Genomic DNA, 72089 nt, shown 5'->3' with positions numbered 1-72089 from the left:
CACATTCAATCTTCAAATAGTCACATTATCGATCGGAGAGCGTCCGTTTTTGCGGGAATACAATAACAAAACAAAAGAAGTTCATTTTCAGCTGTGCCTTTTTCACAGCAAAGTCTCTTTCAGTTGCAAACAAGCTCAAGTGGGGACAAGCCCAGCTACAAGCAAGAGTTAAGACATGCACTGACACCCTTCAGTGCCAGGCACAGTGCACTGCGGTGGTACAGATACATGTAGTCAGAGCCATATTCGATGGCCATGTGTCCATTTGTGTGGCACTTTGGGCCTTGTGCTCCAGCATATCCCCTCTGACCTTCCATGGGAATGGTAAGAATTGTGATTGCTGGCTGGTTCGGAATCGAAGGCTATCCTCATTTCTGATTGTGTTTCTGTGGGGAGGAGGGGACCTGGGCTGTTTCAGGTTCAAACATGGCGGCCAGTCAAAAAGTAGAGGGGCCGGTCCTCGCTGCAGTTGGCCGTCTGAAACTCGTCCCGCAGGCGGAACTGCCACTCATCCTCCAGCTCCAGCCGGACGATGGTCTGACGCAGGGAACTTCGGTCCTGGCAGATCACACACAGCGTGGCACCTGTGGACACGGTCAGGTCAAAACTTAGATGTCAAAAGAGTCCATCAGAATACAACAGCATTGATAATGATAGTAATAATCTTACAAAGAAAAATTATTTTCAACAAAATAAATTTTCCACCTCACAATTGTCAGGCAATAAAAACAAGAGGCACTCGAGCTGCCTATTGTCCCACTATAATCACCATGATATATTAAACATAACCACTTATGCTAATGAGATCATTCATTAAGCTAAATAATGCATTAATCAGCAAATATCTCTACATCAACATATTTGTCTTCACGTAATAAATGGCCGGTACTAATATGAACTCCATAGCATTAAGCCTTATTATAGCCTAGTAGTTTCAAGAAAATCACTTTTGCTCATTAATATGCAAATTTATACAGCCAGGTGCTCCACAATCTAATCAGATCATCTACTGCAGGGATTCCCAAAGTGTGGAGCTGCCTCTAGGGGGTGCGCGAGAAATGTAATGGTGGTGTAATGGTGTAATAATTACACCATTACACTGTAATTTTTTCAAGTGGGATTTTCTTTGTGGGATCCTCTTTTTGTTCATGTTATCTGTTTCTGAGCCTATGCATGTGTCATTCTCTTTGTTCTTTACATGGTGGATCGTGTGTAACTTTATTGCAATTTGATTCAAATTACTGGTGTTCTAATTTCCGTAACCGCTAGGTTGTGTATGGTTAATTGTAATTTAAACTTGATGCAATTTTTCTTTAATGTGGCTGAAAATATAACAGCATTTTTCCCCATCTTCTCTCATGATGGGCCTATCTGCCTCTGAGTCTGTGCGTGTGTCCTCGCCCTCACCCCTTCTTTTTTTAAGGTGTGGGGGATTGGGGGTGCATCAACCCAGTCGGGATGTAGAAGGGGGTGCGTTGCCTAAAAAGTTTGGGAACCGCTGATCTCCTCTATAGGAGGTACCTGTGGTGTAAGTATGAAGTTTCTATCCTGTATTGTTCTTGAATTATTGTGTTCAGATGCCACGATGACATAATGTCCCATATACCATACAACATGGTGGTGGGACATAATAATTTGAAGTAGATTATACAAGAGCAACAACAGCCACAGTAGCACTATCAATAACTATTACTATATCGATGGGTCACCTTTGAGGAAGCGGAACCTCTTGAGGAGTCCAGAGACGACGAAGGAGTCACAGAGATAGAGCAGCAGGCCGCTGAACACCAGGCCCTGGTGGTCCAGGTTGGTGGAGTGTGGACGAGAGTTGATGTAGCACACAGAAACCTGTGGGAAAACAGAAACAGCTTATCTTTTAGATTACAGTTAATGAAACAACCATTATGAAACTGTAATGATCCCTGTGGGGAGTCATTAGGGCCGCTGCAGAAGCAGAGAGTAGGATATAGGTAAGAATGAGACTTAGAGATTATTGAAGATAATACAAGTAATCCCACTGATCGAACGTATTGATAATACAGCAAGTAGATAAAGGTAAAGTGTCTTCATTGACAGATTTACAGGTTGAATTGGGTGTGGAAGTGTGCAACACAGGTTATTCCCATTATAGAGGAAACAAAAATACAAGAAATGTGTCTAGGTGTGCAGATATGCATTGTAACTATTCACTAGAGTTACTGATAGAGGTAACGTACAGAAATATGTGAGATGTGCATTGTCAGCTTTCACCTTATATACACAAATGAGTCTTTAGGGGCAAATATGCATTATTAGCATTCATCATATACAAGATATGTACAGGAATATGTACAGGTCATGTGCATGGATGCAGATGAGAATTTTCCAAGCCAAGCAGATAGAAGCATATTGTCAGTGTCAGGTGAAAACCTTCTGACATGCTCCTCCATGGGTTGAGAAAATTCTACCAAATTCTTCTAACCTTTTCAAAACCAATTTTAAACTCAAAAAGCATGGTTGTCAATGTGAAACAAGGCTGTTTTTTCTCTGTTCCTGAAAGGCTGACATTTTGGAGATAAAAGGTTTTCACCCGACAACAGCGAAATGTTCAAAAATACGGTGACATAATGTACAGAAATGTGTCCAGAGCACATTACTAACATAAAAAACAGCACCAGCTATCCAACAAAAATCTATTTTTAAATAATTTGGCCTCTTCAATATTCCTGTCTCAAGTTAGAATAGTGCTTATAGTCTCCTCTCTCTCTTTTACCTTTATCCCCCAGGGAGCTCTTACCTCTGGGCCGATGTTGAGGTAGCTGTCGATGGACAGAACTGGGTTGTTTCTGTTCTGCACAGCCTTGGGAAACAGTCTGTGGCTGCAGCTCTGCAGGAACTTCTCCAGCAGGAACTGGGCCGGGGCAGCCAGGAGGGTCTGCTCGCTGTCTGGGGCACACACATACTGGGACGGGCTGATGGGAGCCGGGTTTTCCATCTCCTGGAACGAGATACAGCAGTTTAGTGTTTGGTAATGTTTCAAGCATGCAGTACACTAAATAGATCAGGTATATTAGAAAAAGCTGAGAAGTCACTGAAAGGCTTAGGACCTTTTGGTGGTTTTGTAACTGAAATGAATGAAGGTTTTGAACCCATGGCATTTAAGTGATGACACTATGGGGAGAAGTGTGAACAAAATGCCCACCATGAGTTTAGGTTTGACGAGGAAATCTTTGTGCCCCCCAACTGGAATGTGTTTCTTCATCAGGCTGAAGTAGTTGAAGCGACACAGCAGCAGGCCGCTGCAGTTCGCCCTCAGATTAAAGTCCACCTCCTCACAGCTATACCTGCACATAGACATAGAAAATGGAAAATGTCAAAACATGAAGATGATGGATTGCACACATCACCGACTGACTGACTCACTCCTCTGCTGACTTACCGATTGAGGTCATACTGAACGTTTTGTGTCAGGTCCACATTCAGCATAACAAAGTCGTGGAGGTGACATCGAGAGAAGAGCTGGCTGGTGGGCTTGTGAGAAAGGCTGCTGCTCCACTTGCGTGTGCCGCACATGGCGTATAGGGAGATCTTAGGTGTGGCCTCCATATGCTGCAGGACTGTCTTCAGAGACACGTTGCTGTAGGTTGGGCCTCCTTCTGATGTCTCACTGTGAGAGGGAGGACAGGGTAGACAAGCACGAGATTAGCCTTGTCTGGCAGTATGCCTTAAAAATCCTAATCTTACCTATATAGGAAATGACAGGGAAAAAGCAGCATATGTTTAATTTTCTTCAATTTGGGTATGTCTTCGTATGTGTTTATATGCAGTTGTAATGTCCAGAATGTGTGAAACCAACTACATCAGCTGACCTCTCCTGAGCAAATAAAGGTGGGAAAATTTTTTTATAATGTGTAATTTATGACTCTATAAATCTAATATATAATATATAATCTAATAAGGGTGGCAATAGTTCAATGGTGTGAATATGAAAAACTGCATGTGAAATGAGGCATCGCTGAAAAAAAGCATGTGTGTTCAGTAAATCTCCCCTGAGTAAATAAAGATAAATATAAACAATCAAACCAATGAACACACTACCTGCAGTCTGGTGGCTGGTGGGTGTTCCACAGCACACACGAGTCGTCCATCATGACGATGAAAGGCCAGACGTCTTGCCTCTTGACACCTTGCTCCTCCAGACGGTTCCTCTCCAGCTCCAGGTTGTGGTATGACAGCTCTTTGATCATGAAGCGAGCGGCACCTTAAACAGACACAACATAGTTTAGTGTTGCTTTGATTATTGGCAAACATTCCTACTTCACAGAATAATACTTTTATTAGGATGCACTGGTAAAGGCGGCATATGTATCATTCACCAAGAAGCCCTTATTTAATTAACAGTAAACCTACAATCTTCTTCCACCAAAACACACCATGGCAAGTGGTAATAAGCAGGGCAAATCTATTTAAAAATTTGACATTTAATTTTAATAAGTGCTGCTTGGTGGAGCTTATGTATGCCAAATGTATCAGTGTACCCTAACAATTTGGAAAAAGACGAAACTGATGTTCCGTGAGGTACATACTGGATGTTTGCAGATAAGCAAACAGCTACATTAAACTTTCCAGACTTCACAGTGGAGCTTGACTTGACATTAAAAGAAGACAAACAGAGCGATGTGTATTGGGTCTAGTCTGACCAGAGATATTGCTACTTTGTCTATGGAAATGTGGCCTAGAAGCCACAGGTGGCCTGGCTGACGCTACATCCTTTGTAGGTGAAAGGTCACGTTAGAGACAGGGTCAAGGCTTAACAGCAGGAAAAACCTTTTGACCATCTTGATTGTGACTTTGTTCTGAAGCAGTTTCACAAGAAATCTCAGACATTTTAATGGATGCCCCACAACAAATGAATTGGAAAACAACAAGCTCTGTCCTTCCAAGGACAGTGAGCTCCAACTCAGCCTTTTATCTAATAAACTGCATTATTTTTTATCCTTTAACTCTCTGACCTGTCGCCCTGTTAAGTGCCAGCAAATTAGTTTACTTACACCCCATTCAGAAAGGCAGCACACCTGATTGGCTTAGTCACAAATCAGACGACTGCGCTGTAGGTGTTTTCATTCATGATGGCTCTCTCCCATTGGCTATAATTACGTTTAAACTTTTACCTGCTGTGTACTGAGTAACGTGACTAACTGTAATAAAGATATGTCCTTAGTGGCTCACACGCTGTTATAAATCCCTCAGTATCGGCAGAGAGAGATAAGTCACTGGGCGAAGCAGCATACTTAGTCCAGCATACTTTCATAATAAATATAAAACAGTGACCTTTTGCATCCAGTATAAAACACAGCAGAGATTTAGGTTATTGTGTTTGTTTGACCTAACAATAGAAATGACTAGGCTGCGAGTGAGCCAATGGCAATTCAATTGAACCAGTATATATAAGCTGCTCACCAACTCCAGCACTGTTGAACATGGCAGGCAGGACCAGCAGGATGTGGTTGGGCCAGTACTTCCTGTAGTGGGGCATCTCATATTGCTTGACCACCAGGATGTGCAGATGAGTGGCGCCCTCCATGGCGTGGAATATGTTGAGCAGGCCGTGCTCCTGGCGTCCCGTAGTGGGGGTGAAGATGGGACTCTTCAGCAGGTCGGGGTCCTGGAGACAGACAGAGAGAAAGAGAGATTCAGCTGATAGAAGAGTAAAGACTAGAATTATTCAGAAGATTAATTTCTGTTGGATGGCTCAGCTTTACAAGCCCACCCTCTGTAAACATACACACCCACGCACAAACACAGATACACCCATATACACTACCAGTCAAAAGTTTGGACAGACCTGATTGAATGTACTATGTTTTTCATTGTCTTAAAGGCATTTTGATCTAAAGGCTTATGCTTAAATGCTTGAAATGTATTTCTTAGACAAATATAAATAGTGAAGTTGATGCCTATGTATGAATTTCTTTCCAAAGCCTTTGCCTTTCCATCAAGGCAAAGGGCGGCTACTTTAAAGAATCTAAAATATAAGATCGTTTTGATTTGTTTAACACTATTTTGGTCACTGCATAATTCCATTTGTGTTATTTCATAGTTTTGATGTCTTTACTATTATTCTAAAATGTGGAAAATAGTAAAAATAAAGAAAAATGTGGTGTGTCCAAATTTTTGACTGATAGTGTATATACTGTACATATACACTCACCGAGCACTTTATTACTAATACTGGGTAGGTATCAGCTTTCAGCTCAGTGTCAACCGGCTACCAAAGTGACATCCGCCTCAAGATTCGACGTGTTGCATTCTGAGATGCTTTTCTGCTCACCACAGTTGTAAAGAGGTTATCTGAGTTACTGAAGCCTTTCTGTCAGCTCCAACCAGTCTGGCCATTCTCCTCTGACCTCTCTCATCAATAAGGCGTTTCCGTCCTCAGAACTGCCGCTCACTGGATGTTTTTTGTTATTTGCACCATTCTGTATAACCTCTAGAGACTGTTGTGCGTGAAAATCCCAGGAAATCAGCAGTTTCAGAAATACTCAAAGCAGCCCGTCTGGCACCAACAGCCAGTTTTTCCCCATTCTGATGCTTGATGTGAACATTAACTGAAGCTGCTGACCTGTATCTGCATGATCTTAGGCATTGCACTGCTGCCACATGATTGTCTGAATGGATAATTGCATGAATAAGCAGGTGTACAGGTGTTCCTAATAAAGTGCTCGGTGAGTGTATATACATTGAACCAACCTTGGTGGAGACCAGGGGCAGGCGCATGCTCTCCAGGTGGCTGCCCTGCTGGCTGAAGACAAAGTGCTGCTCCTTGGCTTTTGGAATGATGAAGTGGAGCTGGACCTCCTCGCCCAGCATGGAGGAGCAGAAGGTGAAGGCATGGAAGGTGCACTCCGACAGCTACAACACACACACACACACACACACACACACACACACACACACACACACACACACAACATGCATTATTAACACAGAGAGATCACCATGAAGCAGCACTGCAGAGAGTAAAAAGCTTTCATGTTGGAAATGTCAGCAGGTTTCAAAGTGTTTTGACAGGTAAGCATATATGTATGTTCATTTATAATAAAGGGAGCACACGTTTGAACTTATTCAACCCGAAACAAGACAACAGATGAGTATGTCAGATTTTTGGAGTGATATAAGCCTGTATGCTGCACTCACCTGTGTGGCAGGACTGGCTTCACAGTAGTGGTGACACTGTTCACAGTGATGAAAGGCGTTGTGGGCGGCAAACCTACTCAGACGGATGGACTTGGTCTCTCTTTTGGCTGGCGTTTGGCTCTCTCCTTCTTGTTTAGGATATGCATCTATGAAATACAGAACATATTCATAGTTTAAGGTAACATTAAATAAACATCTTACATCCCTGTCATAATTAGAATAGTATTCCCAGATTAAAATGTTTAACTCAGTGACTGCCTCTGTTGTGCGTCTACATATTTCTGCTGACCTTTCAAGCACTTTGGCATCTTGTCAGTGTAAACAGGGCTGGCCTTCCTGAACTTCGGCTCCCGGGGGAAGGGGTCAAAGGGCAGCTTGCGAATGTCCTCAACGTCAGGCCACTGGACGCTGACTGGGGTCAGAACCTCTGACGTTTCTGGAGATTTGAAGAACATGAAAGCATGAGAACTGAGATTGAATCACTGCCAATCTATTATTTAGGATGTTCTTGATCGTATATGGGATGTATTAAACAGCACATGAAGACCAAATAAAGGAAACAGAAAGTCCCAATGGTCCTCACCTTCCTGAACCTCTTCCTCATCGTACACATCCACCTCCAGCAGTCTGATGAGCATGCGAAACAGGATACGCAGAAACTGCAGGTAGGCACCTGTTTTTCCCACCTAGCAAAGGAACAAAGATCAGTCCTGTAATGCTGCAGGGACACGTACATCGAGGGCTACACGATTAATGGCATGTCACGATTTTAGTTTCCACAATTATTCATCATCGAATATTGGCATATCAGCCATATTGAGGCATTTTGTTTCATTTACAACACCAGCTACAGCTGAAAATTTTCAAGATGTTATAAAATATAAATATATATAAATATAAAATGCAAAAAATGCTACAAATCAACACCTTTTCCTTTACAATTTTTACGCAATAAATAATGTTCCTCCAATTATCGCAACTGATCAGGATTCTAATATCTAGCAAAATTATCAGGATTTTTTATTTTAACCATAATTGTGCAGCCCTCGTTACATCCCATATTCACTTCAGTTTTTCATGCCTCCTCTTTTTATCTTTGTTCTTTATGGTTTGATATTGCCTTGCAGATTCATCTCTATATGGGGATATGTGATACAATCATCCAGATGAAGCATTTTAGTAACACAGAGGGGGAGTTAGTATTTGTGTTGTGTTACCTGTGGAGGCCCGCTGAGCAGCAGGCGCCGTGGGTGCGGTACAGGGGGAGCTTCATAATCCGCATGATGCTGCCTGGCGATGGTCCACTGGCGGTAGAACATGCTCCGCTCCGCCCCCTGGAGGCTGTGGGTGATGAGGGGCCTCAGCGGGCTGCTCCACGCCACATCGGCGTGAGGCAGCAGGGAGAAGGAGCTCAGCTGACTCCCCGACTCCCCGGCCAGCAGGTTGTACGCCGCCCGCGACATGATGACCGTCCGCGGCGACACTCGAGCGGGCTTCGAGTCTCGAGCGCACTGCGTGGACTGGCTGGGCCTCTGGGTGGAAGAGGAGGACGGGGAGGAGGAGGTAGAGGAGGAGCTGGAGCAGAGGGAGGGAGGGGCCTTGGAGGCTTTGGAAGGATGGGAGGAGATTTGGCTTCCCAAGAAATCACACTCCTGTTTGAACCCTTGTGTTACTGTGCCCTCGTCTCTGGTGATGGCACCCTCGGGTGGGCAGGAGGAAGTGGAGGGCTTCTGGGAAGAGTCGGCAACATCAGATGAACTGACGCCATTCTCTGCCAAAGAGCCTGGGTGAAGAGAACGAGACGTGAGAAGAGATGTTAAGAATCGGTTACATACTTGGCATTAATACAAGCACGATAAATGCAAGATAAATACAAACAAAGATAATCTGCAAGCTACCAATTAAAGGTGTCACATGTAGCATTTTTAAACATCAACTATAATTACCTTAAACAAAGAAGACCATGATCAAGACAATTGGCAGCCTCTATCTCATTGCAGCGGTACTGTTAGTGTTAGTGTTTCTCAAAATTAAGACCACATTTCCCATAAATGCCGATAACGGCCCTTGATAACAGCCAATATGCATTCTGAAGCTGAAACTATGCCATTAGAATAGTTGAGCTGGAGTCCAGGCTGCCAATCTTCTTCCCAATGGTCTTGTATGTGGTGATTTATTGATATTAAAATATACACATAGCACTTTTGCTTTGACCTGTGTATCCCAGGTCAGGGACTCACCGGAGGTTCTGGTTGCAGCACTGCCATTGCTCTGCGGTCTTTCCAGCTCTTCTGCATCATTTGAGCTGGTGGCCTTCTCTCCCTCTGTGTCCCGGGGGGCCATGGCCTTCTTGGGCTCCTGGACCACGCCCATGGACACATAGGTGCAGGCCAGACCCACCTCCTGCTCCAGGGCCGTACGCGTCAGGTAGCTGGAGTCGATCAGACGCAGGTCGCTGTATTTCAGAGACCTAAAGGGGCAGAATGGCAGAACGTGAGGAAGAAGATTCAGAATGAGAACTACTTTCTTTCACCAAGTACAAATACATTTAACTTGGTTTATTGGTATTAATTTGAAAAGTTACCCAATACAGGTTTGACACACTAGATGCAGGACAAAATGTATCAGTACTTCACTTATAGTGCAGAGAAGACATACTGTGTGAATGACGTGTAAAACAAATGAGCAAAACATGATAACATGAGCAAAACAGCATCGAACTATTCTGTACATGAAACTATAAGATGAGTATCAGGTTTGATTCGTGTTTGTGGATTGTGATGTAAAATATGAGACTATGGCACCTTGGGAAAGTCTCTCCAAGAGGGTCTTTCCCTGTGAGGATGACGATGCAAGGCAGCCCCTCCAGATCCTCATAGGTGTGCGGCACCCAGTCTTCATTCTCACAGCCGCGCCATGCCTGCAGCAAAACACAACACACATCTATTACATTAATGTGTCTTTATCAAATATCGGATATCAACCAGTCTTGTGGTCCACTACCGATATGCAGAGGTTCCTTCCTGACCGCACCTACATAAAAAGTCTATAAAATCTGCAATGATTTTTTTTTTTCTTTCCAGATTTTATTCATGAATTTACTTGCTCAATGTTTCTATGTAAATTGATTCTTCATTTATAGGCAGTAATCTATCAGAGTTTCCACGTCATTAAATAGGTGGGGCGAGTCTCACTGCCTTAAAGAACTACTAACCCTAAAAAAATTTAATTATTATGAATTTCAGTGGCGATTTAGTGTCCCATGATGGTCTAAATGCTGTTTCAGAGGCTTTTCCATCCTTAGAAGAATACAATTCTGGAGGAAATGCTTAATACATTTTTGGCATGGAAATGGAAACATTTTAATATTGAAAACTGGCACAAAATATTGGCCATCTGCAGCTTCAGTACAAAACTATCAGTATCAAAAATCTCAAAAACTCATATGGCTCAAAAAATGTCTTTTCCAATGAAATTAGTGCTTCACTCATGGATCTGATTTCCTTATCACATCTTGTTTGAGAAGACCTCAGTAACTTCATAAAAAACATATATTACAATTTTTAGGAGAACACACAAGCGTGAAGTGATTAATGTCCTGTGTGTGTCCCATCAGAAGCCAATTTCACATGGTGATGGTCTCTGGTATCCTATCTGCTCACCCTGAGGCGGCTGATGAAGTTTCTGGGCAGGTTGAGTTCGGAGGCGGGGCTTCCCAGCAGCACGGCGAAGCAGAACTGCAGCCCCAGCTTGTCCCTGACGTCCTCCAGCCGCTCCCGGGCCAGCATGGCCAGCTGCAGCGAGGGGACCCGCACCAGCAGCATGTGGCCCCTGCCCTGGGACCCCTCCCTGCCCGGGGCGCTGATCAGGTCCTCCACCATGGCCAGGGTCTCTGGGGTGATGTGGTCTCTCAGGGATGGGGAGGAGGTCAGTGCCATCATGGCCTCGGTGTACTGCTGGATCAGCAGGTAGCTGCGGATCACCATGCTGTGGAGGTGGGGATGTCTGGGATATAAACAGGAGAGGTTGTTAGTCAAGGTGTTTTTGGAGATTTCTAATTTACGATGGTAATGAGTCATTCAGTCTATGAGTCATTCAGCTGGTTCAAGAGGTTTGAAACTTTTGAAACAAGTTGAAAAACCAGATAAAATAATCTGAAAGCCTATACCTTGGATAACAACTAGTGATTTTTCAGTGACTTCTCCATACTGACCTTTCCAGTAAGGTATGGACCATCTTCTCGAATGCATCATCGCAGCGCAGAATGGGGCTGGCCACACCCCACTGCAGGGAGCTGCTGTAGTCCCTCAGGCCAAAGTAGACCAACTCCTTATGAGACTGCTCCCCCTGCTGGAAGACAGCGAGACACCATGACCAACTTCTCAGAAAGACTTCTCCACATGCATGAATCTTAGTGAATAAGATAATGGGAATAGCTCAAGATGAGATGTACATTTGAAACCTGCAAGCTCTTTAAGTGGAATGAAAAACTGTCTGTAAACTGTAAAGATCTGTAAATCTTCCGTTACTTTACTTCTTCTTACTACTTCTTCTTCATCTTAATCTCAATCTTAATGTTAGTCATTAAAATAGTCTATTCATTTACACAATCATGACACTGTACCAAATCCACTATTTATATTTGATTATTTCATGGAGTGTTTTCAGAAGGGCAAAATAGCAGTGTGACTTATTATGTACACACATATCCAAAAACTTTTCATTTGATTTGAAAGTTGAGAGAATGTTGAGACACAATGTGATTGCATTTGTCATCTATAGGATTTTATGTAGTGTTAAATGCAGCTCGGTAAAATGATGACAATGAATAAAATAGCATGGCCTAAAGCCTCACTGAGGGATACTGCTGGGAAATGTCTTCAAGTGAATAAGTTGTTTTATATACTTATATACTAGAACAGTGGATAGTATTAACCCTAACCCTTATTTTTTAATATAAATACAATTACAACCAAGCATCTAATGAACTAAAACCATGGCAAAAACAATTGATTACAGTCTGATAGTGTTGATATGTATCATGGGTGAAATGGATCCTAAAAATATTTACTAAACAGTAAATATTGCTTCTCTCAAGCAGCAATGAAGAAGTGCCCACTTGCCCTCCTGTTTATGTAATTGCGGATGAAGTCCACCAGGTGGAGTAGCTAAACCGAGGCTGTTACATACTGGCTTCTGCACGCCACTAAATGATGGGGAGGTTTAACAAATCTTACAACTTACAACAAATTTTCTAAATAGAAAATAGAAATAGAAATAGCATTTCTATTTCTATTTACCCCCTTCATCAGGCGGCTTTGTTGGCCTTCTCTTAGACGCCCAGAACCCATGGGCCTTTCTAGTGTTAGGAATACTCACCAGACTCTCGTTGGAGGGCCAGTGAACTTCGTTGTGGATGCTAATGCGGGACTGGCGGGTCTGCAGGGTGAAGGGGAAGCAGCTGACCTGCAGGACCACCAGGTTCATGGCGTCCAGGACTTCCTGGCAGTTGACCACCCTGTCAGCCAGACCCTGCAGCTCCCCGTGACACACAGAGCCTGACAGAGCGCTGCAGATGCAGAGGGGGGATGAAGTGTGTGAAAGGTGTGACTGATGCAGTAGATTCATGAATAGGGCCTAGCATAGTTGCAAATGACATAGTCACAATTCAGGTGGGAAGGATCTGTTTTGTTTTATTATTCCCTTGTCAACATTCCTCTAAAATTCAAGGTTACATAGATATTTTCTGTTATGTGTTTTCTCTTATTAGCATCTCTCTACTCTGAACTGCTCTTTAATCAAAATGTAAAAAGGACAAGGCTAGATTTGTAGCCAAAACAACTCAAATTTTTTTTCCACAGCTAACAATGATCAAAAGTGCAAAACAATGTCCGAAGTGAGACTTCCAGTGCTGCTATGGTCGTCTTACCTTGTGAGGTCGACGTGCGAGTTGTCGTGAATGAGGACAAACAGGGTGTAAGGGTTCTGCTTGACTTTCCTCATGAAGGCTTCCATCTTGGCATGGACGTCTCCGTCCAGACGCACCACGTACTTGTCTGACTTCTGGTGGGCTGAGGAGGCGTCCTCTATCCCCAGGTCCACAAGCACTCCTGACAGAAAAAACAGGAACCATGAATGAATGAATGTGGATGAGGTTTTGTTGTTTGATTATAATCTTCTTGTCACCTCTTAAAAGTCACAATGAAATTAAACATGACTGTTTCTCCTTGTTAGCTAATTTTCCATGTCATAATATACATCTATTTAACAATAAATGGAAAAAAAAAAAAAAGTTATTTTATTGTATTTTTACATCAAAATCCCATTACATTTACTGCCTGGAAACAGTGTATATTTATTGGTTACTTGGTGTCGCAGCAGGCGTACATAAAAATTACAACCAATAAAACCATTACAGATTAACAATCCCACCTCTCCACCACTCCCATCAAATAAAACTGTTGTTCTCTCCTTAACTGATCATTTACACTTTTGAATGATGCTTCCCCACATAATTTCCCGCCCCAATAGCCTGTTTCAACAGAAAATCCATCAAATTACGGAAGCAAGATGCTTTCAAAATGCAGTTTCATTGTGACTTTAAAAAGGCATTATGTAATCTATGGGGTCTCTATCGTTGGCAAGTAGGAGTTACAACAACATTGATAGAACGTATCTCCTCCTACACAATCTAACAGTATAACAATTCAATTACAATATAACAACAATATACCTGATTGTCGGATGCGCTGTGCAGTCTGGTGCACCAGAATATGAGAGGGCGGGACCAAGATAAGGAAGTCCACCTTGCAGAAGCGTCCCAGGTCGAGGCTCTGGCTCCCTGAGTCGGCGATGGCGCAGACCTGGGAGAGCAGGCTCCGCGCCACGCTCAGCTGGGGCGGGTAGATCTGGAAGACCTCGCTTAACAGCTCTGTTACAGCAAGACGTAAACGGAGAAAATCAAGGTTGAAGCATCAATATAATGGTCAATATAATGGAGGACATGTTGAGCAGTTTGCAATTCATCTACCCACATTCTAACTAAAATGGTTGCACAGTGTTTCATAACAAGCGCCTCCAGTGTGACAGCTGTTTTCAGTGTGGAGAATGATACTAACAATAAAACAATATTGCTGAGAATATATTGACTGTTAAACTGAATGGGTTTTTGAGGGGATTGTCTGTTCTACTGCCAGCTAATAGAGTTAAACCTGCAGCTTTTCTCTAATAAGTGACAGAGACGGTTCTGAGTGAAAGAAGACTATGGCCAAGGTCCAAAATTAACACCTGCTAAGTGCCAAATGACTGTAAAAATTGTGGCAGATAAAATCAGTGAAGATCACACCATGCTGGCAGATAACATTTTGAAACGCTAACATTTTGATGCCTTGGTAATATACAGTCTGTGGTCTTTACCTCGCACTTTGTCTCTGTCAATCAGGAGCTTTGTATGAAACAGTCACCTGATTGGCTGCCTGATTGGCTGCTCTACACAAAGTGGTAGCATCTAAACCTCTGCAAACTGCCAGGATGGTTAACTAGCCTAATGTTACTTGAGTATTAATATAAATATGTGAAATATTCTGGCTTAAACAGAGTGTCTGTGTGTGTGTGTGTGTGTGTGTGTGTGTGTGTGTGGGTGGGAGGTACACTTCAAAGTGCTCTCTTGTAATTTGAGTTCTGTTGTACTTCATGATGAATTACAAACTTGACCCAATGTATAAAAGAGGGAGCGAGTTATAAATTAACACACAGTAGCTGATTCTATACATGAAATAGCATTGAAAATGGATAGGATGACATAATTCTATGAAAAATGTACAGTAGTTATTTTTGGTGGTAAAAAGGTCTTTTTTTTTGTTTGTTTGTTTTTTTTTCACTCTACCACAACCTGTCAGTTGAGCCAAACTAGTTAATGTCACACAGTGAGCGTGGTGGAGAGCAGTCTAACCTGTCTCTGAGGGCGGCACCATGCTGGCAGCCTCCTGGGAGTGGATGTGGTCGGTGACATCGCCCTGGAAGGGCTGGATGACCTGGCCCTTCCGTCTGCGCTGGTACCGCACCAGCTGCTTGTCCAGGTTGTCCCCTAGAGAGAGCAGGTCACCATGGTCACGGGCAGACAGACATACAGGCACACAAGTACCACATCCATACACAAATATCCACTCTCATATACGTTCATTATAATAGACTCACACACAAACAGTTATAAACAGAGCTCTGCAGAAATTGTTGTGTGATAAGATGTTCTATTCTACAGCATCATTCATTTTACACCATTATATCATTCAGTTGTAATATAAGATTATACAAGTCACATACATTCTCATTCGTACTGATGCCCCTTTCCACACTTTTTTGAGGTGACCTAGTGATTGTTTTTGTTGTTTTTTTTTGTCCACACAATTTTGTTCCACAATGAAATATCTACAGTTTGAAACAAGTGACCCAACTACCTATTCTTACTAAATGATTCATAACACAAAATTAAAACAAATGACACTTTTTAAAGAACACAGTAACAGTAACGTTTTTTCTCCCACCTGAACACAATGTATGCTCAAATATAACTCTTCAATTACTTTCCTTAAACAAGCAGAACAGAAAAACGGGCACATAAAGCTGAAAAGACCTTTCAGTGGTTTTCCCCTCCAGTCAATTTTATGGACCCAGCACTCACCTAATGAGGTGGTTTTGAAGTGAGATGCCAAGATACTGACTTTCCCAGTGATGAGCTCATAGCTGATCTCCTTCAGAAACTCATTGGTTGTCAGCATGCCTTCAGCTAAGGCCCGTGCTTGGTACTTTCCTGTGTCCGACACATAGGGTTAGATCAGATTATTGCAACTTCAGCATACATACCATGACGTGATAAGGACATAGGCTGACATAGGACAGACATAGGCTGCAACACTCACCCAGAACGAGCACACAGAACTCGTTGCCGCTCATTTTGGAGGCACAGATGATGACCACATAGGTGGGCAGGCACTGCTGGTGCTGGGGTCCCTCACTGAGCGAACGCAGCGACTCAGAAATGCCTTCTCCCAAAGAGTTATGGGTAACCAGAACCTGGATGCTGCCCCCAGAAACACTGGCTTCCAGCCGAGCCAGCCAGGGCAGCTGGGCCGGGGAGATGGCGGGACCCCCGGGACAGCACAGCATGGCCTTCAGCACTATCTGCTCAAACTCCTCCCGCAGAGGAATCTGCTCTGCGCCTGCAGGAGAAAACACAAAAGATTAGCACATGAAAGACTCTCAAACCTTGACTTTCCCACTGTGGAAATTCTGGCTCTGAGGGGTCATTTCCTCGAAGGACATTCAGTAATTCACCTCAATCGGAATACAGAAGCTTACATGTGTAACTGTGAATACATACCAAGTAGGAATGGTACGATATGCTTATCTCACAATACGATATGATATGCAATATGGGGTTCACGATTCGATAAAACGATACAATGTAATAAATAAAAGTAATAAATAAAAGTTCAATGACAACAAAGTATGACAGAACTATATTTATTTCTGACCCACAAATCTTTCTACCAATGGCATTGGCTTGCTAGAATGTAAACAACAATTTAAAAATGTAATTAAAAAGTGCAAATAATATAATTTTGATGGAGAACTTGTGAAATCGTGATGAGCAAGACGTCTTATTTGTGATTACTACAGTAGAATAAAATGTAGCTAACGTAGTCATCCACCCCGCTATCCTGTCTGTTTGATATTTAGAGTAGGGCAATGTTTCAGCAGAAATGTGGAGGAGGAGGGAGGTTTCTGTGTGTTTGCACTTTACCTAAGCGTGCAAGATACTGTAAGGTGAGCAGAATCATTGTCTCCACGCTGAGCAGCTGGCTGCTGTTGAGGCCCAAGTTCTCCAGGGTTTTCTCCGTCAGCTGGCTGCTCTTATAGCAGCTGACCAGCAGGGGCTCACCACTATGTCCCCAACATTCCCGTAGAAATAGGGTAAAGTGCCATGCCCTGCAAAGAAAAGTCACCCATAAGACAGTTAGTGTTGAATGTACATGTGACAAGCCATAAGCAGGAATTTTGTGGACCTACACTCAGTTTACCCATTTTTATTTGCAGAATAAGAGTTTAACGATCGTTTTAGGGCTGACACTGATATTTATGAGGTAAATTCATAATATAATAATATATTCATATTCATATATTCATTCATAATAACATCTTAGTAAATGCTATCAAACGGATGCAAGTTATATGATAATAGGTACTTTTATAGAAAAAAGCATAAATTAATGCTGAACATATAAATTAATTTGTGCTTGTATTAGTAGTTGTTTGCCCCACTGGGGTCATAGTTTACCCAAATTTTTATTTACCACTACAGCACTGACTGTGAAGCTCTGTAAGCTGTTCCTAGGTCTCTACACAAGTGCTCTGTCATGGATTGATGTTGTTCTAACAATCCCTGCAAGACGATGCTCATTTTCCAGTATCAGTCATCAGGCAAAAGAAGCTAAAAGAAGATCGTACCGATGAGGATGACAGGACGAACTCCTGAAGTGTTGAGCAGGTTGTCGGGGACGATGACCGTCTCTCCAGCGGTGACGGGCTGCGGCTGAATGACCCCCGCTACTGGTGGCTGAGGAGTGGACATGGCTAGCACAGCGCCTGGGCGAGAATACAGGAATGCCTTGTCAATACTAGGATTAGTCTGCAGTCACACAGCAGCTTTGCCCAAGTCAAAATAAATAGTGTGGTTTTAAGATTGTATCATTTTTACATTAGACAGAAAACATTGTGATTTGTATTTGCGGATGCTGTAGCGTGGTCATAGAAACGCTGCGCAGACAGCCATCTAAAAAAAAAAAAAAAAAAATCAGGACAGCCAAGTAATTTGAAATGACGGAAGAGGGATATAACCACAGTCTGGCAGAGATCTTCTACAATGATGCAATTTCTGCAACAAATTCTCTGGCCATATCTCCATGGAGATGCTGGGTGAATCATCCCTAACAACAGAGGATGTCGGATGTGGCGTCCTCATCCCAAAATGAGGGGGAGGGAGGCTTAGAGCACCAAGTGTAGTCAACAACACAGCCTATGCTCCCAAGGACACAGAAACGCACACACACACACCCACACATGCAGTATGTACATATACATATACATATACACAGCAAATTGAGCTAAAAGCAGGCACATGACATAAGAGGGTCAATTTTCAACATTGTTCACACTGACTCACGCAGAGTACATTATGGCTTATAGAGCCTGAGTTCAGTCTGCGTTCAGGAACTGACCTGGAGAACAGACTATTGGCCGGATGGCTGGAACGGGGACGGCTGTCGGTGGGACAGGCACCATCGAGTTCGGGTGCCAACTCCGGTGGCGCTTCTTCGGAGGGCCGGAGTTCATGGCAGAAGAGGCTAAAACAGATGACAGATAAAACATGGTCAAAACAGAAGAAAGAGCAAAAAATCAAAATGATTCTGCTATTAGATATCATGCATTTCCACATAAGTTGCTCAAGGTTTTACTGGTCCAACAATAGAGCAGGACTGACCTGGACTGTCTCCTAAGTCAGCGCTGCGAAACCCCTGGCCCTGAGGCCCTAAGGAGACCTGGGAGGGGCTCAGTAAGGGAGGACGCCCATCAACACCCAGGCCATTCACCGGCCCATTCACCCTCAGAGCTGTGGGCACTGGACACACACACACACACACACACACACATAGACACACACACACACACACACACACACACACACACACAGGCACACATGCACACGCATACATGCATTAACATAAACACCAAAAATGGTTAAGACTATATATTTCATGATTGAAAACAAATTGTTAGCAGATGAATCCCTAGATTGTGAACAGTGATCTGGAAAAATATTTTGAGAGCCAGAAAAACCCCCAAAAAAAAACGCACAGACCCACAAATAAACATGAAAAATATGAAAGGTATTTGGATGTTTGTCTACAGAGACTGAGCCATAAATAAAAATGAGTCAGTACTAACACTGAGTAATTGATTTCCTATAGTCGAATGGCTATTGTCAATAAGCTGATGGGGCGTTTTCCAATCTCATATTCACTGTGTATGCATTACACTAAAACATTGATCGTTATGTGTAGCCCTTGCTTGTCAATATCACAACCTTGTAAATGGGCTAATGGATAGCAAAGCCTTAAAAAGTCATTACAGAATTCCTTCCTTCAGTATTGATCAGTGTATATTTGCAAGTGTGCATGCATGCACATGTGTTTGTGTTTTTGTGTATATATGAGCACATTATGAGTGTGCAAAGATGCTCACATACAAACAGACAACAGAGGTTAATCTTGGCTCCATGGCCAGCCACAGCTCCATCTGCCTTATGCGAACCCACGTAAACAATCCTGTAGCTAAGCAACACTTTTCAGCAAGCAGGCAAGGCCGTGTAAGTGTCACTGACATGAAGGCGAAGGCTTATCAGCATCTAAATCCACACTAATACCTCTGTCAAAGCCTAGATGCAACCAATAATATGTGAGAGTCACTCGCAATTTAACTATGTGGTCATAAGAAATCACATGCGTTTTTCTTTTTTATTTTATCTACCTGGGAAGATTAATAATATACCCACAGTAAAGTACCAGAGGGTTGAATATTAGCATAGCACCAAAATAATAGTCTAAACTGAAAAGGTAAAGACAAATTGGTCGACTGATAAACCAGTGCCAAGCTATAAGTTGTATTGAAAAAGAGCGTCACCTATTGGTAGACTCTTGGTCCCTGGTGTGGAGGCCAGAGGTTTGAGGAAACTGCAGTCCCTGCCCAGGTCCTGACCTCCAAAAAACACTGAGGAGGCTTGAGTAGTTCTGGTGGGAGGAGAATCTGGAGGGAGAAACAAGAGATGGACATTCAGGAGGATAGTATCAAAACACAGACAATACCCCATGCCACCTGTCCACCTGTCTACCTGTCCACTAACAACTGTGGCTACAAATCTGTGGGATGAGGTTAAGTTCAAAACTCAAACTACAACCTCAACAACCGTGAGACTTAACAACGCCCACCATCCCTCTGTCCGGTCACTGCAGCCCTCACGTTGCTATCAAACAAATCGCTAATGCTAACAAACCATCTGTTTCTGTATCCCATGTCAGTTACACAATAGCAAATAGATGATAATGCTCCTTTTCACTAAAGAGTGCTAGATGAACAAAGTAATTTGGCGTAGAAGAGGAAAGGGGGATATTGTGGTGTCCAGTCTCTCTGCCTCCTACGTGAGTGTGACCGCCGTCTTCTGGGAGCAGGATGTACCTCAAGGTCGTAGTCAGGAGACAGCAGGCAAGAGTTATGCCAACAATGAGCCCTGCAGCTCAACTGCCTAACACATTAACATGTGAGATCACTGCTGACAGGCTCTGAAAGCTTCCAGGTTCAGAACAAATCAATACCGTAAGCCCCAGAGTGCTTTTTCAATCAGAGAAAGAACTGGTGCTCTTGTTGTGTGAGGTCAGTGAGGAACAAGATCTGCTTGAAGAGCTGCAGAATCTGTTTAATATTCATATGATGTTGAGCATGAAGTATGGCCAGAGGCCTTTATTTACCTCAACAAAACAGAGCATCAGGCTTTTATTAGAGACAGATTATTTATTTTGGCAGGTCCACAGTGCTAGGTGGCTAAAAGTGATATAAATTACCGATATTCTGTGAAGAATTGTGCTGTTCAAATTTATACAATTGCCTTTTTAGGTTAATAGCCTAAAAATATTACATTACAGTGGCAACAAATGTCAGATACTACTACTACTACTACTACTACTACTAATAATAATAATAATAATGAATATGTTTATTATTATACTGGTGGGCTACCAGAATATACTGGTCATCAGTCTTGCGAACAAAGCATCTTTGCATCAAAACCGAATGCCAAATCCACAAAAATGAATTAAAAAAAAGCTCTTTGTCACGTACTGACACACAGGTGCAATGCTATATAGCTATAGTACATACTGGTAGTTGCGTTTGTCTAATGAATTTCGGTGCCACTACCTGTCTCCATGGCAACGAGATAAGCCTGTCAGCATATTCCACTACATGCAACGTCTCTTTTTGGTGATATTTTAATAAATTTTATGAGATTTTAGGCTAATTTTCTGGTAATTCTGCCATATTTTTTTCTGTTTTTTATTGGGGACCAGCCTTTATTTATGCTTACACACAGCTATTGCTAGAGATCCAGCCAATACTTGAGACCAGCTCTTTATTTGAGTTTTACGGTCATTTGGTGCACCAGCCAAACTACTCTTTAGTTTTTAGTATACTCATCTAGCAAAAAAGTTAATTCATGTCAGTCTGTTTTGAACTGGATCTTTAAGTCTTATAACACAGACATCTGTGCATAATTGTGTGCAGAAAGTGCAGAGAATTGTGTTGCACAGTGGTGTGACTGATGTGAGTCTCACCTGAGAGGGAAAAGGGAGAGGAGCTGTGTCCGTTGGTGCCTCCATTTTCCTTGCTGCTGAGAGAGGAGGACGAGCTGGGCTTGGAGGTCGATGCACTGCTGGAGAACTGACGGGTTTTACAGTCTGGGGATCAATGAAGGGGAACGGTTAAAAAAAACGGAACGATAGTGAATTGACTAATTACTGAAATTTCACATCTGGACAGGACACAAACAGTTTGGTAGTCTGATGTGACGTGTATGTAACGGCACAAGATCATCAGAAAAAATCAGTGCATTGTAAGATAGAAGTGTAATATAAATGCAGATTTTAAGACTGGTGGGAGGCCAGGAAAAGTGGTCTGACCTTTCCAGCAGATGAGGGGTCCTTTGCACAGAGCACCCTGTGAATTCTTCACCAGGTAGTATTTTAAGTGCTTCTGCTTCTTGGGCTGGGTGGACAGCTTCAGGTTGATGTGGTTTGAAAACTCAGTGAAGTATCGGAAACCCTTCTCCCCGCAGCCCACACAGTTTCCTGAAAACCCTGGGAGTGACGTAATTAAACAACAAATCAGGATTTTTTTCCAATCAGAATGATATGATACTTATAGTACAGTGTATGGGCAGTAAAGATGCATGCGCACCAAACATGAGATAACTAAAATATGAAAACAGGCTGAAGTACTCAACAAAGAAGGATAATAAGATACTACAGCAACAAACAAATATCCAATCTCTTCCGATGACACATCCTGAAGAATGCCATTGCTAACGTAAGAATAGAAAATATTAATTTCACCGGGATCTTAAAGCGATGATGATAGCTATCTGTCTCCTTCACTTTCATCTCAGACCATGGGAACAGACTGACCTAAAAGTGCATTTTTCCCATTCTCATCAGGCAAAAAGCGCCGGTCCACGGCACACACCAGGATGTGCTCGGGGACGCTGGGGGACTTGGCGCCGACCAGCTCGAAGCCCGCTGGGACTTCGATGGGCTCCGTTGCTATGGAGACCAGGCGTAGGTCCTTGCCGGCCTGACAGAAACCTGACGAGGGAGAGTTTCAGTGAGAGAAGGAAGCAGTCAAGGTAGTTGAAGGAATAGACCAAGATTTTGGGAGATTGGCTCGGTGGTCAGTTTACCTATTCAGTGATGAGAATATAGACACTAAAATAATCCATGTGTCCCCGGTAGATTGTTTGCTAGGTGCTTCATGCTAACGCTTTAGCATACACTGTGTTGACAGTAGGCGACTAGCATTATCTCAAAAGTGACTAAATTGGAACTAACATTTTAGCATAAACCATGTTAAGTGACTGTATGCAACTAGCATTATCCATAATAGAAAGTCTTATTTCTAAGTCTAATTTAAAAAAATGAAATATAATCTGCTCAATATAGCTGATGTATTTTGGGAAGGTTTATTTTGGGAACTATTTCAGGTGAGCAACCATGTATTCATCCACTGCACAGTGACTTTTAGCTGCACACGCTCCCATTGTCCACCACCTTCAAACACCCTATGGAAACAAGTCACGCTCCAAGTCTTGTGGAAAAAGAGACCCTTCCACAAGGAAAATAGTCCCTGCTAGCTTTTTTTTCTGTCATATTTTGTGTAGATGTTACCAATTGCCACAAAACTGCCTGACTTAGCCTTGTATCATTTAAAGATTACTTACCATTTTGCTTTAGAGCTGCTACAAGTTTTCATTTTCTCATTTTTTAGATAATGCTAGATGCCTATGATGACTAAGCATGGTGTATGCTAAAGCATTAGCATGGAACACCGGAGCACATGATCTACTGGGGACAAACTGATGATTTTGGTGTCCATGTTCTCATCTAAGTTGACCAACGGGCCAATCTCTTAAAAACTCTACTACTAAAAAATAAAAACCCACAGGATAAAGTCACATTAGTACTGCACTGTATGCTAATAGCTGATGGAGGTGATCTACAAACAACATTTAATATTTGTACTTCCTTCTACAGGACTTCTTTGCCCTACACTAGCTTTTACAGGAAGTATGCCGGTCCTACCGTCCAGCGTGCAGCAGCCGTCGGGGGCCGGGGCCTGCAGGTAGGGAAGTGGAGGGCTGCTGGTGTCCGAGTCGTCCTCCTCCTCCAGCTCCTCCAGGTCGTTGGAAGAGTGTCCGTTCAGCAGCTCGTGGCCAGGGGGCTCCGGGCCATGCAGCGACAGGTCCGCCTTCGACTTCATGTCTGATGGACATACCAGATCAGATCAGATCATTTTTACATACTCTACATACTGTAGTTGAAGAGTTTTGATCATATGCCTGAAAAAACTGACACCTGCTCTTACAAAATGATCAGTAGAACAAAATGAAAAGAAATGATAGTACTTATTAAAGCATAGTAGGTTACTAAAGTTTCTTAAATAGGAATATTGAATGATGAAGTTCAGGTAAATTTACTTGTTTTTTTGTATGTTTGTTTTCATTTGATTGTTAAAGGAAATTGATTAAGTACCAATTACTCTTATTATTATAGTCATTATGTTTTGTAGTAGAGCTCTTCACTAAAAATGTAGTTCTATTAAGCAGTCGTAAACCTCTTAACTAAAAGTGATCGGACTGTGAAAGTGTCGTGTTGCTATTTTCCTCAGTGTTGGAATGTACATATTATCTAGTGAGAAATAATGAACCACCTTAATTATACTGCAGCCTATATTCTGACAGTTGATTACTTGTTTAAAAATAGAATTTCTCTGCACAGAGAAGCTCAGCTCCCACCAAGTGGCAATCCCCAGGCACTGCCGCACTCCCGGCACCCCAGACTATTGCACCTAATACGTATTTAATGTATTATGTATGCCTTAATGAGATTCACTGGTGTCAGTGAAGTAATAACCGTGTAAAGTGAAAAAAGAAAATTGTATTCCCCAGTCTCTCTCATGTTCTTTAATCCTATAACAGAGATCACATTTTCTTTCATGCATGGACTTTGCCGATGAGCCTTTGCAGTCAGATGATGTCTGTCTCCTACCTTCCATGTTACCAGGATACTGCTCCGGCTCCAGATAGAGCTGTGTGAAGATGGGCTGTGGATCTCCGCTGCTCGAGCGCAGTGACGCCTCAATAGAGTTGTGGAGAGCCTCTTCGAATCGAGCAGACTTCAGCTGCCCGGCGTATGAATTCCCCATTATCTGTGGGAGCAAAGAGGAAAGAAGAGCTGCATGAAAAAAGGCAGACACTCGCGGTACTGCTCATCTCATTACATTGATTAGTAGCTTACACAAGAACGGCAAGCTGTACAAGACAGCAAAGGCCTTACAGATGCAGGCTGTCTCACACGGTATACACCCACCCACACACACACACACACACACACACACACAGACAATAAATACAATAAGGCTTTGGCATGAACACGATTGCATTGCAGCAGTTAGACTGATATAGAACAAATGACTTTTATATATTGTATAATATAATTTTTTTTTTAATTTTGTGTTACTCCCTTTGTGTTTACAATGTGTCTATTTTTATAGCTTTTAGTTCACTCTAATCTCTCTGTGCTTCTAATGTGTTCTGTTTTTATTGTAAAGCACTTTGTAACCATGAAGGTGCTATATAAATAAAGTTTATTGTTATTATTATTATTATTATTATTATTATTATTATTATTAATAATAATAATAATAATAATAACCTATTTTATAATGTATAATTATAATTGTTTACTGTATGTTTCTATATGTTACTGGTGTTTTCTGTTCTACTCTTTGAGAACAATGTCTTGTTTATTGTTTAATCATATCGCTTGTGGTGTTTTAATGATAAAGGGATTGTGGAATGAAGCAAAACTACTACCCACTATTAGTACTCCTATTACTACCAGTACTACTACTACTTAAAATAATAATACACACACACGCACACATGCACACACACACACACACAACTATTTCTCTCTGTCAGCCCAAACATAATGGCCAAGGCCAATGGCCTTTCCTATTTTTTGCCTCTTTCTTCTTGTGTATGTGTCACCCTGCCTGCCCTGCCCCCGTGCCCCTTCAACCCTCCAACCCCACTATCCACTCTGGGACATCTGCCGGGGGCGGCTGTGTGGGCTGCCTGGCTCTCTGGTGGCAGGTGGCAGCTGGACAGAGCACTACGCATGTGGCCTGGTCACCAGAATGAGAGAGAGAGAAGGAGAGGATGAGTGAGAGAGACAGAGGGAGGGAGAGAGAGAGAAGGAAAGAAAGACAGAGAGAGAGAGAGAAAGAGGGGGGGGGGGGAGAAAGAACGAAAGAAAGAAAGAAAGAAAGAAAGAAAGAAAGAAAGAAAAAAGAAAGAAAGACACTATGCCATGGCGTGATACAGCCAATCATGAAGTGAACTCCATGAACCATTCTTCAATTTTCTTCTCAAAGCATTTCACTATCTCTGTGTATCATACCAAGCAAGTAATCAAGAGTATTCAGCTGTGTGGGATGGGAAGCTGGAAAGCAAAACAATTGTTTTTTGGCTCCTTTCCTGACACATGGTCTTGGCCTGAAATGCCGCCTGTGTTTGTCCTTGAGCTACTTTTGACTGGTGTTGACTAGTGCTGTGGTCCATGTACACAAAAGCAGCAGAGTGGAGGCCCAGGCTGAAGGATTCAGCTGTTTGGGAAAAGATCAGACTCCTTACCCGCCTCTAACTAAGAGCCTGTGCAGCTGTTGGAGCACTTAGATGACAAGCTAATGTGTCCTAGCTTGTGTTTTGACTATGGTGAGTTATACGAGTGCCCCTGAAGCAGGTCCTCCATGGACTGATATATGCACATTAGAGCTGTTCCTATTCTGACACGGCCAATTCTATTTGTGCATTTTTGGGCACATTTTGGGAGGATTTTGGGTGTGCCATCACATGGGCTTATTCAAAAACTTGCGTCCTTTGTTGTTTGTTGGAAAATCGGCTATTGACTTTTTATCTTTTCATGGTTTTCTGCTGAAGCACTGTCTTTAAATACACTATTCATTTTGCTTAGGGTGACAGTGCACAAAGATTGAATTAGAAACGTATCCTTGGGACTTTAACTGGATAAAAACATAAAATATACTTTAAAAAATTTGAAATGATTTAGGCTGTTCAGCATTTTTTGCTTAAAAGAAGTCCCTGAAAGATTTTTTTTTAAACAAAAATAAATTATATATCAAAAGAAGGGTTAGTCACAGGCAACTGCTTTTTTACTCAACGCTCCCAAAAGACACTCAGTGTTGTGTCCGCGTACACAACACTGCAAATGAATGTTCATCTTATATTTTCCTATTCCAATAAACTTGTTTTTATGCGCTCAGCACCCTGATGGTCACTTTCATACATTGGAAAGAAGCCTGTCGGCAAGATGGAAAGGACGCGTGTCACCTGGAGTAAAACAGAAGGGATGTGATCTGTGATCTGGCCGTGTAAATCATTGTTTAAAAGATGGCTTAGCTCAGTGATTGAGACTATCCATGTGCCAATGCTGGATGCACTGGGTGTCTGTTGAGCTCAACACATTCAAATCATTTCTTGGGAGCCTCCGTGTCCCACAGGGTTAGGTTTAGGGCAGTGCCGTCTCTTGTGATGATTCTTTAAAAACTCCAGCACATAAAAGGCAGGAAACAGCTTCATTGCTTAGCTGTGGAGAGCCGTCAAACTGCTTTAAATACATTCCAGTTGTTCAGATACCAATCAACAGCTAATTAATTTCCTTCAGGGTTTTGCTACTCAAAGGTTCATATCCAATTGTATGTCTTTATTAATATGTAGATTACTTGTTTTACAGCAGAAAACTGATGGCAGTGCTTTTGATATACTGTAGGGTTTCGGGTGTGTAAAGAAAGGAATGTATCAATGAACCTTAATTTACGCATACATAATCTCAAGTATGCACCTTGGAGGAGGCCGTTATCCAGGCACATAACTCCAGAGTTAGAATCAGCAGAAAAAAAACAAGCACTTCATCATAATAAACCAAACAATTTTGATATTTCACACATAAATTACTTCATTTTGAATTCTAAAAAGGCTAAAAATGGAATCAAAAAAATCCATAACATGTTTTACTCTGTTCATCTGCTCCATGTACTAAATATGTCCTTCAAAGAATCAGCATCTAGATACATGATGCCTCTAGTCTCTAGTCACTCAGAAACCCCAAACCATTTTATTTTGTCACTAATGGGAAGGGTGGGAATCAAGCTGGAGCAGTCTCTCTCTGCCCACGCCTGGACAGGTTCCAGACCCTGTGTTTACCTTCCTGGGGGGGTAGGAGGAACCTGACCATCCCAGACAAAAGACAAGATTAACAGTGCCTGACTGTGCTGTCAGAGAGTTAAGCAGCTTAACAGAACGAAGCTACAGTATGTCTTGCGTAACTGATGGAGGAAGGTGGTGGAACAGAGAGAGAAAGAGAGAGAGAGAGAGAGAAAAAAAAGAAAATGAGCGCCTGAGGCTGTTTTGGGCAGCGGCTGCCTGTTCGATTGTGAAGTCAAAGGAGGCTCCGGAGGCCTCTTTGGCCGGCTGACCCTCAAGCCTCAGTGGACAGATTTGTCATTAACCTCACACAAGCCAGAGGTGAACACAGCGAGCGACCTTTTATCACCTGCACTTCTTAAAACAAAGCGTGACCGTGGCAGAGGTCGCTGAACGGATGTTTCTCGGGTGTGACTCAGGTGGTTCCTGAGGTCAGTTTTAGTGGCATGGGGGGAATTTCAGGTGAGCTAGTGGCTGGATTCTGCTTGATGGATGGACAAACATAATGAGCGGACTCCTCCAGGGAGAAAGAGCTTCATCTTCAAAGAATAATGGCTGAAAAGGGGCGTTCATTTAAGTGAACGGTGACTCTGAAATTGCAGTCACTCAGTCAGTCAGTCACTCAGCCAGTTAGTCAGTCAGTCAAGTCCATTCCCCGGCTCCTGGGTGGCAGCAACAGATTGCATGAATGTGACCCCAGGTCAAAACAAGCTAGTCTGATCTCCTGCCCAGTGGATTCCACAGGACCACAGGGATAAAATATACATATAGAAACACTAGCACACTTTCACATGAGAGCTGAGTTTCTGCTGGAGTCTCAGCCAGCACTATTTTGCAAACACAGATAAAGCATCACCAGCGCATTAACAGTGAGGTGTCTTACCTTGTCTGATTGTTCCCAGGCGTGAAGGGACTTGTTCGCTTCTGCTACATGCTGGGTCGCTACCACTCAGCGGAAACTTTCAGCAAAGACATTTCTCTCAGTGCCGCTGCTCTAGACCTGAGGAAGAGCAAAGAGATTTCTGATTAGCACAGAGTGTCACTGTCAATGATACAATGAGCCGTGAAACACAAATGAAACATTTTATACCTGCTAAGAGACACACTGTAACACACTGGGAGGCCTGGAGCAAATACATACACTTGAGGCCAGAGACTATGAAAACATTTTCCTTAAACCCTTAGCCAATCTTACTTTCTATAATTGTGCTAATTTCGGTTCACTTAAAAAATAGTGAAATTAAACCTCCGAAAACCCCACAAAAAACTCCTGAAGGGCCACTAGAGGTCCCTGGAGCCGACTTTGAGCACCACTGAGATACAGAACCGATGTTGAAACCGTACATAAACGTACATAAAAAGCCGACAAACAATTTATTTATTTTCTCTCTTCTTTTCTGAAAAAGCACTTTACGCTAAAGGTCACCACAGTCCACAAAACATGCTCATTCACAAAATTAATGGGTGCACTTAGAGCTATAAGGACGGCCACTCCAACATTAAGAGGGGCTGTAACAGATTGCATCAAGCCATGACATATGTACTCAGTATCGAGGGGCTAAAAAGGCGTTATGTGATACCATGGCCCCGGGGGTATTTTCATAAAACACACTTGGGTGTTTTAGTTTATGGATGAACTCACCACACACAGTCACAGTATTCTGAATGCATTCGCCAGCTACTTTGACCCTTTGTCAAAGTATTGTTTAGCCACTCAGGGTCTGATATAACAGAAGCAAAGTTCCCTTCAAAACATTGACTCTCACAATCTTCCCTGTCATCATTTCTGACTGTGTGGTACTGCTCTGTAAGCGGGTGGCTGGCTCGGGGTCCAAGTCCTTCAAATAGCAAATGTACAAAGTTGGTTCAACTTGCATTTACTGACCATATTGAAACGTATTTTGTGAATGATTAGCCAGCTTGATAGAGCTAATCAAACTAAAGAGTAAAAACGTCAATGGGTCAGACAGTTGACAATATAGAAAATCTATGCAATCCAACCTACCGGGCAACTGACTAGGTCACAGCAATTTTGATTTGAGAAAACAAAAGCTTTATAAGAAATCCCTACGGCACTGATCTTGTGAAATGTGTTCTTCTAGCTACAGTCTTGATGAATACATTTTCACGCTGCATCCCACACTGCGCATATCCACAAATGACTCTCAACCAAAGGTATTAGGCTCTGCTAACTGTCCAGAGAACAGAGTCTTGAAATATTTTGATCCTTATCTAGTGAAGGGTGGACAACACAGAAGGAGACGCAGATGGCCCTGAGATTAAGATGAAGGAGCCATAAATCTAGACACCAATGCAGGCACGACCCTAGGTGCTTAATAAGGTCCTGTTTTTCCAGTAATGACATTTCAGGGAGCGTTTAGGTTGACATGCTGGCTTAGCACTTTACCTGGAGCCAGAGGGGGAATTCAAGGCGATGGCTAAAGACATGCGCACTTCTCACACACTCACACACACGGATGAACACACACAACAAGCACACTCAATTAATATATTCACACATAAATCATACATTCATACAGCATCATTCACTTGTTATGGCTACTGTGATAGTGTAAATCACTATTAATACATATAAAAATCACAATTGTTATATAAAAATGCTTAACTTTTTTTGATTTCAGCCTAACTGAAGCTCACATTGGCAGCAGCCTTTTCCAAGTACATATTTTATTCAAGTAACCAAGGAAAAAAGACCATCCCCCTGAAATTTTGATCATATCAGAGTAAACAAATTTGATTTGCTTTTGCTTTTCTAATTCGGACATAAATCCATTTGACTTTGATAAAACTGTTTCATGTTTAGTACTAATACCACCATAAGATTTGATAATAGTCAACCACCATCTGCCCCAGGTATCTGTGGCGTTATTATTAATTTGCTTTGACTTTGAAAATCATTATCTAAAAGTCATACTTCTAAGACAAAAACAATGGAAAATGGGACCCTGACATTTGGTCACTAGTAAGTACTTTTGCTCATTTGCAATTATGGATGAGATTAAACCAAAAAAAAAGTCAGTGGGTGTGAATGTTGATGGTGAGTATGATTGTTGCTGGAGGTTGACTTGATAAACTCATATGGATGTATGCATGTTCTACCAAGGTGAAATGTGTCTTAAAAATTGATTAAACATCACCAGTAATGACAATCTATGGCTGTCAGTTTAGGTTACTGAAAATGATACAGCTAACTAAGTTAAACTAATTGAATCTAGCATTCTTGTTCAATTTTTTTTTTTTCTTTTATTTGAATACTTCACTAACTGGCAATGGTCATGATTCTGGTTTGGCTGAAAAGATAAAAAATCCATTAAACAACAAGGTGAAAACTGAGATCAGATATTACGACATCTATCCTAAAAAAATGTTAGATATTTAACTCCAGCCAATTGAGCTGATCCTTGCACTAACCCCGCCTTCTCTCTCTTTCTCTCTCTGTCTCTCTCTTTTTCCACTCCTCCTTTTGTTTCTGCCTTAATCTGCATAATTACATTACAGTGCTGACAATAGAGGGAGAGAAGCAGGATTAAATTTACTTCCCTTCTTGACCTGGTTCGAGTACATTCTGACTAATTTAGGGGAGACAAAGTATTTCTTACAAAATGTTTGGAAATCCTTCTACTGTGTTAATACACTCCACAGAAAAAGTAGAGGGAAAAAGGGAGGATGGTGTTCACACCAGTATTCATACTGTAGAACTTGACAGTAGGTCATTGCTTAAAGCATTTTAATCCAGTAACCAAAGTTAAAAGGAGTTATTCCATGATTTAGTAAATTCAGTGGTTTTACCAAAACTACCTGATGACTCAAAGAGTTTTTCCTTTCAGCACAGTGACCAAAACGATAAGATTCAATGTAGATCAAATGTTAACACAATTATGATAAAAATCTCAAACTCATTTTCTCCACCTCATTGTTGTGCTTTAACACATGAAAGGCCCATACCAATAGCAGAAATGCGAGAAAGAGCTCAGCTCACTTTTAACATTAGAAAAGCAGTGGTGAGACAGACATTGCCCATCAGACATCAGAAAGGGGGATGGGGGTAGAAATGTGAAAAAAGGACTAACATCTCTCCATGTCCTCTAAATTAGGTGCTAAAAGCCCATCTCATCAATGCTACGTCGGGACAAATGCCACATGTGACAGAGCAAACACTTTAAAAAGCTTCTCCTGTACCTTCCATGACTCCTCAGCAAGTGGATCCAAAACCCTCACAATCCAAATCACAAGAGGTAAATCCCACAGTGTGAAGGAGGCGTTATTTCAAAGGTAGTCCATTGCAGATAATAAATCCTTTGGAGAAAGGTTTGGAGATATCCAGGCAGCATACAGGGTTTTACTGTTCTGTGGTATTTCTCAAGCCACCTTGGTCATGATATTCTATAGAAAGAACTGGGAATCCCACTCTTTCCTTCACCACAGCAGATCCCCTCCCTCTCTCTCTCTCTCTCTCTCTCACTCTCTCTCTCACTCACATGCAAACAAACACACACACACACAAACACACACACACACACAGACCCCTCCCCCTAAGTCCCCTATATGCCCTCCCCTGTCCCATGCCATTTGCCAAGGAGGGAGGGAATCCACCGGGGGCTCATTCATCTTGGCCCTGCTGACCCCCTGTGGTGACAGATGCTCTTGGAGGGCCGCGGAGCTGTGGGGGGAAACAAAGAGAGGGCCAGCATCTCCCTGCTGCCACACCGCCACGGCGCCCTGCCACGTGTGACCCCCAGCACGCCAACAGCACGCCAACACATCCGCCATGGGCACCGAGTGATGCGGAAGTAGAACCGCGCTGTTTTTCTTTCGATTGAGCTGGGCGCAAATCTTAAAAATAAATCTTCGCACTCGCGGTTCTCCCAGTTCGGCCTCTCTCTGCCACACCCTTCTTTTTATTGGGGCCAATTTAGAGGCAGGAGAATCAGAGCCTGGCAAAATGGGGACAAGAATGTCAGGTCAGCTTGAGCATTTTGTCCTCATAGCCTTGCCTGGGATTGACCCCTCACTGGGCTTTTACTCCTGCTATAAATACCAGGGGCTCATCTGGTCAAAATAAATAAACGGAGATGCACCGCAAATCAACAGGCGCTGGCAGATGTTGGGGATTATATGTCATTATAGCCCCAGTGACGTGCCTTATCATTGCAGCGCTGAGTGGAGAGGGAACAGGCTTTCTGGAAATAACCAAGGGGCTCAGGACTGAAGACATTGTGTATAAAAGTGTAGTTAGGTATGTGTCCGTCACTGACAAAAACACTGGGTGACATGCACATCTATGACGTCTGAGGGAAATGTCAGATTAACTTCAAAATGTCATCATCTTTTTCCCTTCGAGCACAGTTTCCTCATTTACAATACAATATACAATTCTCATACTCCATTTGAAACTTTACAATCCAATTTCAACCTATTTAAAGATATCATTTCCTCCATATCATTCCCCATCCAGCATAGCTGAAGCACTGTAACAGTCATGCTCACACCTGACTATCTCATGACTTTAAATTGTAAACACAACCAGCCGCAGCAGACTGCCAAGTCTAACTTCATCTATGCTGCCTGTACAGTGTTTTGGCTGTAATACTATGTTGGAAATGCTAATATCTTATGTTAATCATTTACTGTGGACTTAACCATGGAAAAAAGGTTACTATGTACAAAACCGTTTCCACCAAGTATGTGGCCCGAAAACTGCTGTGTCTGTTTTCCTGCCAACTAATTAATGTCACTAAGTAAAGTCAGCAAGAATTTGTCAGGTAAATAGTAGGTCTGAGTAAACACACATCTACTTGATGGCAGTGCAGATGCACCCAACACTCACAATGGCAATGAGTTTTTAAATTTCTCGTTCATACCAATATTTCACCCCAGATAAGTTGATTAGTGTCACTGAGAATTAAAATAGCAATCACCTGAATTGAGCAAAACAAAAACACTGACATCTAATTTTCAATTGGGAAAAAAAAGAAAATCCCTACTTGGAACAGAAAACAATAATGGAAAGCAAAGTTGGAAAGCAAAGTTTCTTTGGTAATAAATACTGCCAAGACCATATTTTGTTTAGCCACAAAGCTTTTAGTAAAACATCTCACTTTACTGGCCCAAGTTTCTTGCTCCACTGAGCCATGTGACTGATGTTCCAGTTCATTACCACAGACACAGTCAACAGTTGTTTTAATCAAGTTGTATACAGCTCTTCTCACCTCCTCTCCAATGGTTATAGTGGGGCACAGCCAGTGTGAGGGACAGCTGTAAACCACCACACTAGCCAATCAGAGCCTCCATTAGTCCTCACAGGGCCTTCATGCACTCATTTCTCTCAATCAGCCACCTTTGTCTAAACATTGGGCTTGAGTTTGACTGTGAAATTTGTCCAGTTAACGTTGCTTTAGACCACACATGGTATATGCCGGTGAGTCTCGAGCAGTGCAGTGGATTACATTTGAGAGAGAATTTGTAAGTGATCTGTGTGATCTAAATAGTGTAAACTAAAAACTACTACGGTTATCAGGTATAACACAAGTGAAATCTCAATGCATTGATCCATCCGCACCGATCCCAGCGCAGCCACAAGTTCAACTGGGGGAAAAGAGCTGTCAGTGTGATTTATGTCTAAGCCCCTGACTTTGACACGGCCAGTTTTAAATAGCCCATTTGAAATGGAGATAATGAGTAAACCCGGCAATTTCTTTGGCCTCAAAAGACCCTGTGCAAAAAAACAAAAGAGCCTGGATTGAATGCTTGCCCGCCCCCGAGCCCATCCTTCACCACCGCATTGAGCTCCTGCTAAAGGGCCTGACAAAGGGGAAGTATCCCTGCCACCGCCACCTGAGGAAAGACGAGTCACGTGACAGACTGGGGGGTTCTGGGAGATCTTGGGCTGGGGGTGGGGGGGTGGTTCTAGTCTTAAGATTCCCAGAGGAGCTCCACTGCTTTGTCTTAGCTGACTCAGCAGCTGACCAACACACAACGGTTGTTTGAATGGAACAGCTTGGACTTAACTACAGACCTGTATTACAGATGGTGAATGGGACTATCTGAACTTGTCATTGCCATTGTTCAAACAAACTAACCTCATGTACCTATCGACCTAACTTGACACGTCAGGATAGCTTACATTGGCAGCCATTATTAAACAACATGGCAAGGTGGAGGCTTTGATACCGCAGGAGAAATGAAGGTTCTCTGCAAATGAGTCACATGGGGTCAATTGACATATCTGAGAGATGAGGGATGAGTATCAGCTGGGGAGGAAGTACAGGGGCCAGGGTGCTAATTAGCACATGTCTGACACTTATAATAGGAAAACAAACCTGTAGCTAAACTGTCAAAAAAGAAAACAAGAAACAAAACAGCAGCAGCCCCCACGTGAAAATTCCCGCAACAAAATTCCCTGTTCCACCCGCTTCAAGTTGGCTACCTGACGCTGAGGGTGTGAGGACTCGCACTGTCATTTACTATCCGGGTGGCAGTCCACTGCCCTAATTTCCTTATAAAAGCCCCACAGCCTTCTCCGAACCCCCACCTCTGGACTACCTGCTGGGCCCTGAAGTGCAAATCGGTGCTAGTGAGGATAGCAGATGAGCTGAGGTCATTCATGCCTTTCCAGTGGGCCACACAAACAAAAGGCAAACATTCCAGCTGAATGCCATTGCTGAAGTCGGCAGCAACAGAGAGAAAGAGGGAGAGAGAAGGAGAGAGAGCAAGGCTCAGCGGAGATAATAGCCCGAGGGTGTGTGTGTGTGTGTGTGTGTATGTGTGTGTGTGTTGTAGGGGATTATCTGTGGAACTATAAAGGGGGGTGAACCAGGGTTTAAGGCCTGGTGTGACCAGAGGGAACGGGGGCAGGGTCTGGGGGGCTGAGGGCTGGGGAGGGGCGGACAAAAGGAGCATTTGGGCAGATGAAGAAGTCATCATCATTAAGCCACTGGAAGTTTACTGTCCAGTTATAAAACTCATTTCAAAATTAGGGGCTAGGGGGTGCGTGTGAAAGGGCAGCAGGGCTGGGAAGGCCTGCGAGGGGCTGGAGGGCGGTGTGGCGGCTCGCTGAGGGACTGTAGAGCTAATTCATTAGGGGACAACTGGCCTTTGTGTTAACACTAGGTTGATTGGAGTGGTGACCTTGCCACACACTCTGGCCCAGTGGATGAGTTTAAGGGCAAGGCATTTAACCTTAAACTAAATCTCAGCCACAGACAAAGGCCAGCATCATTTAATAGCAAAGGCGTACAAAACAGACAATCTTTGATGCAGCACAAACTGAAAACTGACCTTAAGAACACAAGCTTGCTAGAGAAGTAGCTAGTTCCTGGTGAATATTGTAGTTTTTAGTTGCTTGCTTACAGCAACATTACATTTCACAATCATCATATTTATTTTCTTTGGTATTAATCAAAGGCAATACTGAATAAGAGATTGTGTGTAAGTAGCCATTTATGGAGTATTCATAAATAGCGTTAAGAAATACCAAACTATTTTTCATGGATCCATGCAAAATTCTTACAAATACAGATATTATTCATATTTTTGAAGTATGTTCAGTCAATATTGTCAATATTGAGTTACATTTTACATACTCTAAATCATGCCTGCCTAAAGGTTTTGACATGGCTGACCAAAACAATGCAATTGGACTCACATGTACGTATAAGCTCCTTAGATGTCTTAATGGTGTTTGTAAATAGGAGTGATTAGCAAGTTGTCAAAATCTCCCACCAACTATTTTTATAGAAACTGATCATATACTTAATTTTCTCACATTACAATCCTTTGCAAGGCCAAAAAGAGTTTGTCGAATGCCAGATCTAGGGGCCTATTTTGGGAACCTCTGCTATAAATCACTCACAAATCCCACATATTATCACTTTTAGCACATTTTACTAAATGTCAAAAGTTGAAATAGCACACAAGCTTACTCCTCTCTTGCCAAAATATCAGTTCTTTGATAACGTGAACAGAAAACAGACAGATCTGCTCCCATGGCTTTTATCCCTGATAGAATAAGTGAATGAAAGTGAAGGATGAGTGACAGTTTACAATGCCGTTCATGACTGTGTAATAAAATGGAAGGCCTGTAAGTGAACCCAATCTGCATTTTACAACACTGCCGGGTTGAACGCCAGTTCACCTCAGCCTGAACAACAGAGCGGCACACAGGACCCTAATGCATTTATGGACTTATTCAGGGCAGCCATATTGAATAAGACAACAATGAGTTCTATTTCATACTGTAAATCTGTCATCAGCAGTGGTCAAACAGCGGTCAATGGTAAAGGGCAAAATAAGGGAAGGGGGAAGCCACTTAAATGAAAACATTCCTTGAGTGTCAAGAGTAACCACAAGATTTTTTCTAGTCAAAACGCTTTCTGTAACTAAGGATTTATGTTTCCATACTACAGCTAAAACAATTATTCTTGTGCCCATATTAAATGTCACAGATTTAGGGATATTGGCGTAAATGTTTAAAAAAAATATATATATTCACACTTAGCAAACAATAATGAATTCACTTATTCTCTTATTAATTCCCTATCCTCTCCTAAAATTGGCTTACACTGTAGCTTAGAGGGACACTGAGCCAGTAATGTTTCCTACTAGCATCAGATCAGCTCCTTTTAACATCTGGTCAACACCTAATGGCTCATCCCTGACTAGATCTTTGATGATGGTTGACCAGGCCTTGTCCTGGCCATAAATTGTTGTTTAGACAGCCCTATTTGTTATGGGGTGTAAAAGAGGAGCCATGGATCACGTTGAGAGGGCCAACACTATCACAACATTGGCCCTTATCAGATGACAGGAGGAGTGAGGGGTCGGGTTCCGTTTCCGGGGAACTGGCCTGCGCTGCACTCGACCCTCCCTCCACCTCCAATGACGGTCAAACTGCGGTGGTGGGGGCATGATATGAGAGACTATCACCGCTTCAGTTAGCCTTTCAGCAGTCTAACACATCAGATATATGCTCTTGTACCCAAATGATTTACCACCACAAACAATTACAATCAAAGCAATCACATTTTGGAAGTTGGAACAATTACAAATTGTAACAATGCAGCGGTGTCCAATTGTTCCTTGTTTTCAAACTGCAAATGCAGAAATGTACACAAAAGGCACGGATACAAAAGACAGGCGATCCACCCAGCCTTCTTCCTTGAAAAGTTTCAGCAACAGACACACTAACTCAATTTAGCCATGCAGGAGTGCCGAGCCCATGCAGAGAGGACATAAGAAAGAAGCCTCTTGTGTTTATCAGGCAGCCACAGAGAGAAACCACCGTTCACAATAGGCCCTCTCCTTTCTTTTCCTCCCTGAAAAAGTCTCAGAGCCACCTTGAATCCATTTGAGTGACACCCTGACAAAGAGGGGTCTTAATGTCCCGAGGAAGGAGCCCCCTCTCCTTCCCTCTAAACTTCCTTACCGGGCGATCAGCTGTATCCATCATGCCCCTCTTCCTGACCCCAGGCGGCACTGCTGCATCAGCAGCACCCCACCCCCGTCTCCCCACTCACCCTCCCTGTTACCCCCGTTTCCCCTCGCCACATCTCCTCCTTTACCCCCCTCCCCTCCTGATTAATAAGCACCAGGTTGCCCCCGGTGACAGGACCCACACTTAAATCCCATCAGTCCACCTTACCCCAGCAAGAGCCACAGCGGCAGCAGGACTCTTTTTGTCTTAATGGGACAATGGGAGCAGGGATGTCCTTTGTCGGGGGTTTGACCCCACACACAAACCTCGCTGATGAGAAAAAGTGACAGTAAACCTATTCAGGCCCGGTGCCACTTCATCCTGCACTGATCCCTCTGAGAGATGGGATTCCCGACCGGCAGATGTGCCAGTCAGACAGGGCTCCTCGGGCGGTGTGGTGAAGCAGATAAAAATGGTGGTTAATAAGTCACCTTGTTGCCAAGTGGGATGATGACAGCAAAGCAGAAATATTAATAAATGCCACTGTTCCCTAAATCATTCTATGTGGTTTTAGTTGATGGATTAGAAGGGCATTTGAAACTAAATCTCAAAATGTTCCCACTTATCAAAACATGACTATTTTTATCTAACTATATTTAACAATATTTAACATTTACAATGGACCCAAGCACAAAAGCTTTGAGCCAGCTCAGCCAAACAAGATATTCTGTGTCGTTTAGTGTAGAAAAACAGGGAGGAACATCTGCCAAAACATAGCTAGCGAAGTTTAGCTAAGTGCAGCTGAAGCCCTTCTCAATTTGGCCCTGGAGCTCTTATCATCTGGGGTAAGAAGAGTGAGAGAGGCTCATCCTCTGCTCTTCGCAGGTAAATATTTGCTGTAGTATTTTGCTCTCTCTTATCAGAGCATGGAGCTGAGATTCTGCAAATTTTCTGCAGTCAGGAAACCTTTAGACAAAACAGATAACACATAACCTTTTAGGAAAAGGGCTGAATCCAAATCAAAACTGCTTGGCTGATGCATGAGCCACATAATGCCAGGCTCCTCACACAGCCCTCTCACACAGCCTTCTGCCTTCATTTTAGCCGTGGTTTCCATTGACAGAAAAGAAATGGCCAGCTAGCCTCTTGACTGGTAGATTTGGCTTCATTGAATTAGCTCTATGAAAAATGCAATGCTGAGTTTTAGATCTATTCAGTAACCAGATGCAGAATGATTCCCAGTCAGCGCTGTAGCTGTTCTGTGTAGGCCTGATTTTCTCTGCTGATTGTGCTTTGAGTAGCTAATGTAGGAGTTCAGAGAGAGAGAGAGAGAGAGAGAGAGAGAGAGAGAGAGAGAGAGAGAGAGAGAGAGAGAGAGAGAGAGAGAGAGAGAGAGAGAGAGAGAGAGAGAGAGAGAGGACTCAACGTTCCTGCCAGACAGGAACGTTGAGTCCTAGCAGCAGAGGGCTGGGTCCTGGTCACCGTAGCCTTGGACAATCTGTGACAGCCTATGGAAAAGCCTTCTGCTAGAAACAGCCCTCTCCCCCACAAACCCTGGCAGCATCAACAGACTGTGACCTTGTGTTTCAATATGAAGAGAGAGAGAGAGAGAGAGAGCGAGAGAGAGGGACAGAGAGAGACAGAGAAAGAGAGTGAATGACATGTTTGGCATGGTGTGTGTGTGTGTGTGTGTGTGTGTGTGTGTGGGTGGTGGGGGGGGGGGGGGGCAGGAGATTTGGGACAGTATACACAGGCAGAAATGTTGCTGTAGTGATATGGGAAATCTTCTGGCTAAAAGCCTTAGTGTTTTCAACAGTTGTTGAAGATGTTTAGCAGGCCTGTTGCAGCCAGTAAAGATTACAGGCATAACTAAAGAGAAATAACAACAAAAGAGAAAAACAAGATGAACATTTGGCTTATGGAGGTGATACAAATTAGACTAAAATGTCTAGACATTGTGCTACAACTAAACAAAATGGATTAAATGACCTAAATGTGACTGCAACTAAGTGACATATTAATCAATAGTGAGAAATTGCTGCTGTGATGAATCATTCAAACGGTGTGTATCTCCGCAGAACAATCCAATTCAACCTACAAACCATTAACTGTCCTTTATGATGCAGCCAGTGGCACAGCACACACTGTGATCTTTAAAAAGAATGAGTAAGCTGCAGGCAGTAATTTCTGGCTGCAGGTTCTGTTCCACTGGGGCTGGCATCACTATACAGGGGAAATATAGCAGCACACACTGTGAGAACACACTGTTCCACAACAGTGGCGTGTCAGGAGGGACTCTTTACTGGATGCTTTCCAGATTTCCATAGTCAGTATGAGGACATATTATTTGTAAGTGTTCTCCAGGAAACCCCACACCACACTTTGCAGTTCAAAAAAAAAAATGGATCTAAAAGGGTGAACAGTGTAGTAGACATGAGGTCAGCACTCTGTGCCACAATCCCACTGCAATGCGATACAAGATGTGATGTAAGATGCAAAGCCTCAGGTGTCAGAGTTACTAACCCCGTTGGTTTATTACTGCTGCGAATGAAAAGGAGCCCAACCCAGAGAACAAAAGGCTGAAATTCCTGATTCATCCTTCACCTTGACATGCCATCACTCCCCCATGCACAACACACACACACACACGTACACACTCACGCTTAATGGCAACCCTTTGACTTTGCTCCGGACACGCTTCCTGACGAACGACTTGGGGGCACGTCCAGATAAGTTCCATTCATTTCTGCCAGAGAGCTATTTTCAGATGACAGATAAGGGCCTGTCCTGCATGTCATTTTTTTTTTTTTTTTTTTAAATCTGTGGGCATTTGCCTGTTTGCTTTTATTGTTTTTATTCTGTGTCCTTTTGCTTGCTCGCTTTTAATGTTTTTATCATTTGTTTCTTGTGCTTTTGCATGTGTTCTCTGTAAAGCACCTTGAGTTGCCTTTGAGCTTTGAGGGTGGTTTACTTTTTCCTGTTGATTTTAGCTTCTTTATTTTCATTCATGCCTTAGCAAAGCGCTTTGTAACTGTGCTTTGAAAAGTGGTATACAAATAAAAATGATTATTATTAATATCGTAGAAAGGGGGGTGAGGTAGGGGTCGGGGGTCGGGGTTCGTTGAGTCAGTTGGTCAGGGGATCCAGTGATGACAGATAAGGGCCTGTCCTGCATGTCAGAGTCAGAGATAACAAACAGGACAACAGGAAGTACCATCTATCAGTGCCATGTTTCACTCATGCATAAATGTCTACACACACACACACACACACACACACACACACACACACACACACACACACACACACACACACACACACACACGCAGAGGCATTCCACACCCAGAGCCTCCCTCACAACAAACAGAGCAGGATGTTTGGGCCGGTCTTTTTGGATGTACTCCTACGTACCGTCTGTCCTCGCTTTCTGACTGTAAGTTCCTTTCATCCATCATCACAAGCACTGTGAGAAAGAAAGGCTTTTTTAGCTGGGAGGAACACCAGTCCACAGAGCCTTTCCCCTTCCCCTTCACTGCTAAGCAGGTCGTAAACACTGGGGCGTGAAGTAGACTCACACCCAACAGCACAACTTCATGGTCAGGTTATTTAGGGAAGGGCGGTTTGTGCCAGAGAGAGGGGAAATAGTGAATTAATTGCTACTGCGTCTTCACAGAGTGTTATTCTGTCTAAATGGAGCAGTCGAATAGATTAGTATGGCTTGAACACATACAAAATATCAGTTATTGACCTGATACAATGTGAAAGAAATGAGGATGAATGAGACTTTGGGGAGAATGTGTCTTAGTATTTGAGCTGAATTAAAGGTAAAATAATTCAGTTCAACCTCAGGTTTAAAACATGATTTTGATTGGACCCACATAGAAAAACATTGTTTAAAAAGCATTTATTACTCTATATAATACAGTCCTTGTAAGTCAAATTAAGACCATTTTTGTTCACTGAAATACGCAGGTCTAACTCTTCCTTATGCTCTGTTCCTTATGCTGACATATATTGTTGTAAACATGATAGCAGATGGAAAGAAATACTTGTTCCTCTTCCTGCAGGTGAAACTAAGATATAAAGCCGGTGGTGGAGGGCTTTGAGGAGGAAGCCCCACCTCCACCAGAGGGATCAATGCACATAAATGGAAGAGGTCACAGACCTTTGACATCTCCTTTCAGCCGGGGGAGGGGCTCGGGCCTTTGTGATATTGGCTTTAATGATCCAATTGTCAACTGTGTCCTACACCTTCATACAGTACATACAGTTTGCCTCGCATGGCGCTCCACCCTGCGCACACTCCAACCTTTATGTCCGATCACTAAAACAGTCAGTGGTAAGTCTGAGGTTATAGGATAAAAGGTGCTCTACTGTATCTCACTTGCTCTCCACATCCAGCTGTCTTGTTTCTGTCCTCATCACTCCCACATCTGTTTTAACCTCTTCTCCCTCTCTCTCCCCCTGTCCAACCTCCCCTCCCCTCCCCTCCCCACCCTCCTTAACTCCCCCCCCCTCTCCAAACCTTATCTCTGCTCTACCTCCCTCCACTTTCATTTTTGAAGAGCGATTTGGTCACCAAAAAGGCCAAGGGAGTAGAAAAGGACCAAAGTAATTGCGCGCTTTCTTAGACATTTGGAGGCATTTTGTTGCATAAAATCATATGGAAAAATATTAACAAGCAAGAAAGAAAATATATCAGTAAAGATGAAATGGCACGCTTAGCGGTTAGAGATACTTTTTGTGGTTAAAGATGAAGCATAGCCTACTACTGATAATACTACTAAACTCTCAATAAACTACAGAAAGATGTGACTCCCTTCAACGAAAATAAAAACACATGCTCCTGACAAACACAGACTCTTAGTTTGGATCTCATCTGGCTCTCATCTGTACATTACCATCAGTGTGAATCTTTTCTCCCCCCCCCTTATTTCTACACAGAGCTGACAGTGCAGATGGGTTCCTGGCATTCTTGACCCCCAATAAAAAGGACAGGTTAAAAGTTTACAAGCATCCGTGCGGAAGAAGCTCGGCTCTGCAGCACAGCGGTGAGATAATGCTTATTACTGACTATTTCCTGAAAACTTTTATAGAGGGACTTTAATAAAACATTGAAGCTTTTACTGAGACATTGCTGATGTTATCTGATGCACACTGACCTTCTTGTGGCAATTAACTAAACTTTTACTTGTAATTCTGAGCAGCCCACATCATTTTATTGAATCTGTGACTGCAGAAGCATCTCTGTTCAAAAAAAAAGAAATCTGGTTAGCTACTGACCAGGATCCATGAATTCTAAAGTGTGATTGAATTTTTTTTTTAATGTATGTGGCGTAAACATAAAATCTAATGAAATTCAGAATGAAAATTAAGCTGTTTTATTATTTGATTAGCTGTTAATATAAATCTGATCATAGCTTGTGTCAGTATTAATGATGCTGATCATCTCTCCAGGTCAACAGCAACATGGAAAACAGGGGATATTGTGAATGAGGGTCCTGCCTCAGCAGTTTGATGAATGAAGGCTGTTTTGGGGACCACCTGTTTCCTGGGTCCTGCCTCATCACAGTCAAAAAAAGTGTGAAACAATAGCGCAGATTTTTCTAGCTGGGATTTTGCCCCTCCTACCATCTGCACTCAGGATCAGGAAAGCCCACTGCTGCTCACAAGAACCTCTAAGAAGATTTCATCTGAAAGCATCAAGAGAGGCAATTACCACTCTGATTGACTAGATCTAAATTGGTATTTCAAATGATCTGCAAAGGTGGTTCATGTGGATGAATCTTCCTAATCGATCAATATTGAAAATCATATTATGTCTCTGGAGCACGCCAAAGCCACAGCAGAAACTGAAACCTCCACATTCCTGACTGGATTGGTAATCAATTGTTATGTATGCCTTTTTGTTATGACACCAACCACACATCTGAATGACCCATCACACACCGGTTTGTCATAACACAGAATAATAATTTGAAAGCGTGTGAGTGAAATATGCCACACAACTCAGTCCTGGGTTTCAAATGAAACATGCGTCATCATTTCATTTTTTCCCCTAGAAGATCAACAGATACAACAAGGGTCAAATGAGCAAACAGGAGGCATAATGGATAGAAGGAGACACAGCACAGATTGACAGCGGGAGGAAATAAATTCAGTCATCAAACTGTTATCCTGGCAACAAATGGATCTGCAGTAGTGGTTAGTAGCTATTTCAAGCCTGGTAGTGCTTTTCTTGTGAGAAATGTCACACTGCATTTTGAAAAATCTCTTTCCTTCACATCATGTCATGAGCACTAAGAAACAACTGTGAGTGAGAGCAGGGGCGAAAAATAGAGGGACTGTCATTATATGGCCAGTGACAAGATAAAATGTTTAAAATATAGGATTTTGAGCATGTTAAAAAGGTATATATTTTTAAAAAGGGCCTCTTTAGGGAATGAACGGGAACGTCAGATGTAACTATTTCACTTACGTATGTAACAAGTATGTCATCTGATTTGCTATTTTTATTAGGAATTTTTCTTAAAACTATGAGAGAAAGTGCATGTGTTTGTTATTTATCCGGAGTGGGAAGAGCTTGGAATTTAACATTTTGAATATTTCAGATGACCTATTTGTGATAAGATTAATATCTAACCAAATTTGTTGTAACAAAGGAAATAATGACTGGTTGAATAATTTGATTCACAACTTTCTGTATACCAACTAGTGATGGGACAATATATCGAAATTCAATATATTGCAATAAAAAAAATGAGACAATACGTAGCCTACCATGGGGAAGAAAAATTAATCGCAATATTAGCTCCATTTTATTCTGCTGTAGAAAAAGAAGACAATTTCACAAGCTCCCCATCAAAATTAGATTATTTGTACTTTGTAATGACATTTTTAAAATGTTGTTTACATTCTAACAATACAATGCCATTGCTAGAAAGATTTGTGATTCAGAAATGAACATAATTCTGCACAGTCAGACTTTGTTGACATTGAACTTTTACTTATTACATCGTATCGTGGTCGTATCAAATCGTGAACCCCATATCGGTTATCGAAATGTACCGTGAGAGAAGCATATCGTCCCATCCCTAATACCAACCAATACAGCCGTATTTCCAAAACCACTTTGTGACTCACATTTGAAAAAAAAAATACTCAAGGCACACCACTCAGGCGAAGACAAAAAGGCCAATCACCTGACCCGATCCGAATAAGAACTCCACAAAGCCACACGAGGGGAAAGAGATGTCTCCTTCAAGGCTAGAGAGGGAAACCTGTCCGAGTGCGGCAGCGGTGTCACAGGGGCCGCACTTATCTCCTCCACAGATTAAGTCTCAATTGTTGGCGGGGAACAAAGGCAGCTAGTGAGGAAACCAGCCCCCCGAGGGCCAGATGGTCAGCGCTCCGAGCCCCCTGACCCCTGCAGCCCCTGGCCTCTGACAGGGCCGCGCGTGCTCCGGGCGAGACGGGCCACCCAGCACATTCTCAATACACACCGTGCCTACTGCCTCTGTAAGCACATGATACTGTACTGCCAGTCTGACTCAGAAGTGATATTTCACTCTGCTGGAACATAAATGCTTTATATAGGATGCATGATTCTGACAGACAGCTATCAGGAATCTGTAGTTTCTCTGTAGGCGTTTAGTCAAATATTTTCTATTCACATGCATACATTCTGGAAAACGAATCAAAAAAATTGAAAAAACTGCATGACATTGGAGGTGAATATGGGTTGCTGGGTGCTGGGCCCAGCAGTTTGACTGTTAGGGAGTAAAATGCTGCTTTAACACTTTATTCTTTCTTTATTCTTTATTTAATAAAGTTCTTGGTCAGGCGCTTTACTCATTTTTTTGTGATTGCAGTGCAGCAATACTGGAATTTAAGTTACAAGAGTATTTGTGTGCTTCTGTGTAACTGGTAAAGATTTACTCTAGCTTTCAAGTAAATATTTGCTGTAGCTTTTTAGCTTTGCTCTACTGTAATAGGATCTTGTAGGCGCATGTACATTCAGGATATTTGTTATAAAGAAAGACATTTTCCTTAGCTCTAAAGTGACTAGATTTTTGGAAGTACAGGAGGGAGAGAGGGAAGGGGGGTTGGAGACATAAGGAATGCAACCTTTGGGACATGAAACATGAGGGATGGCAGATTAGATCTGGTCAAGACAGACTGGTTTGCCTGTAATTACAATGACAAACCACAAAATACATCTCCTGGTCACTCTTATCTGATATGACTTTATCTGGGCTGCTGAAGCCGATTTCAACACCAGCCCTCAGGCAACACTTTAACTGAATTCAACAGAAGAAAACGTATAAATTAGTGGTCTAGCTTCCAGATATACTTGACATAACTTTGTTAACAATGATGAATCAGCGACAAGGTGACAAATCATAAGATAAAATACAATTTCAAAAACATATTGACCCTATGTTAACTGTTTGGCAATACAATTATCTCCTTCTTCAAATATGCCTACCTGTAAATAAATGGACAGCTCATCTAACATTGTAGCCTACTTCACTGACCTGCTTTTCTGTCACACGTTAAAAAGACAAATACCACACTGACATCATCCATGACAGGGCCAAAAGGCTAAATTCATAGATTAATCTTTTCAAATGAAGACACACTGACCTAGGGGAATTGGCTGACTGACACCAGAGTAACCAAGCCACCTTAATTTGTGCCAAATATTGTAATGTGATGGAGCAAAGTGAGAAAAACAACGAAATTAAACCTGCGATCTAAAACGGGGAGATTAAGTCATTATTTCTGAGCCTTTAGACAGGTTTACTGACACACTAAGGCTTATCAATGGGCTATAGATCATTGCTTCACATCATCACTGAATCCCCCCTTCCAATAAAACAACCTGGACATTTCTTCACCAGCTTTTGCCAATGCCCGAAGAAATTTACTCATGCAAAAACTTGGACTATAAACGCCTGTTACAGCATCACTGACAGACAGCAGGCTGCGGTGCGACAGTCACCTGCGTATCGACGAGCGCACCGACTAATCCTCATCACTAATGTGCTTTTTCGTACGGCGTCTGATAATGTTTTGCAGGTGTCTGGTGTGCGGGCACCGAAACGCATGCATGCCTACCTTCGTTCACGTTGAAACGCCGACGTTAAACCGCCATGTCCACATGCAGGGTCGGGTGATACTGGTGTCCCGGGGTCCAAAGGCAAGGCGGCTCTGCTAGTCGCTTTGCTCTGCCACAGCTGAGCTGCGCAGCGTCAGGGAGCCACCGAGTGACGTCAGGGAATTACTGTACGTACCGTTTGGTTCAGAGGGAACACGACTGGACGAGTTCCTCCTTGGGTCCTGTGAAGGCCGAAAAAAATAAAAATAAACAACACATAAGAAGGAAGACACAAAATTAATAGAACACGAATTGAAGTCCGAAGGTGCAATAAGTCTTGGAAAAAATATAGGAATTATTTTATTAATGGTTTTACATTACATAGGCTATCATGTCTGTCTCTAAATAATTGTGATCTCTCGCTCTCAAAAAAAGCAAAAAAAAAAAAAAAAAAAAAGGAAAGAAAAAACAAAAGTCATATATCTTGACCTATGGATGGATGGATAGATAGATAGATAGATAGATAGATAGATAGATAGATAGATAGATAGATACAAAAATAACAATAGCCTAATACATGAATAAACAAATGAACGAATGAATTAATTAATAAATAATAATCGCTGTGTTTTGAAAGTATAATTTGCATACTGTGACTGTCTTTAAAAAATAATCTGGATTATATGGTTTATTCAAGTTTGAATCCTTCAATCCTTGAGTTTTCAGTTTAAAAGTTTGAGAACAGCTCCCTCTGTTGGGAGACATGCAGAATACATGCGCTCCAGGGTTCAAATATGAGGTTTCGTATTTATGATACATAGGCTACATCTAACATTTTGTCAGTCTTTAAATCATTGTAATCTCTCCAAAAGGTTAGCTAGATAGCTAGATAGATAACTAGACAGACAGACAGATAGATAGATAGATAGATAGATAGATAGATAGATAGATAGATAGGGGAGACTTTACTACTGAGATACAATATATATTTTTCTAGCTACATTGAGGTATTGGACCAGAAAACACAAGTTATAACTGATGAAATACCACGTGACAACTTACCCCACGTCAGGACATGTTGTCACACATCACGGGGCATGTTGTCACATAGACGTATACTGTGTTTTCTGCACTCAATTCCATTTCCTCTGAAGTATATACTATAATAACATGAAAAACATTCTCCTGTATTGGAAACGACATACTTCATCTCAGACATCGAAAACCACACACTAGGTAAAATAACCCCTCCCTCACCCATACTGGGATGCTCAGACTAACACAAATTCTGAGACATGTTTATTCAGAAAATAATTAATATAAAGCTATTTCTAACAACAACAAAAAAAAGATTTTGATAATTATGACAACATGCCCCAGAATCAATGTGACAACTTGCCCCACCAGTCATTCCTGACAAAGGTCCCTTCCCTGAGTACATGGCCTGACTAAACCATTCAGATGTATTATCAGGTTATAGCTCACCCTTGCTTTTATGTGTCACAATGTATAATTATTTTGATTCCTGTATAAGATAAGATTATTTACTTTCAGGTATCAAAATTGTTTCTATGTTAGAGTGTATTGACTTAGACTGTTGTAATCAACATAAACTCTTATTAAGAAAGCAAACATTTGTGTAGGCTAATTGGACTTTTGGCTCTAAAATACTTTTTTCAGAAATAAAGCCACTGAGACAACTTACCCATGTGACAACTTGGCCCGCTCTTCCCTAAATAGTCACTGTGTTTTGAAAATATTAAAATCTGAATACTGTCTTAAAAAATGATAGACCTCTATGCCTTGTTCAGGTTTCTGAGCAGGAGTCTTGGGTTCTCCGTTTAAAAGCTTGAGAACAGCGCCCTCTGTTGGGAGAAATGCAGAATAGATCCAGAAGCAGAGAGGTTCCTGAAAAAAATATAATAGTTAAAATATAATAATTTCCACATTGTGGACAATAAAGTTTCATATTCGTATTAACCCAATGTCTAAAATTGTGTTTGGCAATTTCAACTTACACAATTGCTAGTTATCAGCTTTATAACTTATAAACATAAATCCATGACTTGTGACTTAAAAACATGAATTGAAAGAACATCTAACCAAGCACTGGAAACATGGTTATCTTATTAATATTCCCAGCGTTCATTGCATCTGAATTAACTCTCCAGGAACCCTCCCTTCTTGTTTGGAGACTTATTATATATAGGTGAATCTATAGGTCTATTTCTGATTTAAAAAAAAAAAAAAAAAATGATGAAAATTAGATTCCATTTCAGTCTCTACCCCCAGTAGCGTAAGATATTCTGCAATTCTGATAAATTTTGACTATCCGTTCGCTGTTAGACATGGCAAGTCTCAGCATACGGTGTTATGATTTTGTGACAAGGACAAAATCTCATCAAGTGGGGCTTGTGGTCTGATGCACATCTGTTTTGGAGTCCTTGACATGAAAAAGTTTGGGAACTCCGAGTCTAGTCATCAGGCGGGAGGAGGGCGGGGGGAGCATCCGTGTTTGAGACTGGGCATCCTTACAATGGGTAGAAAGCATTTCTGATAAATAATCTACAGCATTTGCAAAACAAACAAACAAACAAAAAAAGGATTATCTAGTTTATATCCTCAGCCAAGTACAAGACCTGAAGCTGAACCCATTCTCCAAGGTGATAGCCAATAAACGTGAATTTCAACGTATTTTCAAGCTGTTAATCGTTTGGTTACATTTGCAGGGCAATTATGTATAATCACAAGAGGAACATAAACAGTTAAGGGAGAATCAAAAAGCTGCTTAGAGATTATTTTAGCTCTTAATGTCTATTTAATTGAGAAAGAAAAGTGGGTCAGAGTTTAAGGAGAAAAATACAGTGTGTGAACATTAACTTTTTAATCTCAGCATACACCAGTAAAGGTGATTAAAATGACCAACCCTAACAGAAAATCACTATCCCTATAGTATTCCCGGATTTCTGTGCTCAGTAGTGAGTGGGCTATACATGATTTTATCGTAGCCTATGTATTTTTAAATCTCGCTATATCTCACATCACTAGCCTATAACAGTCCTGTATTAGCCTATTGTTTTGCTGTGATATTCCTACAGTATCCTTGCAAAATGTATTATAGGTTTATGATAGCTAGTTCTTTTTCGTTGGGGGAATGGGGGATATTTCAAAGAAGTGCTGCAATTATTCCATTACATATAATATTATTATAGGCAAGAATAGAAAACATTCATCTACATCTGAATACCTACATCCCTACAAAACAGAATATAATATAATAGAATAGATCCAGATAAAAGCATAGGCCAGAACTAAAGGCATACATTACAAACATCTGAATGATTTGCATCACTGAAAGAATAGAACTGAATGGGATATAATAGAATAGAATAATAACAGAGGCCTACTTGTTTTTTTTTTTTTTTTTTAACTTTTATCACTCCCCCCAACAGCGGAACTAATTAATTGAAACCTTAATAACCTTATATAGCCTAAACGGTAAATGAGGAGCAGCAACATGTTGCCATCACATTAGTAAACTCCTTGAATGCGCCTCGGTGGTGGCGCATGCGCAGTGCTTGACATTTCGAAGTTGCTTCTCCGGGGTGTTTGAACAGGAAGGCGGACATGTTGGTCAGGCTGTGGGAGAAAATTGGGCATCGTCTGTTTTTTTTTTTTTTTTTTCGAAAAATAACATAGATTAAAATCTGATTTTTATGTATGTAATCTGGAAAAAAATCCGTCTGGATGTGTAACGCTCGACAGTGAATGACAATGCACGGCATGCAGCGGAAGGACTGCCGCTCAACGTTTTAACAAGACCGTGTTTTAAACTGATCGAAATTTGGAAGAAGCAGAAGTTTTTTTCCACCACTTCTACTTTGCAGCTGTCAGACTCGTTTGTCTTTTTGCAAGGGCCTGGCACAGATATGGACACGGGCCTGGACTAACATTGCCATATGGTGCTTTGCAAATAGACGTTATATTTAAGTTTTAGTTGCCTTTTGTTTGGATGCACCAACATTTTTAAACCCTTATCCTCTGCGGCATCCTGTGGAGGCTGACTAATCTGTTGCCGCATTTATCTTTTGCTAACTGAAGTTGTTTGCCACTCATACTGGAAAAGAACATCTTTAATTTTTGAAAATGTGGCTTTTGTATATTCAACGCAACTTCAAACGCTTCGTTGTTTGTGAGAACCCGAGAAGAAACACGTCTTTTCTTTGAAGTGCAGTTTAAAGTTCACACGAAGAAAGGAACATTTGGCTAGCGAGCTACCGCTGGCTGCTAAGCTAGCGGTAGCCTTGTAGCTCGTCGGTGAGCTGTTTTTTGTTCATAACTCAACAGCGGAACTCAGTTTAACAGCAAAAATGTCAGCTGGAGAAAGTTTGGAGGCTCGGTTTGAAAAAATCGATGCCATGTTGAAGGACCCCAAGTCAGAAATAAACACGGATTGTCTACTGGTAAGTTTGTAGCTTGCTAGCTGGCTAAGTCGCTAGCCAGTCAGCCATTGGGCTCAGACTACTCCTTGGAGCAGAAATTCATTCCGAGACTGAGAAGTTGGCTCATTGTCACTGAAGAAAAGTGCTAATATTGATGCCGACAGGCCAGTTAGTCTTGTACACCGAAGCAAGTGCAGACACCTTTTGTGCTCGTACATATCTCAAGGATTTACGAAAGACGAAGCAATCAGCAGTTTGAGCCTGTGCTGTTTCCTCTGGTCAAACATGAGCTTATTCGCAGCAAAAATAATGAGACTGTAATTGCTAGGAGTACGGTTGATGTTTATTTTCCACGGAGATGGAAACCCCAGCCTTCATAACTTGTGATATTGAATGGTTACACAGGGGGACACTAACACAAATGAAGAGGCAGTAACACTGAGAGAGTGAAAGATGGCAACAGTGTTTCTATTCTCTACAAAGAGAGACACTGGTCAGATTATCTTTGGTTTGCACCAGTTGAGATGATGGTGGTGTGTGACAGCATCTGATCAACTGGAATTGGATTTGAGCTACCAACCACTAAACCTGATATAGGTCTATGATGTTACTAGTGCTCCTTTTAGTTCGTTATGAAATTGAGGGTTATAGACTTGGTGGTGTGCTGTTTTGTCTAGATTTTCTTATCTGAGCTGTATTTGAAGTGATACGCTGCCTGCTTACCACTGCCGGCAAGCTTGTTCTAACCTGCAGGCCTCCAGCTGCATCAGTACACCTGTTGGCTGGAGTCTGCCCTGGCTGCTTCCTGTCTCTGGGCGACAACTCATGAAGTGACTCCTCTGTCTGGGGAAGAAGGCGGCTGGTGCCACGTGCTAAACCCCAGAGCAACACCTTCATAGGTTTTATTACACAAGGCAATCCCAGTAACTGACTCACTGTCAAGTGAATGCCAAGGGGATGTTGTTGTGTCAAGTGTGTGTTGATATTTGGAGTATTTCAGCTTGGGTGACAATGACTGAATATTTTCACAGCGATTTAGCTATTAGTGACTCATGGGAGCCTTTTTGCTCAGATGCTGTATAGTTTGATCAAGCCAAAACCTCACATGTGGGTAATTAGGCTATGTGGTAAATTCTGGCCTGAAGCTTCTGGGATTGCCCTTGGCACCTACATTTTGTGTTTGCAGGTATGTCTTGAATTGTATGAGTTTTGTCTTAGTCAGAGGAGTCCAGGTTCACTACTTTAACTGGCAAGGAAGGACTTGTAGGTGTGTGTCTGTGTTGGTTACACAGTAGTTCCATTGTAATGCAATCAGGTGTTCTCCATATAAGGTCACACTGTTTGATTATGGCCACTAATTCACCATCAGAGTATCCTGATTGTATGATTATAGAAAGTATGATTAAATTCTCAGAGCATAAGACACAGTGGCTTTCTGAGGAAGGGAACATTAGGGATTCAGTCTGTGTTTTTGGGAGGAGGCTTTCCTTTAACCCCACCCACACACCCACCTTGGAGTATTTCTGTGTAGGCTGCTGTAGATATAGCTGGCTCTTAAAAAGAGAAGTTGCTTAGTCTCTCTGTGACCTCCCATCCTGCTGTAGAGAAAGGCAATTAAACTCACCTAAAAGTGCACACACTCTGCATTTTTAATGGCAAAAAGCTGTGGGGACTGTTCCTGCCCGCAGCCACACACACAAGGGTGTTGTTCCTCTTTTTTCCCCTCTCTGCAATCTCCCTCTGATCAATGAATGGAGGCCTTTTGCTGAGGCACTCTCCGCCACCATGCAACTCCACCCACAGCTTAATAAAATTCCATGCTAATCAAATAACCTCTTGTCTTTGACTGGCCTGGAGTCCCCTGTGTGTCCCTAAGCCATTCTGCGCGTCTGGAGAGAGAGTTGAGACCAGGCAGGCAGCTCTGAGGTAGCTGGGTGTGGGCTCTGCTCTCTACCCATAAACCAAAATTATGTGGACTGAAGACTCATGTTTCTGAAGGCCTTGAATCAGGACATTTAACTCATAAAGCAGCCAACATGCTTGGCTATGAGTAATAGGTTCCATCAAAATGCACAATGCAAGCCTTTTACTGGCTGTGTTTCTGTACCTGAGTCTTGAGCTGGTATTGCCTTCTGGCTGCAGTATAGCACTGGTGTGGTGGTGGTTGTATTTTTTCCCATAGAAGTCAGGCCTGTGTTGTGTGATGGTGACATTTGGCCTGCACCGTCCCACTCAGCTCAGGGGTGGCCTGTCAAGCACTGTATTCTAACCCTGCCATCCTTATCTTCACCTAAATAATTTCTGCTGGAGAGAAGAGGGCCTTATCTGGGATGGGCTGCCTGCCCCCCATCATTGTGCTTCAGGCAGGCTCCTAAGAGCCATTCTGAACAGGCAGAATTCCTGGCATTGTGACGGGAAAGCTCTCTGACATTAAGGGGCTGAGTATTGTCCATGTATGTTGTTTTTTCTGTAGACGTTCAATTGCTCACATAGAATTGCTTCTTTCAAATGATACACCTGGCTTCAACATCCTTGAGTTTTGGTGGATTCTCTGAAATGGTAGCATAGTGGAAATGGATTACTAGCCAAGTAGTAAATTGCTAGTGTTTTTTGCACTGGGTCATTTTATAGTAGAGTCAGTTACCAATTGGTGAAGTGGAATTGCTGAGTTGATATGTTTGAACTTGTTGGGTATGGGCTCTGCCCTTGTTTGAGATGTATAAAAGCTTCCTGGCATAGCCTAGTCTTTGTTCTTGCTTTGACACTTGGGGTGCATTAGCCTCACTACGTTTTGATCCCTCTTTCATCTGTTATTTGGACTCTAAATCTGTAATAAGGCTAATTACAGGAAACAACTAGGCTAGTAAACCAGATTTCAGACAGTGATTGACTAGGCATTTAGCTGACGTTCTTATTCTGAAGTGACTTACAATAAGAGTTAATTAAGATGACATTACTAAATCACCAACATTACAGATGGTACAATTTATGTGGTAGTCCAGTGGGATACAAAAACCCAAAATCTGGTTACCCTGACAAGCGTATTTGGTTGTCTGTAAATGCTTTTGAATTTTGAGTTATTAATTTACCAATACAGAAACTGTTCCTTCATTAAGTGCATGAGATGTTGCCAATATTGGCCACTGAAAATAAATTAGGCTAGATTTATTTGCACGGCAATATCAGTATTGAATGAATTGGATGAGAGGCTTGTTACAAATCATGTCATTACAACTAAAGTTAGTTGGCTGGCAGGCAAACAAGCTGTAGAATACAATTTGTGAGATGTCTCCTTTTCTTGGCTGAAGTTAACTTGGTTATTCGCTCAACTCTTATTTTAGTTGCATTGTCACCATCAAAACATTACATGGTTTCCATTTCAAGCAAGTCTGCTCGACTCTCAGGTACTCGCACCCTTTGACACAACTGCTCAACAAAAATCAGTGCAATACTTTACTCTGACTTTGGGCGTTCAAAGGAGCCAATCATATACAGCCACACTAGGTCAAAAAACAATGAGTACCATGAACAAATTAGACTGCTCTTTTTTGTGCAATGCTGCATCAAATGACAGATCACAGATACAGTTACTAGTACCTGAAACGGTTCCTTTTATAATTTCTCTCTAGAGAGCACTCAGAATGGTTTGATGAACCATTCTAGGGGCATGCAGAGTCATAATTGCCTTGCATAATAAATCTGGTAAGGCCAAACTTGAGCAACAGCCAGAGTACACTCAATCCTTGCCTTGCCTATGTAGGGTGCCTGCTCTCGTTCCAGTGACCTTTGCCTTTAATGGACAAACTCCACCTGTAAGGTGTTGCCTGCCCTGATAACGCAGCTATAGGCTGTATGGCTTCTAGACTCATTAATAGACAGATCTGCACCATTCTCACACAAGGAGATGTTTGTAATGCTGACATGTGCATTCCTTGGCATCTACACATGGCATGTAGATCTATATGTCAAAGGACTGTGATTGTGACTATCATAGCTAAATAAGTCAAGAGAATATGCATAAAATTTGTACAGTGTACAGCTTGTAGTTTTATTACCTAACGTATAACCTGAAGACTAGGCTGAGTCAAACACAATCATTCGACCTTGCTTTTTATGTGGGCTATTCATTTTCTATGGCACAATGTTAAGTGAGATGATGACAGATCTTCTCATTCATTCTTTAATGATGAATTGGGCTACATTTCCTTGAGTTTGAAAAAAGTATGGATTTGTTGTAAAGGTTATAGTCAGCATTGCATCCGTCCCCTATTGTCAGAATGGTTCAGGGCTGTCAGTTGTAAACTGCTCTCCTCAGCTATTCAGCTATGGGAACAACAATTGACCGAGCTATTTGTAGCTCTGCATTCCCTCAACTGACTGATCATGTGCAGGAATGCAGACGAAAATGATCCAGTCTGTTAATAAATGGAAAGCTTCTTCCTTTGATTTAGCCTACCCATTGAACTTCACAGCCTCCTGCTTTTTTTATCTTCTAAAATCCCAGGTAGTTTGTCGCACTTACAGAGGTATCTGCACCCCCCCGGTCAGTGGAGATGGTCGAAAGCGAGTTGAGATCCCAGGTCAATGTTTAATAAGTTGGTTATTTGTTGGCGTGAGGTCAGAAGTACTGGCCAACGCAGGCAGGCACAGTGGAGTTTTGCTTGAGAATCCAGGGCTCAGTCAGTAGAAACACGTGAGCGCTCCTCTGTTGGAATAACTCAATTATATTTTGACATGAAAGCTTTTGTGACAGTGATTCTCTCTCACTGGGGCCTCATAAGGAAATGGAATGCCCCTGTTTTGCCATGCCTGGGTTCACTGTCACTGCCATTTATCCAGTAGGGTTGTTAGATATGCAGTCTTTCTAGGTAAGTGGGATTTCCTGTCAGTAGATATTATGTACTGCAGGAGTGTGCAATATAGGACTTTGGGCCAAGTGTTGTGTCCAAAGAACTTTAGCGAAAACTCGGGCTGGGAGAGTTACAAAGTTGCCCAAATTGCTATATCCCAGAGCAGATGGAGATAAACCCTTAGATATCTATTTCTATCTCAAGACCTGTCCCAGAAACCTATGCTAAAACCTAGTTAGGGATGAGGAAGCAATGTGGCATTTCATGCTTTGAATGGCTTCATTGGTCTATGTGATCACAATTGTGTTTACATGGGCACGGCCAGCAATGGCACTGCCTTTATTTGCATGGTGAACTGAATGGCTGTCTGCACAATTGCTCACATGTGGAAAGCATATTGTCCTCAAGAGGTGGCAGAAAGGGAAGTGAGAAGTAGAGCTCGACTTAGGCCAGTCGGCATGCCTTGCGCTGGCATGCAGCGAGGGAAGATGTGGCTGAGTCGCCCATGGAAATTTTAACTCCAACTTAAATGTCTGGAAAAAGAGCTTGTGTGTGGATTTCTCTCCCCTAAAGCTTAAAGAAATAATTGCCATGTGTAATGTCAACCACTGGCTTGTGTGTTTTGTATAACTATACACTCTCAAAAATTGCCGCATTTCATTAATGGGGAGATGATGAAAATGTTTTTTATGTTATTATTCAGTAATCCCAGAGATGTGTCACCCTCTGCCTGGAGCAGCATCAGCAGAAATAGGATAACGAGGAGCCCTGCAAGCTCCGGTTTGTTTTCCCAGCCATTTTCCCAAGACTGCCACATATGATTTGTTGAAGTTCCACCGTTTTAAATGAAATATAGCCTGTGGGCCTGCTACCACCCTTTGCTAGCTGTACTGTGCAGTGACTGATTTTGCGCATGGTTTAGCCCTATTTTTAATTGGGTTGAATGTTGGAATATTGAGCATTGAATATCTGGCAACTATTTCTGTTGAAACAGCCCACAATCTCACTATCTGTTTGAATTTGATTTGTGTTGTCAAGTGCTCATGCCCAATTGATTCTGGGCTAGCCTTACAGTGCATTAGGATTTCTCAGTGGCTAAAGGCTAGATCCACATGTATCGGGAATTCAAAGCCTTGGTCTGTTATTGCTATTTAGCTCCACTACTGTAGCAATTATTTTTTCCCATTTTGTTCTGCACATTGATCATTGATGCCCTTTCCCTTCTCTTTGACTGGAAAGCAGCAAGAAACGCCTGAGCCTTCGGAAATGCCAAAGCTAGAAGGAGTGCTGTAGAAGTGCTTATCTAGGAACAGTTTCACCTCTGGAAATCAGTGAATGACTAACCCATAAAGGGCTTTTTCATTGATCCTGGATCAGCAGTCTTTTTCTGGTTATCACAAGCCCATTGGAGCTGTTTTTGGGCCGGGTCCTGTTGGTGCTGGGGGCTGCTCCACCTGGCCCAGCGGCTTACAAGAGTGGTCAGATTGCTAAAGCAGGAGACAGATGATGTTAGATCAGCAGCTGCGTTTACATGGAGCCTTTTATTTCAGTAGTAATAGAATAGTAGCCCAATCAGAATATAAGCACCTAAATCAGAATAAACTGGCCCATTCCGAATGATATTTCATTCAGTTTGAGAGGGGTGGTATAACCCTTTCATAATCCCTTCGATGGATAAAGTTTTGTCATGTAAACGCTCATTCCGATCACTGTCTTTGGTTGGAATATCTATACCCTTTCGCAACCCCTTTGACGCAAGTGGCGTTGACTTTTTTTCAGGGAAAATTTGAATGGCTGCGCTTGTTATTAACGCCTTGACGTAGGCGGCGTAGCCCGTTTTTATATCAAGTGCTGACTCCGCCGACCCGGGCTAGTTTCGGCATACGCTGGTGAAAATTACAAGTGGACCCAAACATTGCGTGTAAAACTAAACGTCTTTTTCTGACACTTTTGGAGTCGTATGTTCTGATAAAACTGTTGTTTCATCAGAAAAAACAGCAATAAATCCATAATGGTGCCAAGTGCTCGTCGCAGGTCCATCTTTTAAAAACGTAAGCCCATGGTAGAGTGCTGTATTTTGCACATGTCAGAAACTTTTATTCTGATTACATACTGTGGAGTATGTAAACGCACACCATGCAATCCTGTTATTTAACACTCATGTGAACACTTGCGGGGGAATCTTTTCATTCAGAATGAAAAAATATGGCTCATGTAACCGCAGCAACTGACCACCACCCCTGACCATCAGAAATCACTCACCTGTTATGTTTCACATTATATTTTGAACTTGCTTACATTGCTTTTGTGTTAGGACAGTGTTTACAAACAAATGCCACTTTATATGGATAAGTTTACTGATACACTGATAAGTATGTGCATATCAGTGTGTGGCATTCAGGCACACGTGTCTACCCCTGTATACATTTTTCCCCCAATGCCTCCATACAGTTCCTCTCTCCTGTAGGAAAGCAGATAGAGGCACCACTGCTCAGAGATGGTGAATGCTGAGATTCAAACTTGGAAAGTGACGCTACTCACAGGCCCACAATACTGTGTCTCACTTAGGCACATTCTCACAAGTAAACATTTGCCTTATGTCTAGTTAGGCTATTGACATTTTGTAGTCAAATTCTTTATTGTTGTTGTCATACTACAGCGTGATTTTCACCTGTTATTCACCCTGTGCTTTTGTCACTCTGGGGCTTAGTTGTAGAAGATTCTTAGCATGGCTGTCTTCAGGTTTTTCTTTGTTGTTTCCTTCATTTGTTCTCCCATTGGACAAACCAGCCCCACATGCACCAGTCCTCCACTCCCTCCTCCTTTCCGTAATAATGTTAAGCACGAGTGCTGATTGAAAATAAGGCTCACTATGTGACTTTGTACTTGGGATGGATTTTTTTTCTCTCTTCCTTCACTTTTTGTTGAGAACTTGTTTGGCCACATACTTAAAATAGCTCTCTGACGTGTACAGTCCTGTTAAGGAATGTTACTGCGGCTGTCCAGAGTTCTCTGTGGCAGGAAGTTATGCAAACGTGCATTGCTGAGCGCAGAGCTGTGTGATTAGGGTCCTGAAGGACTCGGTTCTTCGGCTTTTTTTTCCACAGTGCAGGCTGCCTAGTTACTGTATGTCCAACAAGGCCCCATTTTCCTCTCCCAGCCCATACTCTGTGTTGTATAAATCCTCCTGCCCTCCTTCCGTCTGTTAGAGAGTTGGGTGTATGACGAGTTTGGTATATTAGCTTTTTATGGTGAGAAATTGATGGATCTACTCAGTCCATCCATGTCTGTTGATATCAGCCTACTCTCTCCTTTTTTCCTCATTCTGGTCCTGTGAATGTCGAGGTTGCTTTCCTCCTTCCTGCCCGCCTTTATTCTCCTCCCATTCTTCCTTTCTCCCTCCCTCCTGCCTTTCCTCCCTCCTTCCGCCCATCCCTGAGGCGTTTGCTCGTTTTATGTCTCCTAGAGGGGGGGGTGGAGGGGGGTAGCCCTGACCTCCACTGTTCAGCAGGAGCAGCAGAGTTACTTAAGAGGATTCCTCGACTTGTCTGAGCTGCTGATTCACCATGTGTCATCATTGTTTTGCTCAGAGATGCAAAATGAAAATGTCTCATTATCTTACATACAATCAATCACGATCCAGGAATTACAGGATTCATGTTATGATAATGTGTGTTTACAGAGGTAATGTATCGTATGTCGAGATACAAATGAATTAAAGTTATTTCCTTTTATGTTTTTATAAGCAGCTCAGCTGTAATATTAATCTCTGATGACTTTTGTGGAGTGACAGTGTAGCCTATATGACAGTGTATAGATGACCTGTGGTAAAGTGTCACAGAAGATGTTCAGTTTCAACATCTCACTCATACTGTTCGCCCACACCAGCTAGAGGGAATGCACCATGTTATGTGGTCCAAGTGTTTGTGTGCCCGCCTTGTGTCAGCCATCCTGGATTAAGGAAGATTAGATTAAATCCTGCCGGTGGCACTTCTGCTCCTGCATAGCCTGAGGCAAACTAGCCCTTATGTTTACAGCTGGTGGATCCCCCATCCATTCTCTGTTGTATTCTGGCATTTCCAATTGTGGTGGCTGTCACATAATGTGAAATGTGCAGTCATGTGTAAAAACGTTTCCCCTCTTTTTGCTAGACTTCATGATGCCATCACCCTCTGCAGTAATCCAAGAAAATGCTCCACAAATTATCTTGAAAGGGATACCAGAGGGGGTCAGGAACTGGTGTGGTGGGCGTAGCTTGTGCAGCCTCAGTTAGTCTTGCAGCAGTGCATTCTATAGCTGTACAATTGATCTCACTCTAAGGTTATTATGAGGCACCACCCTATTGCCTCGGTCATCAGAAAGCAATTTGTGTCTTCTGTTGTTTTTATTAGAAACATGTTCATGTTTTATATGAATTTGCTTCCTATGACAAACAGTACATACAAGGCTTGGTTTGAAGATGGATTTAACAAACAAATGCCCTTTGAAATCCTTCAGTGGATCAGTTATTAATCAGTTTAACAAACTGCTAATGTTTACAGAGGCAATGAAGTCTGACCATTTGTTGTGATAAGCTGAAACCCCCCTAGACATTAGTAATGCAATCCAGGCTGAGAATAGTCCACTTCTAGCTTTGCAAGATGGCTTGGAGTAGAGACGTCCGCACAGAGACCAAGAGCTTGAAAGGACTTGGTTGCTTTTTAGATGTTGTCTGTGATGTTAAGTAGTACGGGGAGTAGTACTGACTGACTGCAGCTTTATTGCTTGCCTCCTTGTTAAACCTTTCTCTTTTCCCCTCAGGATGGCTTGGATGCGTTGGTGTACGACCTTGACTTCCCTGCCCTGAGGAAAAACAAGAGCATTGACAACTTTTTGAATAGATGTAAGTAGTCCACATAATGCTTTTCCCCTTATGTCCTCCTTTAGTGTTGATCCGTCCATGTCTTTCACCTCCACCATTTGTATTTGCAGACCCCCACTACATATGGGTATAAGCCTAGGCTCAGAAAAGAAGGCTGTTTTTGGGTCACTGCCTCTATGCAGGCCCGGGCACAATTGTGTCTGCTGCTTAGTGTCCCCAACAAAGGGGCTTTCATAAATGGCTGGTGACCCACATGATGCCTATCATCATGGCTTCCCTTTTTCGCAGTGCCCTCAGACTCAGGAACCACCGTAGCTAAGGCAGAAGCGCAGCAGCGTTTTACAGTGAAAACGAAGCAGAACTCTGAGGAGGTTTTTAGAAGTTTTAGGCAAACCATAAAATGTCAAGCCAAGGCTGCTAGTGAGGCTAAATCTATTATTTTACCTAAATGGACCTACCTTGGTAAAAGTGCCCAATCTTTGCATTTGCATTCCTGCAAATGACAACATTTATTTTATTAAATTTGTGCTAAGAGATCAGTTATGTCCATGGAGTGTCTTTTTTTGGTCTTACCTTTCAAACCACGTCAACAGTTCTAGGAAAACTGTAAAATTGTGTGTTTCATATTTGAATCTTAGTCCAAGCTACTTTAAAGCCTCAGGCGAATGCTGTCATTAGGCATTTCTTCAATTAGTTTTGGTACAGTACTTTTTGTGTTCAGCAGCCAAGTGTTGGGAATTCATTTATGGACATGGACTAATGGACTAGCTGTCTTGTGAGAGACTGGTCGCCAATGGCATGCATTGCCTGAAGGGCTCTGCACTCTGAATGCTTTACTCCATGCATTCTGCATTGCACCCTGATCACATCAGCTGATTCCTCTATGCAAGCCTGTGTGTCTATTGGATTAATTCCCCCTCACAAATTTTCTTGAAGCCTTGAAATAAGATCCAAGTTTTACCATTTCTAAAAATGTCTTAATAATCTGGCCCATTGTGGTGGGATTTTTCAAGCAGGGATCATGGTCTCTGGAACCTCTGCTCTAAGTGGAAATGACTCACTTTCAAATGTTCTTATTCTAATAGCCCAGGCCTTGGCTTTTATTTTTAGATCAATTGAACTTGGATGCCCCTGCACCCCCCCTTTTCCATGCATTCCCGTGCCAGTTGTGACCCATGTGAATTGAAAATTATCCCCCTAGTTCAACTATGACCAAATTTGGCTGAACAGTGAATACTATCTCCCCTAGGGAAGCCAGCATTGTTACATCAGGGAAAGGCCACTCTCAGTAAGCAACAAACTCTCCCTAAGCAGCGTCTCTGAGCTGTGCACAGGCCAAGGGAGGTTTTCCTCTTCTGTCCTGTCCAACAGACTGGAGGCTCTTGATTGCATAAATCACCTCAGCCGTATCAGGGCAATGCATAACATCCAAATTTGGTTAAATTTAAGAAACACGATAGCAATGAGCTGAGCTCCCATATTGATTTTCTTAGACAATATAACAGTTTGCTCATAGTTAAGGATAAGACTTCTCATGAGATCAATGCAATGAGCTTGAGCTGAGCACAATTCCCTACCTAGCTCCTATTTTGTATTAATCTATCCATCTTTGCATCTTTTTTCCAGATAAGGATACCATTAGTAAAATACGGGATCTGCGTATGAAAGCAGAGGACTATGAGGTGGTTAAAGTTATTGGGAGGGGAGCATTTGGAGAGGTGCAATTGGTAAGGTTGTCGTTATATCTTGGTTCATTTTGTCTTGAATAACACTTATGGCCACAGTATCTATCTGTGCAGTGGTATTAGTATTAATGGTAGTATTCGTGATAATGGTAGTGGTAGTAGTTTTGGTATTAGTAGTATTTATATTTGTAGCATTATTTGTATAAGTAGCATAATGAAAATTTTTAGTTTCTTTTGTCTTTATTTTAGTTTAGAGTACAACACAATATTAAATAAAATTAATGTGTTCCTGTTTTTCACAAAAGCACTGTTTCATGTTTTTCAGAAGGATTTTCATAAGTCTAACTAGATTCTCACTCCTTACCCTTTCCCAGGTAAGACACAAAGCCACAAGGAAGGTGTACGCCATGAAGCTGTTGAGCAAGTTTGAGATGATCAAGAGGTCGGACTCTGCTTTCTTTTGGGAGGAGAGGGACATCATGGCTTTTGCTAACAGCGGCTGGGTAGTGCAGGTATGATATAGTTGAGATCTTTAAAGTTTCTGACAGCATTATCAGCAGGTCTCAGACGTTGGCTGTGGACCACAGTGATAGTACTGACAGTCGTTTGTAGCGGTTTGGCAAAAAAAAAAAGCTTTTGTTTACTTTTGAATGGTATTTTTAAAAGCTAATCAAATTACTTTTCCCTCTTTTCCCTCCTGCAGCTCTTTTTCGCATTCCAGGATGACCGCTACCTCTACATGGTGATGGAATACATGCCCGGAGGGGATTTGGTTAACTTGATGAGCAACTACGATGTCCCAGAGAAGTGGGCCCGCTTTTACACAGCCGAGGTGGTGCTGGCACTGGACGGGATCCACTCCATGGGCTTCATCCACAGGTAAAAAACTATGCTTCTGCCTTCTCTCCATCTCCTTGGTGTTTGTGGACTTTTGGATTCTGCTGCAGTCGTGTACAGACGTGATTTTTCAGTTTTTTGAGGCATTCAACTCCCATTCATTTATAATGGGAGATTACTGTTTTCCTGTTCTAATCCCTAAGTGAGGCCGTTCTTACTTCTGCCTCTTACTTATGAGTCCTGCTTTTAGCTAGCATTGGCATTACTGTAGTGAGACTCACATTTGAAGGTTTTACATGGGCTTTGTGCCTCAGTTTCCTTGTGATATGTTTAGACTTGATGTATTAAGAGTATGTCACTGTTTTTTGTCTCCTCAGGGACGTGAAGCCTGATAACATGTTGCTAGACAAAGCAGGCCACTTGAAGCTGGCAGACTTTGGGACCTGTATGAAAATGAACAAGGTATCACATTCGGTCTCCGGTGTCTCTCAACATAATGAATGTTCTCACACCGCATAGATTATACCTATTTAAAGGATAAAAACTCAAATGGTTTTGCTGATGTGTGTGAAACATATCTTAGACTGTATTCCACCCATGAACGTGCATTTTTTTAAGGAATTAATTATGACAGTATTGAAACTGGGAGTTAATTCTGTGGTTTTTCCCCCTTCAGGATGGAATGGTACGATGTGACACAGCAGTGGGAACTCCAGACTACATTTCGCCTGAGGTACTAAAATCCCAAGGAGGAGACGGATATTATGGCAGAGAGTGTGACTGGTGGTCGGTGGGAGTCTTCCTGTATGAAATGCTTGTTGGTGAGTTTTATGATTGAAGGTTTTCCTGCAACAGCCAACTGGGTTAGGTCCATTGTGCCATATCTATTAAAAATACAGTGTTTATCTTCACATGAATCATGTTCATAACAAAAACCCTGGATCAATTTTCCCTTTTATAATATCCCAAAATGCTTTTCAGATTTTGCACTTTTTGGTTGTATACATTCAATCATAAAGAATGGTTGTATAATGTTGTTGCTCCAAAATGGTACTTATACAGTCCTGTGTTTCATAGTGGCCATTTGACCTCTGCTCTCTTGTATAGTTTATAGTTGTGTTTATGTTGAGTGCGTATGTTTCCCTGGGTTTGTCTACAATTGTTTTCTTATGGGCAGTTACTGTGGACATAGCAGTAACTCATGGCTCTTGTTTGTCTTGCGTTGCGTACAGGCGACACTCCTTTCTATGCAGACTCGCTGGTGGGGACGTACAGCAAAATCATGAACCACAAGAACGCCCTGACCTTCCCTGACGACAGCGACATCTCCAAGGACGCCAAGAATCTCATCTGTGCTTTCCTGACTGACAGGTTAGATAGTGGCAGAAAGAGCACTGGATCATGAAGTGGGTCCTTATCTTAAGAGCCTCTCCTTGTTCTGGCACTGATTGCTGTCTGGCACAAATGTCTCTCTGTGGAGGCAGTCATGGTAGAAATATGATTGAGAAATACCGTAGCGAATATGCCACTCCACATTGAGATATTTATAAAAGAACTTTATGTCGATGAGCATGTATTATCAAAGCCATACACAGAATTGCTGATGTTATTTATGACTAAACTATATATACACTCTCTCCCTCTCCCTCTCCCACACAGGGAGGTTCGACTTGGCCGGAATGGTGTGGATGAGATCAAGAGGCATCCGTTCTTCAAGAATGACCAGTGGGCATGGGAGAACATCAGAGAAAGTAAGAACATCTTTGCTGTTAAATTTTTACCTTTTAACACCTCCCTTTTCACTTGGCAGAGTTTGCTTCACTGGTGCTGCAAATGGCCAAACATCATGTTTTCCATTTGACCTACTACAGACAGTTGCAGGAAATTCTTGAAAAAGAGCCATTCATTCAATATCCTTTACAAGACTAAACGTGATTCCTGGTAAGAGTAATAATTGGCAGCCGAGTGCATTTGAGGCCAAGAATGGGGAAGTACTCCACTGCAAATATTAATGCGTTGGGGTTAACACTGGAGCAGAGTGAGATTAGAAATCGAAGGGTAAATCCAGTGGCTGTGGTCAGTTCTTTAGTGGGTTTATATTAAATACTTTACTAGGCTGCAGTCAGCACTTTGGTGTTGGCCACCTCTGCCATTCCACTGGCTGTCCAGCTCTGCTAGCTGGCTGGTTTCCCTTGTTTCAAAGAGGGGTTTCAAAAGAGATCCGTGATCCAGAAAACTCTGTGTAACCCTTGCAGATTACAGAGCAACTGACTGAAACACTGATCTTTGCAGTTTCTAAGTCTCTTATCTTCCTCCCAGGTAATCTACCTCAAAATCTAGTTTATTTAAAATCTAGTGTAATTTATTGAAAATAATTGGGTGGAAGAGAAAAATCTAAATATCTGACTGTGCAAGATTACGTATGTGATGTATTATATGTTGGGAGCAATTTTATCTCCCTTTCTTTGGCCAAAGGCAACATGGGATGAAGCGGCTGTTAGCTATAACTGGGCTCAATGGACATTCCAACTATGACCAACATTTTCACTCAGTTTATTTGTATTTGTGTGTATGCAACAGACCTTTACAGTCTATGTAGGGAGAATGTATTGTACATGTGCTTCTTGCACATGTGATTTAGCAATAAACTTTTTGTTATCCTTTAGTCCTGCAACTAATGATTATTATGTCATTTATTAATCTGCTGAAGACAAATCAATTAATTTAAATTACTAACTTATAATAAAAAAGTTTGCAGTTGAACATTTCAAGTTTAACATAGAGTTTCATGTGGAATATGTTACTGCATTTCAGCATACTGCTTGGGTCCAGATACCACGTTAAGGCTTACAGTAGCTACATTTATGTTAGATTTCAGTGTACATCACACAGCATATGAGGGATTTTTTCTGATCAGCTGTTTGTGCACCGTCGTTACTGCAGTGGTGTTCAGTTGCAATTTTGAACAAAGCACCATATTATTGAGTTTCCAGTATTCCCATTATTTGAGGGCCTGGGGTTAGAGATTTGTCAAAACAAAACGACACATTGATTATGAATATGCAAAACTGACAAATTTACATAGCGATAGATTGCACTTGACGAATTGTTGCAGCCCTACTATTCTTGTGTCTTCATTAATCTTTTATCTGCTTGTGCCATGTTTAGCGGCTGCCCCGGTAGTCCCTGAGCTGAGCAGTGACATTGACACCAGTAACTTTGATGACATTGAGGAGGATCGGGGAGAGGAGGAGACCTTTCCCATACCAAAGGCCTTTGTGGGTAACCAGCTCCCCTTTGTAGGCTTCACCTACTACAGCAATCACCAGTAAGTCTGCCATACTCAGCTATTGTCAACACACTGTGTTCAGTATTCACTTACAGTATCATCAGTATGATTCCATATACCACACCAATCTGGATTGTCATCTCAATGCTGTGATCATAGTGGTTATGGAGGTTAACAGCAATGAACATAATGTAGAAATGGAGGATTTCTTTACAGAGTGCCATATATCTATAGCATTATATATCAGTCAGTCAATATTTCAAAACTCAGATGAATTAATCTTCAAATACATAACTATTTTGTAAGCAAAGATGACTCCTGACTTCAGTAGCAACCCATAATGTGCATTATTTTCATGTCAGTTTGTCAAAGTAAACATCTGTTGTTGTTTTTTTAATCATGGACATTTAAATTTGGAACAAAACTCCTCAAATAGGCCTATACTAACACTGCCGTTTGCCTTATATTTGTTCTGTTACATTTGAGATGTGGTGGAACTTGTTAGTTTCCGCAGTGAGGAGTTTCTATTTAATTGTTGTGTTTAGATACCTGTGATAAAGCACTTGTGTTCTGTCTCCAGGCTACTGCGCTGCTCCTCCACAAAGACCAGTGACAAACGCAGCAGCTCCACCAAGGAGGACAAGAGCCATGTGAGTAGAAAGACTACGATTTAAAAAGCAAACAAAAGTCTTACACATTTAGATTATGCACCACTTTTCTACACCAATCTAATCTTGTGAATTTCTTTTTTCTTTAACGTAGCTGTCTGTGTTTTCTCAATATAAGGCTCTTTTTCAATTGTGTGTGTTTGTATTCAGCTGGAGAACCTGCAGAAAAGGATCTACCAGTTGGAGGAGCAGCTCCACAGCGAGATGCAGCTGAAGGATGAAATGGAGCAGAAATGCAGGTCAGCTACTTATTCAGTCCAAGTAATGACATGGTACTAAATGCTTTGGTCTAATTACATGCAGAAATGTACATGGCCTTTTTTATTCACCTTGAACTTGTTACTGCAAGAAATGTTCAGTATATAAAAGTATTTTTTTCCAACTCTGTTCTCCCCAGGACCTCAAGCACCAAGATTGACAAGATCATGAAAGAATTGGACGAAGAGGTTACATCTTTTTCCTCTGCACTTACATTTTATTGACAAATTATGAATTAAAGATGCAGGGCTTAAAGACCTCCGGATTTCTGGCACGTTTTAGATTCACAAACTATTTTCGACAAAAAAAAAATAAAAAAAATCACTCCATGTGGGATTTTGTTTTTGATGCGTTTTATCCAATCATATTCAGCGAAGCAAAGCAATATTTTACATTTACCAATGGAATGCGAGCAAGTTTTTTTTTTTTATCCAATGAACAGCAAGCTACTTTCTATCACAATGTAGCACCATAGGCTCAGAATGTTTTTTTGCTTTAAGCCCTGAAGGTGTATTCTGCTTATTATACTTAGCTGCATAGAATGTAACTTGCGTTACACTTGCAGCACACATGTTTTGGTAACATTTAATGTGCTCAAATTGATTAACATTTTAAAACATTGGCTGGATTTAGAGATTAGTTTGCTCCTGTCACATTATGGCTGCTGTGTTGCTCCACGCTACAGGCAAACATGAGGAAGAGTGTAGAGGCCAGCATGTCTTTGCTGGAGAAGGACAAGATCATGATGCAGCACAGATCCACGGAGTACCAAAGAAAAGCTGACCAGGAGGCAGAGAAGAGACGCAATTTGGAGAATGAGGGTGAGTATGGTGGTGATGACATGTGATTCAAACACTTTGCAATTTAAGTATAATTGGAGAGTGATGGGGTAGTTTTGTTGCATGCTAACCCCCGCTTGCTCTCAGAATCATTTGATCTAGACAAATGGATTACTTGGTAGCCTGGCATGACCTTCCATCTTGCTCACTGCTAACTACAGTTCTGGCTGTAACTGTTAAACCATGCATATGCCCTCACTGACCTACCCATTGACTTGCAACAGAGGACAGCACTAAGTGGATTGATGAGCATTAAGCTGTTAGAGTGTGAGATTGGATATGTTGTGCACAGACATTTGCATACAAAACAGAAACAACATAAGGGATTTTAGATTTTACATTTTAGGTGGAATTTTTATGAAATGGTGTTGTTTGGGTGTGACAAAGAGGACCTAAAATGAGGCCCTATCTAATACATTTCCCGTCTGATTATTTCTAGTGTCAACTTTGAAGGAGCAGCTTGAGGATATGAGGAAGATCAGCCAAAACTCTCAGGCCTCAAACGACAAGATTGTCCAGCTGCAGAATCAGGTATGCAGTGCACAGGCACACACACATGCATACACCGTATGAATTCTGATTAATGGAGATTTAATGACTATCTTACCACACTTCACTTGGAATATCTGTTGGAATGTGGGGTTGGGGTTGGTAATTGAGTTCTGTCTTAATGCATTATTTTGGCTCAGGGTAGGAAAGTTTAACGGTGAAGCATAGTGCATGCAAGGCGTATTGTATTGTGCTTAGAGGACACGTGAGTGCAGGATAGCAGAATGAAAGGGCAAGAAAACCATCTCCAAATGAGGCCAACCTGTCACGTTCTTGAAGCGATTTATAACTCAGTCAGCCTTTTCCCCCCAGCTGCCATTTTATTTGTAACACTACAGTGTTTCCTACAGGTTGTCAGTTTACTTCGGCAGCGTCAGGCGGAGGGATTATTGACAGCTTCTTATTGACATTTCATTTAGCAAGCACAGTATTGAGGCTACATTTCAGCTCTTCATTCAGTGTGTGTCGGCACAGACAAAATACCACTCAAAGAAGCACAGATGTGCTGTGCCATAGGTGCAATGAATTATGGTCATTGTAGTTCACTAACAAGTTTCGGTGCTTGGCAGCATTAAATCTTGATTATTTGAAAACTACATTGGTGAAAACCACCGGCTTCATGCAACACAGCATCCTAAGTGAATCCAAATTTTAAAAATTAAATTTACTAAATTTACCAGGCAGGCTTGCCAAATAGATCTATGGGGAAACACTGCTCTACTTGTGTGCGTATGTGATTTTTATTTTTATGAAAAGCTCGTAATACCATACCCTAGGCAGCTGGGGAGTGGTGTTAGAGGTGGCTGAATGTTAATGAACTCAAAAAGTGGTATGCTTGCAGTCATTTTTAGATATTGCTCTAAGGTAAAACAAAGTTTTTGTTACACAAATTAAAACACATGATAACCTCACATAAACTCTTGCTTATGTGAACATGTCTTACTTTTCAGTCCCAGTATAGTTTTGATGCCGTTGTGTTTGCCTATTAGGCAAAAAATCGCTGCCTAAAAGGAAAGATTAGAAGCACATGAATATTATTCTGCTTCATTCTTGCCATCAGACTTTCATTGTGTATTGATAAGTAAAAATAGAACAGCAAACATTGTTCAATGCTGTCGTGGCCCAGCAGGAAAACGCACTGAACGTCATTTTCCCCAATGCCCCCTCTCCCTTAATTGACAGCTGGAGGAGGCCAATGACTTGCTGCGGGCGGAGTCGGACACAGCGGCGCGGCTGAGGAAGAGCCACACAGAGATGGCCAAGTCGATGAGCCAATTGGAGAGTCTGAACCGCGAGCTGCAGGAAAAGAGCCGTGCAGCAGATGGAGAGAAGGCCCAGCTGGAGAAGGAGCTCCTGCTGATTCAGAGCACGCTGGACTCCGAGAGGAGGAACTACAGCCAGGGCTCCGAGGAGATCAGAGAGCTGCAAGGTATCACATGACACTGACGTGCAACACTGGGCTTCGTGTCTGTCTTTAAATGCAGGGCTTCTGCAAGGACTCACTGGACCCCAGTTTCAGAACCATTGCTGAAATCCATGGCCAAATCACTGTTTGCACAGAATTTTTGACAAAGTGATTCAGTAAAAAAAATTATTTGGGAGGGGATGCTGAACACAGCCAGAAACTCACAACCCACAAGGAGGATTTTAAATATGTGAAACCCTCTCAGTGTGGTTCCGATTCTTGCATCAAGACTAGTAATCTCACTCTCTTTTAAGCAGTCGTGAAACAGCTGCAGAAATTCCAACCCCAGTAATATCAACCATTGCCATTTATCACTTACCCACTGATCTGAGACATGCCCAGGCACTGACAACGCCCAGAGCAGGCAAATCAACCTCTGATTAATCTGTCAGCCAACTATCTTTTATTGGGAACAAGCCTTTGAAAGTCATCACAGGAGATGGTGGAGGAGGAGGGAATGTGGTGCTCTGCATTGAAGTAATTTTGTAAAAGTCAGATTGATCTCTAGTGTTAATGAAACAGTTTTCTTGAGGTGGAAGCTGTGCACATTGCAAACTATGAATTCTGTGCATGGCCGTAGCAAAATGGGGTCTGCAATAAAGATACCAGCTTAATATGTGACCTGCTCTATCATTTCCAGTCACATTGACCCCTCAAACCATTTTGAGTTGAATACACTGTTGGAAAGAGGAGAATTTAATCTTTCTGGTGATATCAAAATTATCTTTGTACTCCAAAGATTGAGTGAGATGCACCCCTTGATGTCTTGACTGTTTCAAAACTATGTTTTTGAGAAAAAGGGCGTCAAAGTTTAAAGTCAATTAATTAAGTGTTAAAAAGTAGTCTGTTATTATATCAGTCCATTGCGCGATATTTAATAATATCAGTTAAATTAAATCTCTCTCTCTCTCTCTCTCACACACACATACAAACACTAAGGGGAGAGAGGGACGGGGAGTGTTGCCAGGTTCGT

General features: G+C 42.0%; 2 protein-coding genes across 2 annotated transcripts; one reads left to right on the top strand and one right to left on the bottom strand.

The window, feature by feature from the left end:
* Positions 1–420: 420 nt before the first annotated feature.
* On the bottom strand, positions 421–24759 carry greb1l (GREB1 like retinoic acid receptor coactivator). The gene is given in 33 exon segments (XM_071545514.1): positions 421–584; positions 1710–1848; positions 2777–2977; positions 3182–3323; positions 3419–3635; positions 4073–4240; positions 5440–5644; positions 6730–6891; positions 7177–7322; positions 7466–7612; positions 7760–7862; positions 8394–8959; positions 9417–9646; positions 9981–10096; positions 10839–11181; positions 11390–11526; positions 12556–12745; positions 13106–13286; positions 13910–14107; positions 15128–15262; positions 15857–15985; positions 16095–16394; positions 16979–17113; positions 17116–17163; positions 17683–17820; positions 18453–18578; positions 18716–18853; positions 19915–20037; positions 21618–21740; positions 21963–22139; positions 22467–22643; positions 23637–23816; positions 24603–24759. Coding segments are annotated over 33 exon segments (5841 nt in total).
* A 26325-nt stretch (positions 24760–51084) lies between these two features.
* LOC139666327 (rho-associated protein kinase 1-like) lies at positions 51085–71080 on the top strand (the record flags this gene model as incomplete). The annotated part of the gene is made up of 16 exons (XM_071545509.1): positions 51085–51836; positions 61466–61547; positions 63153–63258; positions 63591–63723; positions 63915–64090; positions 64426–64510; positions 64725–64869; positions 65281–65419; positions 65708–65799; positions 67217–67376; positions 67918–67987; positions 68156–68244; positions 68403–68451; positions 68949–69084; positions 69542–69633; positions 70834–71080. Coding segments are annotated over exons 1-16 (1894 nt in total), but the record flags the coding sequence as incomplete, so codon positions are not given.
* Positions 71081–72089: the final 1009 nt, after the last annotated feature.

The sequence above is a fragment of the Centroberyx affinis genome, unplaced genomic scaffold (assembly GCF_046629955.1).
Source record: "Centroberyx affinis isolate AG114_WGS23_722 - 3 ecotype Tasmania unplaced genomic scaffold, CSIRO-AGI_Caff_v1 ptg004934l_1, whole genome shotgun sequence".
NCBI lineage: Eukaryota > Metazoa > Chordata > Actinopteri > Beryciformes > Berycidae > Centroberyx > Centroberyx affinis.
Note: the sequence above shows the minus strand (reverse complement) of the source record. Positions and strands in the feature narration are given on the sequence as shown.